The following is a 72,089-nucleotide window of genomic DNA, read 5'->3' on the forward strand; positions in this document are numbered from 1 at the left end:
AATATGGAAAGAAATTATTTGTGAGGAGCCTCAGATGGTGAATTTGGGAAAATGGACTCCATAGAGGTAAAGCCTGGAAAGTATGGGTATTGGTATCAGTAATAGTGGACATATTTTCAGGCTGAGCGGAGGCATGTAATAATTCCTTTATTTGGCTTACCTTAGATGTGGGGTCCAAAGATGGCCCTGCATTCATGGTGAAAATTCTCAATTATTAACTAACGCCCTAGGAATAAATTGGAAGTTACAATCCATTTATAGACCTCAGAGTTCAAGGCACTAGAAAGAATGAATATGACCTTAAAGGAAACTTTAACTAAATTAAATACAGTGATTGGCCATGGCTAGGTGAGCCTCCTTGACTTTGTTTTTCTTCGAGCAAGATGTAGCCCTTATGTTGTAGGATTTAATCCCTTTGAAAGACTTTAGGGTAGACCACCCACTTTGGTTCCTAGACTTGGGAAGACTATATTAACAGAAATATATAACTACAATCTGCAGGGCTTTACAACATATTCTTTTATGTACCTATCCTTTGGTAACCAAGGCCCATCGGCCACCTAAGAAAAACTCTACCTGAGAGGGAGGGGCCAAGATGGCTATGGAACAGCAGGGAAACCTCACAGATCTCTCCAACCAAATACAGAGCTTGGAATTCAATGCTGTTTCTCCAAGTGACCCACAAAAAAGAGGCAATTACTTAGAGAGATACAGGAAGTGAAAAAAGAAAAGGGAAAAACCTACACATAGAGTAAAGTGGGAAGACCATTCCCCTACCCCTTTTTGTTGATGAGGCTCCTCACTTAGCAGCTTAAGTGGTGGGGCTTCATGTCAGGCTGCTTAAGTGGCCTGGCTCTGGACCCTATGAGGACCACACACCCTCAAGTATCCCAAGGCTCCCATTAGACTCCCAAGATCCGGTGCCAACCCAGAGAATACAAACAGAAATCTCAGAAGGCAGAGCTGGCATGAAAACTCCCCTCACCCTTCCTGGCACGGCACCTCTGCCTGGCTTGTGCAAGCAGCCCAACCCAGTCAGGAGCAGCAGCAGCTGTCAGAAGTGGCAAATGACCCTAGACTCACAGCGTGGCACACCTGTCCTGCTGGTGTAAACAGCCTAGCCTGACCTGGAGCAGGAGCAGCAGCTGACAGTGGTGGCAAACCACCCAGACTCCAGGAAAAATGCCTCTTGGCACTAGCTCACAGGAACACGCCCATTAACTTTTTCTAAAATAGATCATTTCTTAGTTCATACAAGGAATTTAAGTAAATACGAGAGGATCAACATAATTCCCTACATTCTATCTGACCAAAGTGGAATCAAACTTGTTCTCAATAACAAGGCATAAAGTAGAAAAAACTTAAACACGTGGAAATTAAACAGCACTCTGTTAAACAAGACATGGGTCACAGATGAAATTAAAGAAGAAATTAAAAAGTTCCTACAATTCAATGAAAATGAAGATACATCACAAAGAAACCTATGGGACCCAGCAAAAGCAGTCTTGAGGGGCAAATTTATTGCTCTCAGTGCACACATCAATAAAACATAGACCAGGTAAACAATGTTATGATGCAACTAAAACTGCTAGAGAAAAAAGAAAAAATTGAACCTAAAGCTGCTAGATAGAGATAACCAAAATAAGAGTTGAAATTAATGAGATAGAGACTAAGAAAATTATAAATAAAATTAATAAAACAAAAAGCTGTTTTTTAAAGGCAATATACCTGATGGACTGCTAGCAAGAGTACTATCAAAATAAGAGAAGAGACCCAAAACAATAACAGAGATGCGACAGGAAAAATTACAAGAAACATTCAAGACATCCAAATAATCATAAAGAAATAATTCCAGACTCTATTCACAAAGAAAGGAAAACCTAGCAGAGATGGATGAATTTCTACGGAAATGCACATTGCTATCCCCCCTTTCCTTTTCAGCCAAGCTTCACCATGTGTGGTGGGGGCAGCACTTCAGTAAATAAACTTCTTTTCCTGCCTGGATAGCCTGTGTTGTTCTCTTCAATGGCTATCTAATGAAACCTACCTATTTAAAATACCTTACATATGGTGCAGGGAATCGGATGAGGTTTTTGAGTTGGAAATGTTAGAATTTCCTAACCACCCCTTTTCTGCATACCAAACTGCGTTGAGACACCACATGAGACTTTTCACCAAAACTATTGCTAACCTTCACATCCACATCCACACCACTTCTCTACTCTGGTGAGTAACACTTCTCTCTATGGCTCTGGGTGGCTCAATCTCTGTCCAGATATGGCATCATGCCAGAGAGCTCGCAAGTCTTTTATCCAAAAGGCTGGTCACCTCCAAAGCCAAGGATGCTTGGTTTGGGGGGCTTGGCCATTTCTCTCTAGAGGGCTCTGGAGGAAGTCGTAACGCTGCTTCTGCCTGGTCAGCTCTCCTTCACTCACCAGATTGACTCTCCTACACATTTGATCTGGGGCTGCGTGTCATGTCCGAGCTGTGAAACCCCTCTGAAATTCTTCCTGCGCTGCCTGGATAGCCAGATCACCTAATATTTTTATGCCGTTCTCAGATTTAGACAATTTTTGCCTCTTCTCACCCTTACTTTTCTAAAACTTTTTGGATTGTGCCCTGAATAGTGTGACATGGGCTGGGTCCCGGGGACCCCCTCTAGGTTCCCTCTCAAAGGCTGGCCAAACTAGGTTTGATCATTTTGTTCAGGCTTTCTTTGCATTTTTTCAGAAATTCGCCATCTTGAGTTCGCCATCTTGGCCACATGGTGGGTTAATTGTTTGGCCCCATCCAACCCTTACCCTTCCACCAAGCTTGCTACTATTCCACCCCTCTAAATCATTAGATGTGAACTTAGTGTGGTTTGTGATGTGTTTCTGAAAGAATGATAATACTGATGAAAGCACCCTAATTCTAATGACAGTGTGTGGGATACAGCTATGTGATGAGTCCTTCAGGAGGTGTTGTGTGATGAGTCCTTCATGGGGTACATTCTTTCATCTGGTCCTTGTAAGAGCTCCACAAGTCAGATGATTGTTCAGATGAGAAACTTGAGGCTTAGATATGTCCCATGTCAGGGCCAAAATTATGTATGTACCTAACTCTAGTGAGTTGTCTCCTGCAGACAATTGTTTTGGTTTATATTTCTCAGTCGTGAGCCTTGAACTCAGGGCCTAGCCACTGACCCTTCCTTGTTGGGCTCATGGCTAGCGCCCTACCACGTGGAGCCAAGGACTCCTTTGCAACAGAGTGCTACAGTCTAGGTATCTGTAGCTGAGGACTGTGATCCTGCCTACTCAGGAAGCTGAGATATGAGGATCTAGACTCAAAACTGTCCCAGACACAATGGGTCCTATGAGACTATTATCTCCTATTAACCACTTAGAAACTTAAAGTGGAATCTGGGTGCCAGCAATTCCTGCCTGCCATCCTAGCTATTCAGGAGGCTGAGAGCTGAGGATCACAGTCCAAAGCCAGGCTGGGCAGGAAATTCCTTGAGAGGCTTCTATCCAGTGAACTGCCAAAAACCCTCAGGGGTAGTTAGCTCAAGTGGTACAGAGATTTGCTTTAGCTGAATAGCTCAAAGACAGCACTCAGGCCTATACTTCAATTCCTCCAACTTCCAAGAAAAATAAAGAAAGAAACCTGAAGTGGAGTGCTGGGAAAGTGTCTTAGGGGTGGAGTGTTTTGCATGTATGAATCCCTGGGTTTGATTCCTTAGTATCACATCACTAGAAAAAAGCCTGAAGTGGTTGTGTGGTTCAAGTGGTAAAGTGCTATCCTTGTACAGGAAATACTCAGGTATAGTGCTCAGGTCCTGAGTTCAAGCTCCAGGACAAGTGTATGCACACACATACATGTACACACAGACACAGACACAGACACACACAGACACACACACACACATACACACACACACAGAGACCAGAAGTGAAGCTGTGACACCAAATGGTAAAGCACTGAGCTTCTGTTCTGAGCTCATGGTCAGCACCCAGACCCTGTGTTCAACCCCAAAACCTAGCCACCCAGGGCCCAACTAGGAGAGCTCAAAGGTTTCAAAACCTGATGAGCTTCACCAGCCCTAAATGACAGGAAGCTATGTGATATTACACATGTGCTTAAATTTAGCAAGCTTCCAGAAACCTAGGAAGGCACCATTGCCAATAATTAATCATTTAATTAAGTTCAGCTCTCTTGTTGTCTGCCAGAAGTACCCTTGAATTAATTGTATCAGGTTATTTCAACACTGGAACATAGTCTAACAAAGACAGGATAAGTACAGGGAACTTGGCCTGCCAAGGCAAGTGGCACAAATGAAGGCTTCCTGTCAAAACAGCACTGGGGAGAGAGACAGCTTGAGGTACAAAGAGGCCTTTTTCTCCTGATCTTTGGAGCCCAGCCATACTCCTTCTCATTAATTGTCCTGGATGGGGTTTTTTGTTACACAGCTGTACAGGAGTGAGTCCTTTCATCTGCCTGTTCCAAAAATGAGGCAGACTTCCTCCAACAGCCTGGGGTGCAGAGAAAACCTCAGGCTACACTGGGAATATTGAGGGGAGCCCTGGAACATGCACTGTCTGGAAAGCACTCTCTGTGCTATGAAATCATTCTATTCAAAGCACATTTCCTAGCTGGGTGCCTTTCATCATAGGGACTCTGGACCTTCACCAATAGAAATGTATGCAAACATACATGGGGAGACATGGAGTTACTTGTTTTTTTTGGTTTTTGATTTTGTTTTTGTTTTTGGCAGGTCCAGGGGTTGTATTATGAACTTAAGCACTGTCCATGATCTCCTTTTGCTCAAGGGTAGCACTCTGCCCTTGAGCCACAGCCTGACTCATGGTGATATTTTATTCCTGTGATCCCTCAGAAATAAGAGTGCTGTGGACTTTCCTGTCCTGGCTGAATTCAAACAGGCATTCTCTATCTCTCAGCCTCCTGAAAAGCTAGGATTATAGGCAGGAGCCTCTGACACCTGGCTTTCTTTTCTTCTTGTTGTTCTTTTTTTTATTGTGACAAACTGAAATCTTCACAGTGTCATTCTAATGGTTTGCATTTCGAAGTAAACTACCCAGGCCTGGAGTTCAAATGCCAGGACTGCCATGTACAAATGGAAGGACATCTTGAGATAATTTCTCCTATTCTTGTGAATGCTTAATGGAATGTTATAAAAGTATCAATTAAATTTACAGTTGGTTCATGATTCTGTTATAGAATGCCACACAAAAAGTAGTGGATTATGTCTTCCATTCTAGCACCATGGTATGATTCTCTCAATTAAAGAACACAGACTACTTTTACATTAATGCTTTAATAAGTATTCAACCATGATACTCCATTAAATGGAGGAATAATTTGATAATAATTCATAATATATATAATTTCATATCCTCACATTGTCTCTTTCATATATATTGCAAACAACACATCTAGCTGTCTATCGATCGATTGATCGATCGGTTGATCTACCTATATCTATATCTATACTTATTAGCCACTACTATGGCATGTTCCCAGGTTCTCAGAACTGGCTGGCATCTCAGTTTGCCAAGGGCTTTTATTCTACGACTGTCTCTTTCAGGAATTGGGCATTGTGGGCTGTGAGTTCAAGACCCAGAATGTCCAAAATTTTATATGTGTAATCAGAAGCCAATTTTGACACACATTTTTTTCCTTCTCTGTGAAAGTCCTGAGTCTCAGTATGATGTATAATCCATATGCAAATATATCCATGTGATAAGATGTAATAAATGAAATAAATGTCATATATGTAATAATACTAAATAAAATAAAAAAGTAAGGGTAATAAATGTATTTAAATAGATCTCATATACGAATATTATTTTTTTCAGTGCTGGGGCTTGAATTTGGACCCTGTTAACTGGGCTGAAATTCTTGTCTTCAATGACGGTGAGCTTGCTCTATCACACTTCCTCTGCCACTGTGTTACCCAGATCCTGAGTTCAAATCCCAAGCCTGCCAGAAAAATGGTGCAAATTCAGAGCCAGGGCCTTAATTTTTTGGCCAGGCATGGTTCTTAAACTCAGCTCGTGGCAACTCTGCCTCAGCTTCGATAATCCTAGGCTGGGGTGCAGCCTCTGGACCCACAGCCCATCCTGAGATCCTAGGACCTGAGTTTAAATCTTGGGACTGGCAAAAAAAAAAAAAAAAGGATACGTGCGTGGAAGTTGGCTCAGTAATAGAGTGCTTGCTTTGGATGCATAAGTCCCTAGGATCCATTCTTCAGCACCACATGAGCAGAAAAAAGCCGGAAGCAGTGCTAAGGCTCAAGTGGTAGAGTGATAGCCTTGAGCTGAAGAGTTGAGGGACAGCACCCAGACTCAGAGTTCTGGCCCCAAAACCAAAAAAAGAAAAAAGAAAAAAGGAGGGGGGGAAAAAGGAGAAGAATAAAACTGGGAAGTTTCAGAAGGCAGTTATACGTTGTTTTTTCCTTTGCATTGCAACCATTCTGGGTCTAAATGACAGGGCCTGGAAAGTGTACAGGACTTGAACTGTTGAAGTTTGGTGACCTATCAGGGAAGCCATAGTCAAAACTAGTAACCTAGGCCCAGGGTTCAAATCCCAGGACTGTCACCTATGAATGGTGGAAGATCCTAAGAAACGCATTCCGATATACATCCATACGAATGGAATGTTGTAAAGTAACAATTACATTAGTAGCTAGTGTATGATTATATTATAAAATTATACATAATAATCTTAGTACATTGACTGTTTCAATTAATACTTTGTTATTTATTCAACCATAATACATAAATAAAGGAAGGAATAATTTTTCGATAATTGGTAGTAATATAGTATATATAATTAAATAATATACAGACATCTCTGTCTTGTTTTATACATATATACATACATACATAAATTATATATATATATATTAATATACACATAGGTAACAATCTTCATATCTATTTCTACACTTGTCATTCCCGAGGCTCAGTGGTAGAGTGATCGCCTAGTATGTATGAAGCCCTGGGTTCAATTTCACACTATCACATGCACAGAAAAAGCCGGAAATAGTGTTGTCACTCAAGCAGTCGAGCACTGGCTTTGAGCATGAAAGCTTAGGGACTGTGTATAGGCCCTTACTTAAGCCACAGGACTGGAACCAAAAACAAGTTACAAGTATAGAAGGCCAGGATTTCAAATACCTCATCACAGAGCAAGCTGGGAGTCTGAAGCTGACGGCTGCCATCTAACCGACTTAGCCAGAGGTCAACAGCTGCAACCCAGCACTATGGAACCAGACACTGCTGGCTCATCTCTAGCTGCTCAGGGGATGAGATCAGACACTAGTGAGTTGAAAACTCAGCCCTGGGAGGAAGTCTGAGAGACTCTGAGTTGTGCCTCAGTGTGGTAGAGCTTTAGCCTTGAGGAAAAGATCTTAGAACGGTATCTCGAACCTATGAGAGCAATCCCCAAGGCTGATGACCCTCCCTACAAAAAAACACCCCTCTAAACCATTAGATATGAATTTGTGCTGTGTGTGACATGTATCTGAATGAATGGTGACAGTTTGTGGGATCCAGTTATGTGATGAGTCCTTCCTGTGGTGCTGGGTGTTGAGTCTTTCATGGGGTGCTGGGTCATTCATGGGGTATTGTGTGCTGAGTCCTTCACAGGGTGCTGTGTGCTGAGTACTTCATGAGTTGTATTCTTTCATCTGGCTCTAATAAGAGCTACACAGGTAAGATGATTGTGCAGGTGAGAAAGTTGAGGCTCAGATATGTCCCCAAGTCAGGGCCAAATTTCTGTATATACTGAGCTCTAGTAACTTGTCTTCTGCAGACAATTGTTTTGGTTTAGTTTTCTCCATCATGAACCTTAAACTCAGACCCTAGGTGCAGACTTTCTTCTTGGGCTCATGGCTAACGTTCTACCATGTGGAGGCAAGGACCTCCTTGCAGCAAAGTGTCACGGTTTAGGTGGCTTTAGCTGAAGTCTATCATCCTGCCTGTTCAGGAAGCTGAGGTTCTCAGTTCTAAACTATCCCAGATCATGGTCCAAAACCAGCCTGGGCAGGAAATCCCTTAGATGGTTATCTCCAATAAGCCATCTGAAAGCATGATGGGGTGCTGTAGTTCAAGTGGTAGAGCACTAGACTTGAGCTGAAGAGCTCAGAGACAGCATCCAGGCCCAGACTTGAACTCCTCCAACTTACAAGAAAAGAAAGAAAAAACCTGGAACGCTGGAAATATTTCTTAGGGGTAGACTGCTTTGCATGTGTGAAACCCTGGGTTTGAATCCTCAGTACCACATCTCTAGAAAAGTACCACATCCCTGAAGTGGCTCTGTGGCTCAAGTGGTAGAATGCTGTCCTTGTACAGGAGAAACTCAGGTACAGTGGTTAGGTCCTGAGTTCAAGCACCAGGACTGGTGTATACACACATACACACAGACACAGATACAGACACAGACACAGACACAGACACACACACACACACACACACACACACACACACACACACACACACTCACGGAAGCACCATTGCCAATAATGAATTATTTCATTAGGTTCAGCTCCTTAATTGTCTGCCAGAAGGACTCTTGAATTAATGGTAGCAGTTTGTTTCAACACTGAAACATAGCCATACAAAAACAGAATGAGTGCAGGGAACTTGGCCTGCCACATTTGGTGGCAAAAATGAAGGTTTCCTGTCAAAACAGAGCACTGGGGAGAGAGATAGCTTGGGATACAAAGAGGCCTTTTTCTCCTGACCTTCAGAGCCTGCTCACATTCATCCTCACTAATTGGCCTACATGAATTTTTTGTTACACAGCTGTACAGGAGTGAGGCCTTTTTTCTGCCGGTTCTAACAATGAGGCAGAGTTCCTCCAGCAGCCTGGGGTATGGAGAACCCTTCAGGCTACACTGGAAACAGCAAGGGAGCCCCGGAACATGAACTGTCTTGAAAACACTCTCTGTGCTATGATATCATTCTATTCAAAGCAAATTTCCTAGCTGGGTGTCTTTCTTCATAGAGACTATGAATATTCACCAACACAAATACATGTATACTACACATACACATGGAGTTATTAGCTCTTTTTGTGGCAGGTCCTGAGGCTTGAACTGTGAGCCTAGACATTTTCCCTGAGCTCTTTTTGCTCAAGTAAACATTTTATTGTGTCTTAAACCACGATTAACCTTGGCTGGGGTTCAGCTTTTACACCCACAGATGATCAAGGGATCCTAGGACCCGAGTTCAACTCTCAGCACTGGCAAAAATACATCAAACCAACAAAAATGGAGGAGGAAAAAAAACGATAAGTTTTACACAACAGTTTTACCTTGGTTTCCTTAGCACTGTGACCCTCCTGTGTCTCAATGATTCAGCTTGAAAATTTTACGTGTCCTTGCATGGTCAAAAGCTGGTGGGCTGTCAGTGAAGCCTAAGCCCAAACCAGACACCTAGGTCCTGAGTTCTATCCTGGGACTGCCACCTACACATGGCTGAAGATCCTAGGAAACTCATTCCTATCTATAGGAACACTAATAAAATGTTTAAAATGTACTAATTAGCTAGTCATTCCAGTATAAGATTGTATGCAATAAATAAGTCATTGATGAATACTTTATTAAGTCTTCTACAGTTACTAATTAATGGAGGCATAATTTTATACCAAATAATTGGTAGTAATAGACTATATAAAATAAGATATAGACATCACTTTTTATATAGGGTTATACACTAGAATCTACATAAATGTCTATCTGTCTCTCTCTGTATACATTTATAGATGTATATACATATGTAAATTCATACACATGCACACACACACGCTGCAATCTAAACATCTATCTATTTATATAGTGGCCGTTCCTAGGGCTTGATCTCAGGTCCTCAAATATGCCCACCAACTTCACTTGCATCAGACTGGTGTGCTAACATTTACCCATTCATGAAGTGGGCCTGCCAGGCCCTGAGTTCAGTCTTGGGACTCAAGAATGATATAGTATACATAGGCAAATCTATGTCTTATGTATTAGGATGCAAAAATGTTATATGTGTAATTATGCTCACTAAAATACATAAGAAATAAATAAAACACAAAATAAAATGAACACACTAACCACAATATGCAGTAAACATGTATATGTAAATATAAATCATGTATTTAAAAAGTATACGATTATTATTTTTTCCAGTGCTAGGACTTGAATTCAGTCCTTAGGAACAGGCCTGATTTTCTTGTCTTCTAGCACGGTGATCTTCTCCATCACCCACAGTGCTGCAGATTTACCCAGATCCTGGGTTCAAATCCTCGGCCTGGCAGAAAAAAAGGGCATGAATTCCAAGGCAAGGAGCCTCATAATATTTTAAATATTTTTAATGTATGTATGTATGTATGTATGTATGTATGTATTTTTATTTTGTCCAGCACAGGGCTGGAACTCAGGTCATGGCAATTCTGCCTCAGCTTTGATCACTCTAGGCTAGAGTGCAAAAACTGAACCCACAGCCAAACCTGGGTGCCTAGGCCCCAAAGGCTTAAAGGAAAAAAAAAATTAATGCGACACAGAAAAAAAAAAAAAAAAAAACCTAGGAACTTGCAGATGGCTGTCGGTTTTACATTTGTTTTCTTTGCAAGGTGATCAGGGGTCTGAATGACATGGTTGAAAAATGTTGGTAACTTGGCATTGCTAAAGGCTGCGGGCTACCAGGGAAGCCATAGACCAACATGGCAACATAGGCCCTGTGTTTGAAGCCCAGTCCTGACCCCTACCAATGGAGGGAGATCCTAAGAGTCTCGTTCCTATTCATAAGAATACTGATGGAAGAATATGAATGGCAAAGTTGAATTAGTTGTTTTGTATACTACTATATAATTAGACAAAGTGATTTTCAGAGACCAGCGGATTTTAATGAATATTTTTGACACATAGAATCAATAGAATACTATTGATTACATGGACACAATAGTTTTGGGACAGGGGTTGATTTAATTGATAATTCATTAAGGTTGTAAACAATAATATTAATTACATGGAGGCATAATAAATACCCAAGAATTGATAGGAATGTAGCCTATATAACTGAATAATGTATAGACATTTCTGGCACTCTATAAAGATCTATATTTATTTGTGTACTACCATCTGCATGTCAATCTGTTATTTTGTCAACCCCTGGGGCTTGATCTCAGGTGCTAGAAATGCTTGTCAGCTCACTATGCCCCAGGCTGGGGTGCTGACACTCACCCATTCATGAATTGGGCCTTGTAGGCTGTGAGTTCAGATGCCAGCACACACAAAAATTGAATCATGGAGTAAGAAGCCCATGGTGACACATGTTTTCCTTTTCTGTGAAAGTACTGGTTGTCAGGTGTGAAGTTTCATGCATAGACAAATCTATATCCTATGTAATAAATGTAATAAATATTTCATGTGTAATAACAGTCAATAAAATAAATGGTAAATAAATGAATGAAATAAAAAATAAAATGAATAACTACACTAAGCAGAATATGGGGTCAACATACGGGGCTCGATGTCAGGGCCTAGGAACTACCTGGCAGCTGAATTAGCTAGAGGCTGCTGGGCTGACAGTCACCCATTCATGAATTGAGCCTTCTAGGCCCTGAGTTTAGATCCCAGTACTGCCAAAAATGTAATCGAGGAGTGAGAAGCAGAGCATGACACATGTTTTCTTTTTCTTTGAAAGTGCTTGGTGACAGGTAGGATGTATAATTCAGATGCAAATCTATATGCTATGTAATAGGATGTCATAAATGTAAAGAATGTCATAGGTGGAAGAATTGTCACTACAATAAATAAAAAACAGATTGAATTAGTAGTGAATCATTCTAGGATAAAATTAGACACAATAATGATAGGGTGTGGATTAAGTTTATTATTTTATTAAGCATTAACAGAATAAAAATTGCATGGAAACATAAATACCTAATAATTGGTAGTAACACATCAGGCATAATTTAATAATACCTAGACATCTGTCTCATTCTATAAAATATGTAATTATATGTATGGATGTAGGTATATATGTGATAAACAATAATAGATTATTGAGTAATTTTAATTAATGCTTTATTAATTGTTAACAGGGCACATCATTTAATGGAGACATAATTTAATATCTAATAATTGGTAGTAATATTATCTATAAATTAATAATATACATACATCTATTTGTGTATATAATACTTATATACAGCAATCTCTATACCTCGTTCACTCCTGGGGCTCGGTGGTTGGGTGCTCCCCTAGTAAACACAAAGCCCTGGATGCGATTCCTGAGTGCCACATAAACAGAAAACCTCGAAGTTCTGCTATCTTTCAATCAATTAAGTGCTAGACTTGCACACATACCCTTAGGGACAGTGTCAAAGCCCTTACTCAAGCCCCAGGACTGCCGACAAAAGAAGGTAGAATGTTCTGCAACTATAGAACGACAGGACTTCAAAACCTCATCACAAAGGAAACTAGGAGTCTGGTGCTGACAGCTGTAACCAACCTGACTTAACCAGATGGAAACTGCTGCAACCCACATCCATGGGTTACCCCCATCATCCTGGCTTCCTCTGGCTTCCCCCCAACATCCTGGCTGCTCTGGAGCTTTAAAACCTGGCAGGAAGTCTGCTAGACTCTTTGAAATAAGGCTCAAAGTGTAGAGCTCTGGCTTTGAGCAAATGTTATTAGAACAGTATCCTCATGGTTTCAGTTCAAGATCCATGGCTAACCCTCCCCTCCCCCCTAAAAACATCCACTAAACCATTAGATGTGAACATGTGAAATGATCCTCAAAGAATGGTGATACTGATGAAAGAACCCTAATTCTAATGACAACTTGTGGAATAGAGCTATGTGCTGAGTCCTTCATAGGCTGCTCTGCGCTGAGTCCTGCACATGGTGCTATGTGCTGATCCCTTCACAGGGTGCAGTGTTCTGAGTTCTGCATTGGGTGCGGGGTGCTGTGTCTTTCACGGGATGCTTTGTGCTGAGTCACGCAAAAAGTGCCATGTTCTGTGTCCTTCACAGAGTGCATTCTTTCATCTGTTCCATGAAAGAGCTCCACAACTGAGATGATTATGCGGAGAATATTGAGGCACAGATATGTCCCCATGGTAGGGACAAAATTATGTATTACTGAAGACTAGTGAGTTGTCTCCTGCAGACAAATGTTTGGTTTTGTTTTTTTCTCAGTCATGAACCTTCAACTAGTGGCCTAGGTGCTGTACCTTACCTCTTGGGCTCATGGCTAACACTCCACCGGATGGAATCAAGGACCCCCTTGCAGCAGAGGCCACAGCCTAAGGGTTTATAGCTGAGGTCTGTCATCCTGCCTTCTCAGGAAGCTGAGATCTGAGGATATGGTTTCCATACTATCCCAGACACAAAATATACCATGAGACTATCATCTCCAATTCACCACTAAGGAACATGAAGTGGAAGCTGGGTGCTTGTTGCTGATGCCTGTCATCCTTGCTACTCAGGAGGATGAGATCTAAGGATCATGGTTCAAAGCTAGCCTGGGCAGGAAAGTCCTTGAGACACTTAGCTCCTATTGATCACAAGAAAAGCTGAAGTGACGCATTGGCTCAAGTGATAGAGCACAAGACTTGAGCTGAAGAGCTCAAGGACAGAACCCAGGACCAGACTTCAAGTCCTACAACAATAAAAAAAGACAGAAACAAACTAACAAACCTGAAGTAGAGGGCTGGGAATGTGCCTTAGAGGTAGAGTGCTTTGCATGTATGAAATACTGGATTTAATTTTTCAGGATCACATCAATAAAAAAAAAAGTCTGAAGTGGCTCTGTGGCTCAAGTGGGAGAGGTTTATCCTTGTACAAGAGAAACTAGGTACAGTGCTCAGGTCCTGAGTTCCACCTCAAGGAATGGTGTATGTGCCCATGCACACGTGCGATGGTGTACAAACACACACACACACACACACACACACACACACACACACAGACTAGAAATGATGTTTTTGCACAATATGTTAAAGCTCCGGGCTTCTGCACTGAGCTCATGGTCAGCACCCAGGCCCTGTGTTCAACCCCAAAATCTAGCCACCCAGGACCCAACTAGGAGAGGTCAAAGGTTTCAAAAGCTGATGAGCTTCACCAGCCATAGATGACAGGAAGCTTTGTGATATCCGACATATGCTTGGATTTTCCAAGCTTCCGGAAACCTAGGAGAGGCATCATAGGCCCATCAATGCCCTCAATGAAACATTTCATAAGGTTCAGTGCCTTAGTTTTCTACCAGAAGGACTCCTGAATTATATTGAGCACTGTATCTGAACACCAGAATAAAATCTCACAAAGGCAAGATAAGTGCACAGGACTTGGCCTGCCACCGAAGGTGACACAAATGAAGGCTTCCTGTCAAACCAGAGTACTGGGGAGAGAGATAGGTTGGGGTACAAGGAGACCTTTTTCTCCTGACCTTCAGAGCCTGCCAACACTCATCCTCACTATCTGACCCAGATCGAGTTTTTTATTAAACAGGTGTACAAGACTGAAACCTTTTGTCTGTCTATCCAGACAATGCAGGAGACTTCTTCCAGCAGGCCTGGAATGCAGAGAAACCCTCAGGCTACATTGGGAACAGTGAGGAGAGCCCTGGAACATGCACTTTCATCAAAGCAGTCTATGTTATGAAATCATTTTATTGAATACAAATTTCCTGGCTTGGTGCCATTCATCATAGCTTCTCTGGAGTTTCACCTATAGGAATATATCCATACGTACACAAAGATATGGATGTACAGTCTCTATTTTTCTAACTACAAAATGTGAATATTTTAGTTTATTTCCCCAATGACACTCAAACTACATTCAATAACATTATAATTGAAATGATTATAAAACAGTATATTGTATTACAAACAATAATAAAAATATTAAGAAGACAGAAAATCAAAGAATTTGGAATTCTGAATACATCCATTTTTTAAGTACAACAAAAAAATTAAGATTAACAGCACAACATGTTTTATTATTTTAGTGCTATAACAACAATTTCAATACAAATAAGAATATACTCCAATCATCATCTAAATAGATATAGTTAGAATTGTTTTTGAAGCCTAAGAGAAATAAGTATACAATTATAGAAAGAAATAAAGGAGAAACGATATTGAAATTGACAGAAAATGTTTGCATAGACTTTAGTTTACATGAGAAAGCAAAGTTGATTTTTCACAGAATATAATACCAGCCAGATTCAAAAGTACTGACAAAAAAATATTTAAAAGTCTATACTTTTTGAGGAGGCAATTCCTAGGGATGAACTATGAGTCTAGGCATTGTCCCTGAGTTCCTTTTGCTCAAGGGTAGAACATTAACCTTGAATCACAGACCCACTTCTGGGTTTTCCTGTGATCTCTTAGAAATAACAGTGTCATGGACTTTCCTAAGCTGCTTGGATTCAAACTCAGATTCTCTACATCTCAGCCTCCTGACGAGCTGGGATTACAGAGAGAAGCCTCTGGCACCTTCTTTCTTTTCTTCTTCATTTTTTAATCTGGACAATCTGATGCCTTAATAGGGTCATTTCAATGGTTTGAATCTATAAGTTAACTACCCAAAGTTCTTTATAGCTGCTTTATCTGAGAAGGATTTTCTCTCCTTATCTTCCCATCTGGTCACAGGTCTGAAGACAAAAGTGAGAAATGAGTGTCACCGGATTTGGGAGCAAATGTCCACAGGACATGCCAGCTCCATCACTTAGAATTGAGCTGCAGTGAATTTACTGAGGATGAGAGGACCAAAAGCTGGAGTGATCCTCATACTGTCTGCATTGCTCCTGTTGCCTATAAAATAATATAATTATGAGTGTTGTGTGTCTCCAACCTTAAGTGTCTAGAACACACTAGAAGCATCTTCATGTATCTCTTTTTCTCTAGTGCCGCTTTAGATTTAGACTAAAGGTTTCTGTGGGGGATCTCCTAGCTGAATCCCTGAGGAATGCCGCTTGAAGCCTCTTTGGGAAATCGCAGTTCAAAGTCAGCCTGAGCAGGAAAGTCTGTGAGACTCTTATCTCCAATAAACCACTAGAAAACCAGAAGTGGAACAGTGCCCAGAGGGTAGAGCTCCAGCTTTGAGAGAGAAAGCTGAGCAGGAGACAGAGCCTAGACCAGGCAGGAAAGCTGGTAAGCGCTTATGTCCAATTAACAACCAAATGGCCCGAAGTGGAGCTGTAGTGGTGGTGAAGCCTCAGCCTTAGGAAAAAGCTGAGGAATGCATCGAGCCCTGAGTTTAAGCCCTGGGATGGCCACAAAAAAAAATTCAAAAAGAGAAGGCCATGTTTATGTATCAGTGCCCTACCTACTTATATGAATTTTACTTTCCTGAGTGCAAACAGACCGTATGCATTGCTTCTGCTTTTATTTACTAGTTTATTTTTCAGATATGCTCCTTGAGCATATAGAATCATTCTCTTCATTTCAGGCCCATGGCTTTTCTCTTGCAGGGTTCCAGGCCGGTGTCCTTATATGAGACACAGTGAAGCTTTCAGCAGCCATTATTTACATTTCATTATGAGGCCAATGCAGGAATAGTCACAAATCAGGCAGGAGAAGATAAGATCAGGTTTCGTAGATGTAACCAGTATCCAGAAAATTAAACATGGGGATGTAAAATGATAGCATACACATGTTAAAACTACCATTAAGGAAAAGGTGAGGGGGCTGGGAATGTGGATTACTGAGAGAGTGCTTGCCTAGCATTCAAGAAGCCCTAGGTATCATTCCTCGGAAGCACATACACTGAAAAAAGCCAGAATAGTTGCTGTGGCTCAAGTATTAGATTTCTATAGACAGTGCCCAGGCCTTGAGTTCAACCCAAGCACTGGCAAACAGATACGAAGGTAGGTAGGTAGGTAGCTAGGTAGGTAGTTAGAAAAATTAGATAGATAGATAGATAGATAGATAGATAGATAGATAGATAGATAGATAGATAGATAGATAGATAGATAGATAGATAGATAGATAGATAGATAGATAGATAGATAGATAGATAGATAGATAGATAGATAGGTAGGTAGGTAGGTAGACAGACAGATAGATAGATAGACAGACAGATAGATAGATAGACAGACAGACAGGAAGGCAAACAGACAGATAGACAGACAGACAGAAAGAAAGAAAGATAGATAGACAGAGAGAGAGAGAGCGAGAGAGAGAGAGATAAGAAAGAAAGATGATTGATGAACCTGGTCTTGGATGTCAGAAGGAAAGATGGGAACAATTCCCAGTCATGAGACCTTCTGGAATGTGTTAGGCCACCAGCATCACCTTCACACAACCACAGAGCAGGAATACTGTCTCTTTTCCACTTCTCAGGTAGCCAATGGCCCCAGAGACAAGAGAGCAGCGCTAGATTCCATCTCAGGTGCTTGGAGAGAGAAGAGAAACAGCCCTGCCTCTAGTTGGTCTGAGGATTTGCAATAATTATGTGGAGAATGTAGGAAGGAGAATGGACTGGCAGAGGTAAAAGAAGGGCCTTTAAATCTGATAGATGAGTCAAAAACCCACTTCCTAAGACCAGAGAGCAGAATTTTTCTACTCTATTCTTCCCCCCTACCCCACATAACTGGCTCTCTATTGGCAAGGTAAAGATAGACTGAGGCTCCCTTCACCTGAGGAAGGAAGGATAATTAGTCATTGTTTGAAGAGGCTGAGAAAAACCTGACACTGGTGTAACTCTAACAAATGTTTCAGGTTTCCCCACATTGCTTCCTGTGCCTGGAATGAATGAACTGGTTTTGCAGCTCACTTCCCTGTTGAGTGTGTATATTCTGCTCCTAATCCTACAGGCCTGGTCTCTGTACCTAGCCTGGCTTTTGCAACTGTTTTCTGTCCTTCAAATACAGTGTTACACTGGAGTTCTTTCTGCTAACAGGGCTAGGGCTTGGATCCTGAGAATTTCATTTGAACTCAGGATGGGTCAATAGTGTTTCTTTCCTGCTTCTCTAGCTCAAGAACTCTAAGAACATTTAGAGTGGAAGTACTTCTCATCACCAAGGGAAACACAGGAAGCTGTTGAATAACTGACTTTTCAGAAGTGGAAATCAGAGTGTCATAGACTTTCCTGCCATGGCTGGCTTCACCCTGTGATCCTGAGACCTCAGCCTCTTGAGCTAGTGGGATGGGCCTGAGCTACTGGTTCTCTGCTAGATTTAGAACTGTAATGACATTGACAATACAAGTCAACTTCTTATCACAAAAGGCTTGGGGAGCATATTAAGCTTTTCAACATTGGACCTTTCCGAACCCTGTGGACACAAGGTTACAATGCTAGAGTCTGAGAGGCTGGGCATATGGAAGTGCTACATAATTAACAAATAGGAAAGTACTTTGATTAACTCTCACTTTTTTTCCAATTGTGTCTCAAACTCAAGCTTGGGCACTGTCCTTGAGCCCTTCAGCTCAAGGCAAATATTCTACCACTTGAGCCACAGCACCACATGGGGGCTTTTGGTGGATCACTGAAAATAAGAGTCTAACAGGCTTTCCTTGCCTAGGCTATCTTTGAACTGTGTTCTTCAGCTTTCAGCCTCCTGAGATGCTAGGGTTCCAGGTGTGAGCCACAGGCATCTGGCCTATTGTTTTTGACAGTCTTGGGGCTTGATCTTAGGGCCTGGGTACTCTCTCTGACCTTCTTTTTCTAAAGGTTAGTGCTCTACCACTTGAGCCACTCCACAGCTTCTGGCTTTTTCTGAGTATGTGGCACTGAGGATTCAAAATCTGACATTCACGCATGCTGAGCAAACTTTTTTCCACTAAGCAACATTTCCAGCCCCACCCTGACAATTTTATCCTCACTTGCTTATCCTCAAGAAAAGGCTTCTGACTATAAACCATCTAAAGAAATCCCAATAGAAAGATTTCCAAAGATAACATAAAGCTCATATTTGGGAGAAATTCTAAACATGTGAGGACTGCAACAAATGCTCCATTTAATTATATATTATGTTTCAACACTTAATAAAATACTAATGAATAATGAGTCAATGTCCTAATTTATTGTGTATAATTTTATAATAGAAGTGCAAAATGTAATAAATATTATGTATAATAATTAATACAGTAATAAATTGATGAATCAAAGTAAAATAAAATACCAAATCAGTAATAAAAATCATAATATGAAATTAACATATGTATATAAGTATATATCATATGTCCTACATGTATAGAAATATTTTTTCCTTTACAGGGCCTTCATTCAGGCCCTGGGAACTTTAGCCTGAATTTCTTTTCCTCATGGACAGTGAGTTTCACCTTCACCCATGGTGCAAAAGGGTGACCTGGACGGTGAGCTCAAATCCTAGCAATGGCAGAAATACTAGCCCCAGTTCCAAGACAGTGACTTATTTTTTTAAAATGGAAGCAGTTTTGTTTATTCAGTTCCATACTGAACGTTTAAAATAAAGCAGTGTAGAATTTTGTAGAGCTATTCAGACATCCTTCCCTTACTTCCAAAATGCTTCTCTGAGAACTACATTCTTTTCATGTAGGTTTTTTATTGTAAAAATATTGTACAGAGTGGTTACAGTTACAGGAGCAAGGTAATGAATACATTTCCTATTGAGCATTTTTGACTTCTCCTTTGTTTACCCCCTACCATCCCTTCCCTCCCATCTCCACAACTACCTCCCCCTACCGATGTCAGTGACTTAGTATTTCATTTTTGGTTGGCACGGGGTTTGAACTCAAGTAGTGGTAACACTTCCCTCACATTTCTACAGATTTACCAAGACCCTGAGTTCAAATCCCAGGCGGCTAAATAAAACTGGCAGTAATTGGAAACCTGGGGGCTTTATTTTTTTTAATTTAGTTAAATATTTATTTATTTATTTAGGTCAACCATGGGGCTTGAACTCAGGTTGTGGAAACTGTCTCAGCTTGGATCTCCCTAGGCTGGGGTCCAGTCTCTGGACCCATAGCCGATCCTGAGATCCTAGGCTCAGAGGGTTTTCAGTAAGAAAAAAAAAGCTGCAAATCACAAAATGTGGAGAGCTTCAGAGGGCTGGGTTTTTACAATTTTTTTCTTTGCACGATGACCCTCCTGGGTCTGAATGATACGGCTGCAAAGTGGACCTGACCTGCCATTGCTGATGGCTGGTGGGCTATCAGTGCAGCCATAGGCCAACTTGCCAACATAAGCCCTGCGTTCAAATCCCAGGCCTGACACCAATGGCAAGAGATCACAAGAGACTCATTCTTATGCATAGGAATACCAATTGAAAGAGTAGTTCATGCATCAGTCTAGTCTAAAATTGGATGCAATAATCCTAGAATGCTGATTGATCTTAAGTAATAGTTTATTAAGCATGAAAAGAATAATATTCCTTCAATGGCGGTATAATAAATACCTAAAAGTTGGTAGAAACATAGTAGGTGTCATTTAATCATAGAGAGACGGTTCTAGCACTCTTTACCTATATATATTTACTTGCATGCCACCATCTGCCTATTCAAGTATCACTGTTTTGGCCAAACCTGGGGGTCGATCTGAGTGTCTGTGGACCACCTGACAGCTTCATTGGCTAGAGGCTGCCATGCTCAAACTCACCCATTCATGAATTGGGCTTGCTATGCCCTGAGTTCAGATCCTAGCACTGCCAAAATTTAATCATAAAGTAAGAAGCAGAGTGTGACACATGTTTTCTTTTTCTGAGAGAGTCTTGAGTGTCAGGCATGATGGAGAACATATCTACAAATCTAGATGCTATGTGATAGGATGTAAACAATGTAATAAATGGTAGAGGTGTCATCAGAGTCAATAAAATAAATGATAAATAAATGACTAAAACAAGAAATAAAATGAATAACCACACCAAACACAATATGGACTGAACATCTGTACCAAAGTATAAATCTTATCTTTTTTTGCGGGGGGGGTTGTCTGGTCGTGGGGCCTGAACTCTGGGCCTGGGCACTGTCCCTCAGCTCTTCAGCTCAAGGCTAGTGTTCTACCACTTGAGCCACAGTGCCACTTCCAACTTTTTTTCTTTTTGCTTATGTGGTGCTGAGGAATCGAACCCAGGGCCTAAAGCATGCAAGGCAAGCACTCTACCACTGAGCCACCTTCCCAGCCCCTATGAATCCTATCATTAAAATGTATATAAGAACTATCTTTTCCAGGCCTGAGGCTTGAGTTCAGCCCCTCTACAAGGAGGGAATGGCTGGAGACCCTGAGATACTCGTTTCTGGAGCTAGGAAGAGTCATGGAATTCGATCGATCTCATCCTTGATTGAGTCATTCGTGCATGATGCAAGTAGGAAATGATAGGCAAGACTCATGGAGTATCGATTATTTCCAAAGAAGAGTTGATGAAGCACGACAATCATCAGCATCTTGAAATGGAGGCATCAGGAAAGATCCAAGAATCAGTATTCACACAGATTGGATTCCATCACAGGCCACCATCTCTACAAATATGTACTTATATGCATACTAGCTTCAGCTTATGAATAGATGAATATTATGCTCCTCACTTTCCCCTCGGGGGGGCTCAATCTCAGGTCCTGGGAACACCCTAGCTCCTTCATGGCACCCAGGCTGGTGTGCTCATGTGGACCCATTCACCAATTGGGTTTGCTAGACCCTGAGTTCAGATCCCAGCCCTGCCAAAAGATTCATCTTCATGTCAGAAGCCAATTGTTGCACCTGTTTTCCTAGCACCTGTGAAAGTCCTGAGTCTCAGCTATGATGGAGAATGTATAGACAACTCTATACTCATGGGAATAGGTTGTTGTCATCCAGTTCACCAGCGTTATTTCTGTCATCCTATACTCAAGAAAATACACAATACATCAATGAATAAGACACAAAATAAAAGAGAATGACTACACTGAATGCAAGATGCTGCCCACCCATGTTTGGAAATATAGATCCTCTGTTTATTTATGAATTCATGACTATATTGGCCCCCACCAGGGCTCGATCTCAGGTCCCGGGAATGGACTAGCTGCTTAGTGGCTCACAGAGTCGTGTGCTCACCATGACCCATTCACCAATTGGGCCTGCTAGGCCTTGAGTTCAAATTCCAGCACTGCCAAAGGATTCATTCTGATGTGAGAAGCCTATGGTTGCACGTGTTTTCCTATCCTGTGAACGTCCTGGGTCTCATCGAGGATGGAGAATTCTATATAGGCAACTCCATAGGCATGGAAATAGGTTATCATCCATGTTAGCACAGTTATATCTGTCTCCATATGCAATAAAAAACAAAATACATCCCTGACGATGACACAAAATAAAAAGAATAACTATACTGAACACAAGATGCATACCACACCTGTAGGCAAAGAGAGATCCTATGTTTAAGAAAGGTGGGCTTGCTATTTTGTCCAGTGCTGGGGCTTCAAATCATGCCCTGGATCAGGCCTGACATTCTAGTCTTCAAGGATTGTGAGCTTCCCCTTCCCCTGATACCTGAGTTCAAATCCTAGCACTGACAAAAGATTCATCCTGATGTCAGATGCCAGTTGTTGCACACGTTTTCCTCTCCTGTGAAAGTCCTGGGTCTCAACTAGGATGAAGAATGCATAGGCCACCCTATAACCATGGGAAAAGATTGTCATCCATGTCAGCACAGTTATACTTGTTACCATGCTTAGTAAAACACACAATACCTCCATGAATAAGAGACAAAATAAGGAGAAGTGCACCGAACACAAGATCCTGTCCACACATGTATGTCAATATAGATCCTACATTTAAATTATGAATTTATGACTATAGCCTACCTGGGGATCAATGTCAGATCCAAGGAATGGCCTAGCTTCTTAGTTGGTCACAAGTAGGTGTGTTCACCTTGGCTTATGTTCAGATCCCAGTACTACCAACAAGTGGATTGTGGACTAAGAAGCCGAATGTGAAACTTGTTTTCTTTTTCTCTGAGAATCCTTGGTGTCAGGCATGATGGAGAACATTTCTACAAATCTAGATGCTCTGTGATAGGATGTCATCAATGTAATAAACAGAATATGTTTCATCATAGTAAAATCAATGGTAAATAAATAAATAAAATAAACAATATAAGGAACAATCACACCATACATGTATGGACTGAACATCTATAGGTAAGTATAAATCCTATCTTTACAATGTATATAAATAGTACGTTTGCCAGGGCTGGGCTTGAATTCATGACTAGTGAACAGACCTGACTTTCTTATCTTCAAGTACGGTGACCTTCCCTTTCATCCACATTGCTGCAGATTTACCCACACCCTGAGTTCAAATACAAAACCTAGAAGAATAAACAGTATGAATTGCAGCCAAAAACTTCTCCCAGCAGCACAGGTGAGTGGCTGCCCCAACACCACTCCAGCCTGTGTCAGACACCCCTCTGGGGACACTATGATCCCCTGCTTGTTTCCCCTCCCTGGCACTGAAAAGCCACCTTTCTGTCTTGGGCATTTCTGAGATAGAGACTCTATGCTCAGGCTGGGTTGGATCGTGGTCCTCCTATCTGTGACAGGTATGCTTCACCAGGCTTGGTCCTCTGTAGTTGTGATGGTAGATATGTAACGCCATGCAATGTCATCATTTGTTTCAAAGTTCCATTCTTTGGCTACATAATGTCATTCAGTGCACACAAATGCAAATATGAGCCGGGTGCTGTTGGCTCACACCTGTAATCCTAGCTACTCAGGAGGTTGAGGCCAGAGGATTGTGGTTCAAAGCCAGCCTGGCCAGGAAAGTCCATGAGACTCTTATTTTCAATTAACCATCAGAAACCCAGAAGTGGTGCTATAGCTAAAGTGGTAGAGTGCTCAACTTGAGCTGAAGAGCTGAGGGACAGTGCCCAGGATCAAAGTTCAAGCCTCATGACCAAGTGCAAATATGACTTTAAGTTTCCCCGAAAGGAACAACAAGATCAACAATCTTCCCAAACAGAAAAAAAATAATTCCAAAATGATTCAGTACACCTACTTTTGCTGAGTTATTTAAGTTACAGCTTCTTTTCTGGACTTAGTCTCTTCTTGCAAAAATTGTCAAATATTAGATTTACAGTCAACTTCATCTACTATTTATTGTATCAAAAGACAAGACTATATAGTTGATGTCACTTAGCTTTCTTACAATTTTAGCTCAAAAGCAACCCAGGCAGGAGAGCCTGTCAAACTCTTATCTCTAATTAAACACCAAAAAACCAGAAGTGGACTTTTGGCTCAAGCTGTAGAGTACTAGCTTTGAGGGCAGGTGGGCAGGAAAGTCAACTGTTCAGTGACAGGGTCTAGCCTTGGGATCAAGCCCCAGAACCAGCACAAACTAAACAAACAATCAAACAAAAAATCCCAAATATTTCTTTGGGACCCTCCTTAAAAGGAGTACTAGTCTGAGAAGAGCCTTCTTTTGCTGATCATGCTCATCCTGCTTTTTTGGAATCCTTATTGCTCTGGAGAACACAGAACCAGACTAAAGGAATTGATAACTGTCTCCTGCAACAAGAGAACATCTCCAGGGTGAAATATCCATCCATAAGACACTTTAAAACCTTCATGTCTTTGTTTCTTTACTGTAGAACACTTTTAAAACAACATTACTTTTTGTGTTCTGTGCTGGCCTTCAAATGGCACATTATTTCTTTATGTAATACTTTCAACTAGAAATTTACACAAAAGTTTTATATGAGCATAGAACACACTTGAGAAAGTCAGGAACAGAATTTCTTTCAAGCCTTGGATTCTTTTCTTATACAGTAAAAAGGAAAGCACAAGTTAACTTGGACTTTGTCATTCCGCTATATTCAATTCCTCTCCTGGGATCAGTTTCCACATCCAGTAACAGTTACTCCCAGTAACAATCGATGGTGTTGCCTGAGGTATAATGAATGTTTTCTGGTGTTGCCTGAGGTATAATGAATGTTTTCTGGGTTGACTGAAATAACACAAGAACACCTTTGTACCAGAGGTAACACGTGTTTCAGAGAAAACTTAGTAAAGGGAACATATGAAATTTATATTGCTTATAAATACATTATCCATGAGTACATTGAGTTCAAACTTTGTACGTTCTCTGTAAATTAAGGTGTTTTTTAAATGGCAAGAAGATTCTCAGATCATTTTTTTGTGAGGTTATGTGTTGCGCATTATTTCCCAAGTGTACATGAATTAACAGTAAGGGAAACAATAGCAATTATAGGAGAAAAAGAAGTTCTGTGTTTAAGTATAAGGGTTCAATACACTATAGAATGCCAGAGCCTGCCAGCAACAAAAGGGAATACTGATTTATGGGGCAAGGATGAGAAAAAAAAAAGACAAGACAAATGTTACGGTCCAGAGGTCTGCAGCTCAATACTGCAGCACCATTTATTTTTAATTTTCCCTAATATATACTGTTAGAAGTAAAGAAGTAGCATATGGTTACTATAATCCAGAAAAACAAGGAAAATTTCAGTAAAAACAGAGTGCAGTAAAAACAAGACAAAGTCAACTGGTTAAAAGTAAAACAAACTCTACAGACATAGCAAAGCAATCCCAGGCACCTGGTGTCTTTCAAGTAAGCCAGTTCCTTGTACGTGCCTTCAAGCGAGCACAAGGGTCAAGATGACCTTTGAGCTTTACTGTTGGCTCCCAACAATAGAAGACTCTACAAATAAGACAACATTGAAACAATAAAGCCAAGTCCAGTATGTAGATTTATGAGAGTAATATAGAGAAACCATTACTCCTGCATGGAACACGAAGTATGAGGCCACTCCGTTTCTAAATCATGCTTGCTAACCAAGCAACTTTATAGATAGTAGAATGGAAGAAAAATTCTGGTTCCAATGCAAGTCAGATATAAGAGCATGGACTTAACAGGAAAAAAAGTCCATCTTGAGAGTGCAGGGATTATACTAGCAATGAACTGGTGGCTAAAATGACATTTTTTTTCTTTCCTTTACATATATATATATATATATATATATATATATATATATATATATTGGTGGTGGTAGTGGTCTTGGCACTTGAACTCTGGGCCTGGGCACTGTCCCTCTGCTATTCAGTGCAAGGCTAATGCTTTACCACTTGAGCCACAGTACCACTTCCAGTTTTCTTTTTTTTTCTTTTATTCTTTATTGTGAAAATACTGTAAAAAGGGTTACAATTAAGAGTCTTTGGGATTTTCCTACCCAGGCTGGCTTTGAACCCCAATCCTGAAATCTCACCGGCACCCAGCTTAAGATCACATTTCTAACATTGTACACTCAGCATATGTAATATGTATGTTCATCTATCTTTATATGAATTCTTGTGTTAAAAACTGGGCTATAGCTTAAACTTTACACTCACAAAAATGTTTGTAGTTTAAAAGTTTATACTACTGGAGAAATTAAACCTAAGAATGTAAAAGAGTCTGGGAAGTTCAGCTTGCATCCAGCCTGGACAGAACAGTCTTTGAGACACTATGTATAATTAACCAGCCAAAAGCTGGATTGGAAGAATGCCTCAGGTGATGAAATACCAGTCATGAGCAAGATTGATGAATGAGACCTGAGTCTTTTCCATACGTACATACAAACATACACATACACACAGAGGCACATTTATGTGCACACACAAATACATAGATGAAACAACTCTCAGAATATGTGGAAAAGTTAAAAACAATAAAAAATATGTCCTGAGTAAGACTAGAATTAAGGGCTATGTTTTAATATTAGAAAGTCTTCAAGTAAACTTTCTTCAAAAAATTTGAGATTATTTGCATAGGTTGGGATCAGAGATAGTAAGAGAGTCATATAATCAATGTTACAATGATTGGATCCATGGAGGAATAAATCAGAGACCGCTGCATGTGCATCTGAAAATGTTCATATCCTGTGTCAAATGTTAGAACATCTTTGAAAATAGTCCATGAATAGTCTCAGCAGTCTAGTGGATAATATCACTGGGGAAGTTCAGAATTGCTAGTCTGTATCAAGATTAAATAAACCAAGAAACTATGGCTGGGCAATATAATACAAGCCTAGAATTCTAGCACTCAGACTAAGACAGGAGATTAGAGAGTGTAATTACATAGTGATACCTAACCTGGACCAGGTAGTATAATTCAGTCTTAATAAAACAATCAAACAAGAAAGTAATACACAGTCGGAAGTCTGGGCTAATTTTGACACTATGTTTTGAGAAGTCACCTTTCTTATTGAAATGCAACTCATATATAATCCTCAGTTGTGTTTTAAATGCTCTCTTCATTACAGAACATTCCTACATGCAAAATGGCTCATGATTCCAATCCAAAATTTGAAAAGTAAGTAATCATCATTCTGTTGATTCCAAAGAAATGATGAAGGATTACAAAAGCTTAAGCCTGGAGAAATAGCAAAGTTTGACTAATGTAGGACTGTAGATCTTGCCAAATTAGAATTTAGATTTAAAATATTTTGGTTTTGTATGTAATTTTATATTCTATAGGATACTACAAAATTCTTTTTAAGTAGAGGTTTAATTGACAAATTCAAAAATGATTCTTGCACTCTATTTGCTTAAGATATTCTTTCAAGTGAGTTATAATTAGAACTTAGTTAATAGATAACACCAACAGTTCATGTATAAAATGATAATGTGAATAATGTAGACAGAGTTGCCAATAAATATATAATATTAATTTATAAATTTAGAAAAAGAGCAAATTTTTGGACCTGGCCCTATGGCTCAATTGGTAGAGCACTCGATTTGAGCTGAAGAGTGCAGGGAACGCGCCCAAACCCAGAGTTCAAGCCCCATACCGACAAAGATAAAAGAAAAAAAAAGAGAATTTTTTTTATTTTTGTTGGTCGTGGGGCTTGAACTCTGGGCCTGGGCACTGTCCCTCAGCTCTTCAGCTCAAGGCGAGCACTCTACCACTTGAGCTACAGCACCATTTTTGGTTTTCTGGTGGTTTATTGGAGATAAGAGTCTCATGGTCTCTCCTGCCTGGGCTGGCTTTGAACCGCGATCCTCAGATCTCAGCCTCCTGAGTAGCTAGGATTACAGGCATGAGCCACCAGCGCCCGGCTAAAAAGAGCAATTTTTTGAGGCTTTGGTATAACATGGTATGAACAGGATAATTGTGTGACATCTTCTTTCTTCTACTTGTATGTAACACAGGAATCAGTTTCCTTAATTATGTACCTCCGTATACAATGAGAAAAAAGCTAGGTTTTGGGCTTGAACTCTGGGCCTGGACACTGTCTCTAAGCCTGTTTATGCTCAAGGCTTGTGCCCTAAAACTTCAACCTCAGTGCAACTTTTGTCTGGTTTTTGCTGAGAAGTTTATTGGAGATAAGAATTTGGGGAACCTTCCTGCCTGGGTAGGCTTTGTATTGTAATCTTCCGATCTTAACATCCTGAATATCTATGATAGTTAAAAAAGTATAAATATAAATAATATTTCCAAGTGTTGTGATCTCAGAAATACCAGTGGGGGAAAAATGATGCAACCCAGTTTATTGTTGTGTTCTTTCCAGAACACAGAGGGCATCACATTAGCAGAGGTGTAGTATATTTTTTCACAATAGAGATAAGCAATTCGTGATGTGAATTAAGGGAATTTTAAGGTGCACAATATAAGTTGAAAACTGTTGGACTATGATGACTTTATGGCATAAATCTTGATTGATGGTCTTAGAAATAATAGCTTACTCTGATAAACAATTGCTTACTCTTGAAGAATTAATTATTACCGATGCTTCATAGTTTTATTCTCTACCAGAATGTGGCTATTATTCTGTTGACTACTCAATCTGTAACACCCCTTTGGAAACTGCATCTATAACATGCAAACAGGTACTGTTTTGAATCTCTCAGGTATGGAATGATCAGAATTTGAAAATGAATAGTTAACAGCCATAGGAATTTTGAAGAACAAATACATATATTGTCCTCTTAACAACTTATTTACTTTTAAAAGTTGTGGGTTTCCATAGAATTAAAACTGTTTTCAGTTTTAATATGAGAAAGTACTAAATTTATTCTTTTTTCAAATTATTGGCAAGTATAATGTGAAAATATTGTCTAGTTAGATAGCATTCAAGTTGATTGTCCTCTATTAAAAATGGGTAATTAATTCAAATTAGATGTCAAATAGAATTTATTTTTTAAAAGTTACTACATAAAGAATAATATTTATTATACCAATACAGTGAAATTTTATTTCATGCAGCTTATTTTTTAATTTAATTTTATTTTCAATGTGATGTACAGTGGGGGTACAGTAATTGTAAGGTAGTGAATACATAACTTTTCAAACTTGTTACTCCCACTCTCATTTTTCTGTTTTCCTTCACCCCTTACTTGTGACAAGTTTTGATGTACATTTCCAGCATATTTTCTTATGAGTATTGCTATTACATTGGTTATCCTTGGTCGTTTGTCTTGCCATTTTGTTGTTCCTCTTCTCTTCCCGAATTAAGGTAAATATATACACAATACACAGGGTACCCAAATCAAATGCAGCAGGGGATAAACCATAAGGAAAAACACACAGAAAATAGAAATCACATAGTACATTAAAAACAACAACCGCAAATAAAAACCTGTTTCCATATCTTGAAGTTCATTTTGCTCAGCATCACCATAGATGGTCATATATATGCATAACAAAGCAACTGGAAAATAGTAGTTTCATGGACACTATATCATGAAAAAAACATGTGAACTGTTTTTGATGATAAAGGTAGAATTAGGATTGGTGAATTCGCAATTCTGATAAGGGAATTTTAAAAAGTTTTAAAATTATGACAGGTAAATTTTAATTGTACAAACTTTTTTTAACAACTTAGCCTATTAAGAAAATTTAAAATTGCCTGGGAAAATAGGCTTTCATGCAAACAAATACATGGAGACTTAGTTGATAGAGAGCAATGTGGGTGAAGGTGCCTCATTTTCATACTAAACAAACAAATCTCAGAAACCTTGCTATAAATCATGTAGGGTCCCTTGAGAATTGTCCTTACCCAGGAAATATACTCTCACTGTGTTAAACAAGGTTGTAGTGGAAGTTAAATTCCAAATTCTTAAAAAAAGATATCAAAATTTTTGAATTGACCTTTAATTACCAAACAGTAATTTCCTGAAAAAGATAATTTGATAAAAATATTTAGGGAGAAAGCGCCCTCCACAATGAAAGAAGGTATTGGGTTTACACTTTTCTGATTGTAATATTTTCCACAATATTTTTGCACGTGAAGCACTGAAACACAGAAAAAAATCTGATTGGATAATTCAAACCAATGATTTCACATTTCTAAGTAGCTCACAAAATATAATAACCTTTTTAACATGAGATAGTGAAGACTTCTCTTATTACATAAGCCAAAAAGTTTGTGGATCAGAAAAAAATTGAGCAAATTGAAAAGGTAAGAAAATGCGTTCTTTGAAGCCCTAGCTAAGCATATTGGCTTGAGCAGTGGAGGGAGGCCAAAACATTTTTATATACATGTGTTAATATTTTTGCTACCTAAAGTGATTTTTCAGAGCCTATTTGGCTCACTACAATGCAGGACAGATTGAATGAAGACATGAAAATAAATTCCACATCCAAATAAAAGAGAAACCATGAAGATAGAGCAGTGGGGGAGGCCTTATAGTCCGTCAGCTTCATTAGACTTGAAGCCAAAAAGATGTGATTAATTGAAAATCAGGCAAGAGCTAAGAGGAGGACATAGAAGTTGGACATAGAAGTATTATCCATTTTAACAGACACTGTCATCCAAGGTATGGGTGATTTAACACTATTCTTCTCCATACATATTGTTGAGCAAATGCAAGACCAAGAGAAAAATAATCTATTGAAATAATTTTGTAAATAACAACTTCACTGTTCGAGATTTGGTATCTAAGGAGAGTCTTAAGAGAAGATAAAAGTGGAGTATTTTCAGTTTCCTCTAAGCATCTTGTTAGCAAATTATAACTTTGAGTTTAGAAGTGATTGAACCAAAAATTTGAGGAGTACTTATTTTTGTGGGCATTTTAGACATAAGAAGACTTTCAAGGTAAAAGAAAAAAGTATAGCTAAATATTTGTGATCACAGCTTCTTGGACTGGTTTTTGGAGACAAAGTTTTACATTATACTTTGTCCTCATTAACATAGATGTTGGGATTTTGTGGCAACCAAATGCAAGGAGGAAGTTTAATGGACTCACTTGGACAAGTAAACAGCATGATAGACATAAAATGGCCAATAATATTTAGAGAATTAGTTTGACCAATTACTTTGCCAGAACAAAGAAGGAAAGATACAGTTCAAAATCACTTGACTTAAAAGTATGAAAAAAGAGTAGTGAAGAGAGATGAGAGAAAACCTAGAGGACTCTTTTCTCTCCAGTGTAGTAATGGGTTCTTGATCTTGTTTCTTCCATTCTATTCTCACAAGCTATAAACTGTGTCTCAGGACTGGAGTATCCAGTTCAGACAAATAAAACTCGCAGAAGAAAATATTTGCATTAGATGTAGGTGATTTATAACCTTAGGCAATGTATTTAAATTTGTTCAAAATTCTCCCCTAACCCAAACTGCCCAATTTGAACACCTTTGGTTGCTTTTCCAAAAGACTGCCCTTCACCAACTATTTAAAATTTTGAGAGGTCATATACATACTCTCTAGAGATTTCCTTTTCGTTGTGATTTTTGTGTTTTTGTTGTGTCTTTTTCACTGAATTTCAAAAGGTCATGCAAGTGTGTTACAATTAAATATGTCCATATAATTGTCCAATGCTCCTGAATCAGATTCACTTCTATCATTCTCAACCAATCCCTTCTCCACGATTTATTTGATTTACCACTTACTTTATCATATGTGTACATTGAGTATTCTAGCTGTACTTGCCCCTTGTTTCATTTTTCATTACTTCTGTATCTTTTCTATTATTCATTTCTTGTTTCAGTTTCCTGATAATCATTCTGTTAAACTATCTGGTAATAGTTTGAAAGGTTTATATACATACCATTGAGTTTCAATTCTGCATATACTTTAATAGATGTCAGCTTATATTTCCATAAATTATTCATCTGCCATAACAATTTGCAAGACTGGAGATGTGAAGCACCTAGACATGATTTTATTCTCATCCATTTGGAAGATTCATCTTAGTCAACAAGAAAGTTTAAAAATGTCTTAGAATGTATTCCTAACTACCAGTTTTTATAAATGGCTTTGTACAATGGTTTGTGATTATTTTATTTTACATGGGATAATATTTTCTACTACCTATAAGTTTGGGAAAAAGAAGAAAATTAAAATTTACTACTATATAGGAACATGATAGAAATAGATGACAGATTTCATGTTTGTCACATCTCTGATGAGTACCCATATTCAAGACTTAAAGACATATTTCTTACTATGCTAGGCAGGTTGAGAAAACATAAAACAACATATGATAAGGCAACTATTCGTGAGTTTTTAAAATATATCTTATTATGTGATGAAATATTTTAGTTATTGTTTAGGTTTGACATTTGGGGGGCTGATCTACTTAACACATTTCTGGAAGCCACCTACTGAACAACACAAATGGTGAGTGGTATTATTTCTACACTTTTGTGAGTGGTTGAACCGGTTTGCCATTAGTGCTGGGTAAATAAATCAGCTCTATTGTAACTTGCAGCCTAGACTTGAAAAAGTTGCAATGTCACTAAGCATCATTTACTAGTCAAATGTTATTTTGGCGAATGTGATTTTTAAAAGTTTATTTGAAAAGAAATATATTTTCATGAGATTAAATGTAGGTTATCATTGGTTTGAGAATGACAACATTTTGATACAACAGAACCAAGTTTACTGAAGTACCAGTATTTTGAAGAACTAAGGATCGTCTCAATTAATGTTTTTCTGAATTATATTTGACCTCTAAGTCAAGTTTTTCTAGCCTTGGTAGACTGATTATGGATCTATCGTTCCAGCAACTATTTTTTGGCCTACTTATGCTAGACTGAAATCTTTCATTAATCATTAGTAGAGGGGCATTAAAAATAATTTTGTGACATTTGTGAACTTTTTCACTCATATGGGCTGGTCATCTGTAAATTGAAAGTTTGAATTACTGTACTTTCTCTCAGATTTTGTGATCTCATTTTTCATTTTAAGTTGCCTTGCAGTTCACAATTGCTTACTGCTAATTCATTTGTCATAAAGAAGTGGAGCCCTTAAATATTATAGGAAATGAGAAATTGAGATGGGTCTTCAATTACTTTCTGTTGGCATGTTGCATGGGCTTAGGTGAGAAGTCTTGCCCTCGTTATCTGATAATGTAGATAACTGGGACCTGGGATCCTAGGACCCGTGTGTCTTGCAGAAGAATAATACCTATTAGATGTTATATCAGCAAAATTTGGGTATGATCAGTAGGAATGCTTCAGAAATATGGAGAAAAACATTTTGGGACCAACGAGTTAAAACAATAAACAGAGCAACAGAGTAAAATCCCTTATAGATTAGAGGAAAACAACATTTTCTTTTACTAGGGGAATTCAGAAGACCAAGTACACTTAGAAGGTATCACAAGTTTATACCAAAGACATTGCACTGATAATTTTTGTGTTCTAATATATATTCTAAGCCTAACTATTTATATTCCAATTTATTTATTGGAATAAATATCCATTTATTTGTCAAATTATCAAATAATTCTGGTAAGATTCACTGTGTGAAATATAAAATCAGCACATATAAATATAAAATATATAACTATATTTAATATAAGAAAATGTTTTGCATTGTTCTGTTGTGGTTACGGTATCAAAGGCTACTCTGTTTTAAAATAGTACTCCATTATCTCTATCTCAGTGTTTGGTAGAGTTAGACCTAAAGCTTTACCATTTGTAGATTTACAGCCTAGAGGCAAATGGAAGCATTGTGATTAAAACGTTACCAATTTATGACCTAATGTACAGAAGAAACAAATAGACATCTCCTGGAGATATGGAAATATTTGGTGATAGAAAGGCAATAGTGTAAGTTCCTGCTTGGTTGGAAGGTCGACAGGCCAGCACATTAGCTAATCATGCATATGAACAATTTTTGCACCTTCTTGGCTTTAGCTACTTTTGAAATGTTAGGTATAATAAGCAATTATATTTTGATAAAATACCTTCTAGCCTGAACTGTTCTGTTTGAACTGTTCATGTCTCTATGATCCCTTGTAACTAAGATTAGTTTTGTTCCAGTAAGATAATCTATGCTGTCAAGGTAATATATCCTGGTTGGTCTGTTCCTACAAGGAAGAAGGGTAAAGGGTCAGAGAGACATATGTGCCAGTAAGACCTCATTTGGGAAATTTTAAGCTGCAGAAATTTAGAAGTAGCTCTTAAGCAAGGCTTACTTTGAATCCATTAGCTCCACAAAGCTAACTCAGTTGATAAAGCCATCACCTGTGGACCTAGCTATAAATGCTTCAAAGTATGATCAAAACTAAAATGAAAAACACTTAAAATAGTCATTGACAAAAAAAATTACAAATGTGAGCAATCAACCAAGCAATATAAGTTTTTTCCAATATACTCAGAATTTTAGAGAAATATGATCAATAGCATTTTTTGGAACAATATGGTATTCTTGTTGGAAATAGGCAAACAGGGATATATGCCTGTATAAAGATTGCATCGTTAATTACTTAAATTTACAGGATACTATATTCTTCAGCAGTACGTCTACACATATTACAACAATAAAGAGATTAAGATGGCACTTGCAAAAAGATGTTATGAAAATTTGTGAAGTATTCCATATTTTTTATTCTTCAGATGTAAGAAATGAAAAACTGGAGCTGGGAAGTTGGGTCAGTTGTAGAGCACTTGGCTTGCTTGCCTGAGGCCCTGGGTTCAATTCCTCAGCATCACATAAGAAAAAAGCCGGAAGTGACGCTGTGGCTCAAGTGGTAGAGCACTAGCATTGAGCTTTAGAGCTGAGGGACAGCGCCCAAGCACAGAGTTCAGGCCCCACGAGCGGACCCCCCCCCCAAAAAGAAAAAGAATTGAAAAACTGTTATTAAAAAATTGATGACAAAAATACAAGTCTAACAATGCATGTAATTAATTGAATTAAAAGTTAGTTTGACATCAGTGTGTTAAATCTACACCTTAGAAAGGCCTTTACATTGCATAACTTTTACAAAACTTTTGAAATTAGATAACATTGTCATTTTATCCCAGAGAAATAAAATAGTATAAGGACCTAGGGAAAAAGGAATCTTAAACTGTTTCTATATGGAATGCAATCTGAAAGGAAACATTTATTAATGAACCTATGTATTATAAAACAATGTAGAATTCAAAGTATTATATTGAGGTGAGAATGAAATAGATTATGGACATTATACAAACAGAATACAGAATATTTTAAAATATATTTTTTCATACCAGCACCAGAAATATCTTTAATTTCTGTATTACTCATTTCAACAGATAAGTTTAAATTATCTCTGATTAGAAAGTCACAAACTCTGCAGAAATCATTATAGAGATATACAAACAACTCTTGAATACATTCTGACATCAAAGTCAAGCAATTCACTTGGAAGAATACCATGGAATTCATGAATTTTTAAAGTAAGATATTGTTGTTGGTTTGTATTGTGAAAATATTTTGTATGAACACAAAGATGGACTGACATTTTTGAAATTTAAGAAACATAACCAAACCATTTTTGACTTAGAAGAACAATTTGTACAGCCTTCCACAACTTCAAAGAGGTAGTGATACATAATTATCCTTTTGTCAATATCAAATGCAGTTTCTTCCAAATTTTTCTTCAGACCTGGGTTGATATAATGGATCAACAGAAGGAGATCCAGCGTATCTTTGGTATTTCTATTCCCAGCAGCAAGATGCAAGGGGGTCAAGAGAACTTTAGTTTCGGCATTGGTATCTGCATCATGATGAAGTAAAAAAGAAGCCACTCTGGTATTATTCCACATATAAGTACTATGCAGGGGTGTCCTGCCATTCACAGTTATTGCATGAATATCTGCCTTGAGACACCTACTCATGGACAATGTCTACATGTCCACTGTAGGCTTCCCGATAAAGAGGGGTATACTCATCGTCATCCTTCGTATTCACATGAGTGGCCTTTTTGGAAAGTAATCTCCACACTGTAGTAAGCCGATTATTTTCGGCAGCCCAAAGAAGAAATTTGCTTGGATACTTCTCCATTTTTTCTTGCAAATGATAAAGTTCCTCACTTTTTCATCTTGTTCCTTGTCTTCATCAGAATTGCCTAATCAGAGACTTTGAGTACCAGTGGGAATGAGGTGTCCATGTATTTCCCCAATAGTTCACGTTGGTTGAACTGGTCAGAAAAATCCAGAGAATTTTCTGCATCTGTTTTTTTCACCATGATTTATTTTCTCTGTTTCCATTTTTACTATTCTAAATTATTCTAGCTGGAGAGTAGGGAATTGATGGAGAGCAGAGGAAAGATTTTCCTCAGTATTCAAAGGTACAGACTCAAAATGAGGGCCAGTGGTGTCTTCATGTGCAGGTTATTCTAGGAATGAGAAAATAGGAAATAATGCCTTCTATGTAAATGATTTGGGAAATGGCAGAGCAGAAATTGAAATGATGCAACCAAAAATATAAAAGCAAAATAAATTAGGATAATTATGGAACAGTCATATTATCTATGAGAAGCATGAAGGGGAGAGAGGAAGAGAAAGACAGATGTGCAATGACCTACCTGGCCACAAAATCCATCCCTCTTATCAATTTATAAAGCAAATAATTTTATTTTTAAAAAAAGATGGAAATGGAATTTATGTATTTACTTGAAAATAGTAAATATATTTTTAGTAGCCTACATGAAGAGGCATAGCTTTGACCAAATTACAGACAAAAATCCAAATCCTTGATAATTCTAGTAACAGATCTGACTGAAATCATTTGAATTACACTTTTCCTATACAATGAAGGAATAGGTCCAGGTTAGGAAAACAACTAGAGAAGGCAGGCCAATTGTATCTGTGACAAAACTTTGTGGAAAATGGTATTGAACATTACTTACTGGTGATCCATTTACGCTGGAAGTGTGATTCTGAACTATTATTGTTGTTGATTCTGAACTATTGCTTTAATCATTATATTCTCCAAGAAGAAAAGGTGAGATTTAATTGATAGCAAATACTACTAATGCACTTTGACTTCTCATTAAGCACCTTCAATCATCAAAATCACCCGAAGACAGTAGACAGGCCTATTTTTTTAGATGAAAACAAGTGTCTTTTAAAAAAAAAAAGAAGAAATTTAAGTATTCCTACAAAGGACTCCTATTTTACTACAGCATTATACATTTTTTCTAATGATGAATAACGATAAATAATGGATTGAGTAGAAAGCACTTAAAGCTCATATGTTCAATAGTGAGTTCTCATATTATATCATGATATTTTTTGTTTATGGTCTTAAGAAGAAATTTCCTAGCTTAAATTTCTGACAGGACAATGTCATCACTGTACATCTTGCTTCTATATTCTCAGTTTTAAATTACTATCTAAGTATGTGCATTAGATAATTATAGAGGAAAATGTAGAAACCACACTGGTGGCTCATGTCTTTAATCCTAGCTAATCAGAAAGATGAAATCTGAGGATTGTGGTTTAAAACCAAACCAAGCAAAGAAAAAGTCCTTAGATTCTGATTTGAAAGCAACCAGCAAAAGCTAGAAATGGAGCTGTGGTACAAGCAGTAAAATGCTAGCCTTGAAGAAACTAAAACAAAAAAACCAACAAATTGTGGGACAGAGCCAGGCCCTGAGTTCAAGCCTTAGTATTAGCACCAAACAAATGAATTAATGAATTAATTAAAATAAATTAAGTGGTCACATGTGGCGAGGCAAGTAAAATGTAACACCCGTGGTGACGGGATTGTGTACTATTTTGTATTGAGGTAAATTATCATTGGTCCTAATCACTAATATTTAAGTTGAACCTTTTTTTACTAAACCCTGAATTTAGCATGCATGTATATGTGTGTGTACATGTGCCCACATGTGTGTATGTGTATATGTGTGCGTTTGCTATTGCAATATTGCTTGCCAATGTGGACAGGATGAGGCTGTGGAGGGTGTTGGATGCAGAAGATAGACCCCCCATGCTGTGTGAGCCTTCGTCTTCTGTGCTGGGTCACCCTTTCACTTGAAGAGGGTCCCAGAAAAGCCCAGTAGGGAGGTGAGGGTGCTGGTGGTCAGAATTCATGGTGAATATCTGGGAGGAACACTCCCCCCACACACGCACATATACCCGGCCTGTCCCGCCCTCCTCAACTGTCAACAGTTCTCATAGGGTGATCATATTTCCCAGCTCTGCCAGCTCTGGCTGATGCTCCCTGTCCATCTGGTCTCCAACAAACTCCGGAGAGACACTGCTCTGAGTCTGTGTGTGTGTGTGTGTGTGTGTGTGTGCGTGTGAGAGAGAGAGAGAGAGAGAGAGAGAGAGAGAGAGAGAGAGAGAGGAGAGGGAGAGGGAGACAGAGAGAGGCAGAACGAGACAGAGAGAGACACAGAGAGAGAGACACAGAGAGACAGAGAGACAGAGACAGAGAGAAAGACAGAGAGATCACCTTTCTCCTTGTACAGCCTGACTGTGATCAGGTGAGTGATCAGTTAGCAAATTGCAGGTGCTGCATGGAACTCGGGCTGGCTATGAGCCATGATCCTCATGCCTCAGCTTCCTGTGTAGTTAGGAGTATAGGCCTGAGCCACTGGCACCTGCTTAAGTTTAATTCTGACCTTCTTTCTTTCTCTCTCTCTCTCTCTCTCTCTCACAGGAACTGATTTGAATGGGTGCTGGAGGAGGTGGCCCAGAGTCCTCATGTGGCTAGAACCAAGGTGGCCCTCTCATTCTAGATGTGGGCTGAGGGTCAGGTGCTGTTTCACTTAGTCTGTTGTACCAGCTCCATGAGGTAAGCCCCTCTGTGCCTTGGCTAGACTGTGACAGTTATTCATTGTCCATCTAGCCTTACTGGACTTAGTATTGCATTACATGTACTTTTCTAGCAAAATTTTCTGGCCAAAGTTATGATACATAGTTACCGAATGAAAATGTAATGCCATCTTAAGAAAGTCCTTTAGGGCTCTGGGAAAGTGGCTTCATGATACGGTGATTGCCTAGCATGCATGAAACCCTGAGATCAATGCCTCAGTACCACATAAACAGAAAAAGAAACCATGAAAATGGTGCTGTGCCTCAAGTGGTACAGTGTTAGCCTTGAGAAAAAAAAAAAAAGCTGAGGAATTATTCTCTAGCCCTGAGTTTAAGCCCCAGGACTGGCAAAACAACAACAACAACAATAACAACATCAACAGCAACAACAAACATTTAGTTTGTAAATGCAAAATAAAGAACCCATACTTGGAATATATAATTGCTCCTTCCATAATAATACCTAACAATAATCCTTAATTCATGTACTTTACCTACATTAGGATAGTGTGTTGAAAAAAATGCTTTGTTCATTAGGTCATGGTAATTAATGCCAAGAATGTGCTTAGATGTCAGATGAAGATTAATTCTGGAAATTCAAAGATTCCAGGCTTTTGAGTGGTCACTGCTAATCACAATGAGAAGGGTAGTCTAAGTGAGATTTGGAAACCTTTTTGGCCAGTCTTGGCACCAAAAGGCAGAGGCTAGTTAACGGTTGTGACAGAACGGAAGGAATAACTACAGAAGAAAAGTATAAGTGATAGTATCTAAGATATAGCAGAAAGCGTTCTAGAGAGCCATTTTTGGTTATTGAAGAACTAGTTATCAACTAGTCTTATTCCTCATTGCCTTTAGCATTCTAAATCTCTTAAGCTAGTTCTTAACCTTTGTTTGATAAATGTATCTCTTTCTATGCTGTTCTTTCATACCTGATCTCCTTTGCTTTCTAATAATCTGTCTTTCTTTCCCTATGAACATTTCCTGATACTAAATACTCCTACACAGATGGAAGAGGATGCTAATGCAAGGGTCCCATAGCTCATAAGTCATTAATATAACAAAATGGAAAAAGAATATATTTATTGCTACCTCAATTATTCTGAAAAGTTGCAATGCCATATAATTTGAGTCCGATTTCCATTCTTTGTCTAGGTAGTGTCATTAAGTGAACATAAATGCAAATATGAGCTGGGTGTTGGTGGCTCATGCCTGTAATTCTAGCTACTCAGCAGGTTGAGACCAGAGGATTTTGGTTCAAATCCAGTCTGTTCAGGAAAGTCCATGAGACACTGATATTCAATTAACCACCAGAAACCAGGAAATAGTGCTGTAGCTAAAGTGGCAGAGTTCTCAATTTGACCTGAAGAGCTGAGGGACAGCACCCAGGGTCAGAGTTCAAGGCCCACAACCAACAAAAAAGTGCAAATATGACTGTAAGTTTCCCCAAAAGTAATGATGGCATCAATACTAATCTTCCCAAGCAGAGAAAAAATTCCAAAATGATTCAGTGCACCTATTTTTGCTGAGTTTTTTAATTTATAGATTCTTTGTTGGACATATTCTCTTCTTTAAAAATTGACAAATATTAGCTTTATAATAAATTTCATCTTTTATTTCTTGGTTCAAGAGAGAAGTCCATACAGTTGAGGTCACTTGGATATCTTGCTATCTTAGTTCAAAGCCAACCCAGACAGAAGAGTCTTTCAAACTCTTATCTATAATGAAACACCAAAAAAATCCAGAAGTGAAGTTTTGGTTCAAACAGTAGAGTACTAACCTTGGAAGCAGGTGGGCAGGAAAGACAACTAATCAGCGACAGGGTCCAGCCTCTGAGTTCAAGCCCCAGAACCAGCACAAACTAAACAAACAAGCAAATAAAACAAACCCCAGGTATTTCTTTGGGACCCTACTTAAAGTTGTACTGGTCTAAGAAGAGTCTGTTTTTGCTGATGATACTCACTGGATCCTGCTTTTTTGGAATCCTTTTTGCTCCAGGGAACTCAGGACCAGACTAAAGGAATAGATAACTGAATCCTACAACAAGAGAATCAGCTCAGGAGTGAAACATCTGTCCATAAGACACTTTAAAACCTCCATATCTTTGTTTCTTTGCAGTAGAACACTATTAAAACAACGTTATTTCCATTTTTTCTATGCTGGCCTTCAAATGGCACATTGTTTCCTTTTGTAATACTCTCAAATAGATGTTTGCACACAAGTTTTATATGAGTAAAGAACACACTCAAAACAGTCAATATCCTTCAAGCCTTGTATTCTTTTCTTGTGCAGTAAAAAGGAAAGGAAAAGTTAAATTGAACTTTGACATTCCTTTATGTTCAATTCCTCTCCTAGGATCAGTTTCCACATCCATTAACAATTACTTTCACTTACTTCCAGTTACAATCTATGGTAATGGGTTCTTGATCATGTTTCTTCCATACTATCTTCATAAACTGTCAAGTGTGGCTCAGGACTGGAGTATCCAGTTCAGACAAATACAACTTGAAGAAAAAAGATAATGTTTTCAGCAGATGTAGGTGATTTATAATATTAGACAATCTACTTAAATCTGTTGAAAATTCTCCAAACTGCCCTCTTTTAAAAGCTTTGTTTGCTTTTCCCAGGGCTGCCCTTCATTAACTGTTTTAAATTTTGAAGGGTCATATTCATACTCTCTAGAGATTGATGTTTGGTTTTGATTTTCGTGTGTTTCTGTTTTGTGCTTTTTTTGTTTTTTTCACTGTATTTCAAAAGGTTGTGCAAGTGTGTTACAATTAAATATATCCATCTAATTGTCCAATGTTCCTGGATGAGAGTCACTCCTTCTATCATTCTCAACCAACCCCTTCTCCAAGATTTAGTTGATTTAACACTTCCTTTATCACATGTGTACATTGAGTATTCTAGCTGTATTTGCCCCTTGTACCATTTTTCTTTTTTTATTGTGAAAATACTGTACAGAAGGGTTACAATTAGATGGGCAAGATAATGAGTACATTCCTTATCAAGCATTGTAGCCTCCTCCTTTGTTTCCCCTTCCTATCCCTTCCTATCCTCCCGCCACCCCCCCCCCCCAGTCTTCCTCTGCGCCTCACCAAAGCTGCAATGTTTGTTTTTAACATAAGCACTTGTACATCTCCCTTGTTCCATTTTTCATTAATTCTATGTCTTTACTGTTATTCCTCTCTGGTTTCAAATTTCTGATAGTCATTCTGTTAAACTGTCTGTTGATACTTTAAAAGGTTTATATACATTCCGTGGTATTTCAATGCTACATGTACATGAACTGATGTCAGTTTTTATTTCCACAATTCATTCATCTGCAATAACAATTTGCAAGACTGGAGACATGAAACACCTAGATATGATTTTATTCTCATCCATTTAGAAGATTCACCTTTAGTCAACAAGAAAGTTTAAAAATGGCTTAGAATGTATTCCTAACTACAAATTTTTATAAATGGCTTTGTACTATAGTGTGTGATTATTTAACTTTACATTGGATAATACTTTATTCTACCTATGAGTTTTGGAAAAAGAAAAAGAAAACTAAAATTTACTACTATAGAGAAATGTGATAGAAATAGAAAACAGATTTTGTTTGTCACATCTCTGAAGAGTACCCATATTCAAGACTTAAAGTCATATTTCTTACTATGTTAGGCAGATAGGGAAAACATAAAACAAAATATGATAAGGCAATTATTTGTGACTTTTTAAAATGTACCTTACTAAGTAATGAAATTTACTTTATTAGTTAACGTTTGGGTTTGAAATATGGGAGGATGATCTATTTAACACAATTCTGGAAGGCACATACTGAACAACACAAATGCTGTGTGGTACTATTTCTACACTTTAATGAATGGTTGAACCTGTTTGACATTAGTGCTGTGTAAATAAATCAATTCTATTTAACTTGCTCTCTACACTTGAAAAATTTGTAATGTCACTAATTATCATCTGCTTGTAAAATGTTATTTTGGCGAATGTGATTTTTAAAAGTTTATTTGAAAAGAAATACATTTTCAAATTAAATGTAGGTTAACATTGGTTTGAGAGTGACATTTTTATACCATAGAACCAAGTTGTACTGAAGTGCCAGTGTTTTGAAGCACTAAGGAGCTTTTCAATTAATGTTTTTCTGAAATACATTTGACCTCTAATCAAGCTTTCTGAAACTTGGTAGAACAATTATAGATCTACCCTTCCAGAAACTATTTTTTAACCAATTTATGCTGGACTGAAATCTTTCATTAATCATTAGAGGAGAGGTATTAAAAATAATCTTATAACACTTTATGATCTTGTTCACTCATATGGGCTGGTCATATGTAAATTGAAAGTTTGAATTACAGTACATTCTTTCAGATTTGTATCTCATCCTTCATTTTAAGTTGCCTTGCATTTCACAATTGCTTACTGCTAATTCCTGCATATCAAGAAATTGGGGCCCTGAAAAAAAAGAAATGAGAAATTGAGATGGGTCTTCAATTACTTTCTGTTGGCATGTTGCATGAGCAGCAGAGTAAAATCCCTTATAGATTAGAGGAAACATTGTTTTATACCATGTGAATTCAGAAGACCAAGAATACTTAGAAAGTATCACAAGTTTATACTGAAGACATTACATTGATAATTTTTATATTCTAATATATTTTCTAAACCTAATTATTCATATTCCAATTCTATTTATTGGAATAAATAAATATCAATTTATTTGTCAAATTATCAACAAACGCTAATAAGTTTCACTGTGTGAAGTATAAAATCAGCACATATAAATATAAAATAGATAACTAGGTATAATATAATAAAAAAGGAACATGTTTTGCATTGTTCTGTTGTGGTTAAGGTATCAAAGGCAACTATGTTTTAAAGTAGAATTCTATTATCTCTAACTCAGTGTTTGTTACAGTTAGACCTAACGCTTTACCATTTGTAAATTTAAAGCCTGTAAGCAACAGGAAACATGGTGATTAAAACATTACCAATTTGAGGCCTAATAAGGAGGAGAAACATAGGGACTTGTCCTGCAACTCTGAAAATATTTGATGATAGAAAGGCAGTAGTGAAAGTTCCTGCTTGGTTGGAAGGTAGACAGACCATGACATTAGGTAATCATGCATATGAACAATTTATTCTCTTCCTTGACTTTAGCTACTTTTGAAATGGTAGGTATAATAAACAATTATATTTTGGTAAAATACCTTCTAGTCTGAACAGTTCTGTCTGAAATGTTCATGTCTCTATGATCCCTTGCAATTAAGACTTGTTTTATTCAAGTAAGACAGTCTATGCTGTCAGGGTGAGATATTCTGTTTGGTCTGTTCCTACATGGAAAAAGGGTAAAGGGTCAGATAGACATTTGTGCTGTAAGACCTCATTTGGGAAAATTTCAGCTGCAGAAGTTTAGAAGTAGCTCTTAAGCAAGGCTTACTTGGAATCCATTAGCTCCACAAAGCTAACTCAGTTGGATAAATAAGTACTTGAAACAGCCATCACCTTTAGACCTACCTATAAATTCTTGAAAGTACAATCAAATCCCAAATTAAAAAGACTTAAAATAATGATTGACAAAAATATTGCAAGTGTGAGCAATTGACTGAACAATATAATTTTTTCCAGTATTCACAGAATTATAGGGAAATAAGATCAATAGCATTGTTAGGAACAATAAGGTTTCTTTGTTACCAATAGGTACCCGATAATATAAGCCTGTATAAAGATTGCATAATTAACTACTTAAATTTAAAGGATATTACATGCTGTAGCAACACGTATACCCAAATTACAATACAGAGATTAACATGGCTCTTGCTCAAGAATGATATGAAAATTTGCGAAGTATTCCATATTTTTCATTCTTCAGATGCAAGAAATGAAAAACAGTTATTAAAAAGTTGATTACAAAATTACAAATGTAACAATAAATGTAATTAGTATAATTAAATGTTAGTTTGACATCAATGTTTAAAATCTTCACCTTAGAAAGGCCTTTACATAGCATAATCTTTACAAATCTTTTGAAATTAGACAACTTTGTCATTTTCTCCCAAAGAAATAAAATAGTATAAGGACGTATATATAAGTATAAGGAAAAAAAGGAATCTTAAACTGTTTCTATCTGGAATGCAATCTGAAAGGACACACTGAAGAACCTATATATTATAAAACAATATAGAATTCAGAGTATATCTAGGAAGAATAAAATAGATTATGGACGTTATACAAACATAGAATATAGAATATTTTATACTATACTATTTTCAGACAATGACCAGACATACTTTAGTTTCTGTACTACTCATTTCAACATATAAGTTAAATTATTTCTGATTAAAAAATCACCAACTCTGCAGAAATCATTATAGATGTATATAAAACTCTTGAATACATTTTGACATCAAAGGTAGGAAATTCACTTGGACGAATTCCACAGAATCCATGAATTTTTACAGTAAGATATTGCTGTTGCTGGGCGCCAGTGGCTCACTCCTATAATTCTAGTTACTCAGAAGGCTGAGATCTGAGGATCTCGGTTCAAAGCCAGCCCAAGCAGGAAAGTCCGTGAGACTCTTATCTCCATTAAACCACTAGGAAGCTGGAAGTGGAGCTGTGGTTCAAGTGGTAGAGCACTCTCCTTCAGCTGAAGATTGCAGGGATAGCACCCAGGCCTAGTGTTCAAGCCCCAGAACCAACCAAAAAAAGATTTATTTTATTTAGATTGTGAAAATATTTTGTGTGGACACAAAGGATGGTCTGGCAATTTTGAAATTTAAGAAACTTAACCAAACCATTAGGACTGAGGAGAACAATTTGTACAGCCTTCCACAACTTAAAAGAGGTAGTGATACATACTTATCCTTTGGCAACATCAAATGCAGTTTCTTCCAAGTTGTTCGTCAGGCCTGGATTGACATAAGGGTTCAACAAAAGGAGATCCAGATTATGCAAGTGGATCAAGAGGCCTTTAGTTTTGGCATTGGTAGCTACATCATGATGAAGTAAAAAAGAAGCTACTCTAGTATTATTCCAGATATATGCACTGTGCAGGGGTGTCCAGCCATCTACAGTTACTGCATGTTCCACTTGAGCAATCAACTCATGGACCATGTCTAACTGTCCACTGTAGGCTTCCCGATGAAGTGGGGTATATTCATCATCATTCCTAGTATTCACATGAGTGGCCATTTAGGAAAATAGTCTCACACTGTAGTAAGCCGATTATTTTCAGCAGTCCAAAGAAGAAATTTGCTTGGACCCTTCTCCATTTTTTCTTCCAATTGATACCATTCCTCACTTTTTCATATTGTTCCTCATCTTCATTAGAATTGCTGAACCAGAGACTTTGAGTGCCAGTGTGAATGAGGTGTCAATGTATTTCCCTAATAGTTCACGTAGGTTGAACTGTTCAGAAATATCCAGTGAATTTTCTGTAACTTTTTTTTCACCATGATTTATTTTCTCTTTTTCCATTTTTATTACTCAAAATTATTCTAACAGGAGAGTAAGGAATTTAGGGAAAGCAGAGGAAAGATTCAAATGTACAGACTCAAAATGAGGACCATTGGTATCTTCATGTGCCGCTTATTCAAGGAATTAGAAAATATGAAATAATGCCTCCTATATAAAAGGCAAATGACAGAGCAGGAAGTGAAATGAGGAAACCAAAAATATAAAAGCAAAATAAATTAGGATAATTATGTAGCAATCATATTATCTATGAGAACCATGAAAGAGAGAGAGGAAGAGAGAGAAAGATGTGCAATGACATAGCTACCCCAAAATCCATGCCTCTGATCAATTAATTGAGCAAACAAAATTTTATTTTTTTAAATAGATGGGAATAGAATTTATGTATTTACTTGAAATTAGTAAATACATTTTTAGTATCCTACATAAAGAGACACAGCTTTGACCAAATTACAGATAAGAATCTAAATCCTTGATAATTCTAGTAATAGGTCTGACTGAAATCAATTGAATCGCACTTTTTCTGTGCAGTGAAGGAATAGGTCCAGGCTAGGAAAGCAGCTAGAAAAGGCAGGCCGATTGTATCTGTGACAAAACTTTGTGGAAAATGGCATTGAGGATTAACTGCTTGCACTGGAAGCATGATTCTGAACTATTGCTTGCTGATTCTGAACTATTGTTTTGATCATCATATTCTCTAAAAAGAAAAAGTGACACTAAATAGCAAAGGACTACTAATACATTTTGATTCTAATTAAGCACCTTCAATCATCAAAATCACATGAAGACAATAGACAGGCCTACTTTTTTAGATGAAAACAAGTGTCTAAAAAAAAGCAAGGAACTTAAGTAGTCATGCAAAGGACTTCGATTTTACTACTGCGTTATACATGTTTTCTAATGTTGGGTAACAATAAATAATGGCTCTAATAAAAAGCTCTTAAAGCTCATACGTTCAATAGTGTGTTCTTTTACTCTATATCATGGTATTTTTTGTGTATGGCCTTAAGAAGAAATATACATTACTAACTTGAATTTCTGACAGGACAATATCATCACTGTACATCTTGCTTTTATAATCTAAGTTTTAAATTATTGTCTGAATATGTTCATTAGATAAACATAAAAGAAAAAATAGAAGCCAAACTAAAGGCTCATGGCTTTCATCCTAGATAATCACAAAGATAAAATCTGAGGATTGAGGTTTGAAACCAGACCAAGAAAAAAAAAGTCCAGGGGCTGCGAAGGTGGCTCAGTGGTAGAGCTGTTGCCGTGCATGCATGAGGCCCTGGGTTAGATTCCCTGGCATCACATAAGAAAAAAGAAAAAAAAAAAGCCGGAAGTGGCGCTGTGGCTCAAGTTTTAGAGCACTAGCCTTGAGCTGAAGAGCTGAGGGACAGCACAATCCTGAGTTCAGTTCTCACGACCAGACCCCCCCCAAACAAAAGAAAGAAAAGGAAAGTCCAGTAGATTCTGATTTGAAAGTAACTAGCAAAAGCTAGAAATGGAGTTGTGGTACAAGCAGTAAAATGTTGTCCTTGAGAAACTAAAACAAAAAAATAACAAATTCTGGGAGCCAGGCACTGAGTTCAAGCCCTAGTATTAGCATCAAAAATGCATTAATTAATTAGTTAATTAATTAAATATAAATAAATTATTTGGTCACATGTGGAGAGGCAGGTAAAATGTAACACCCGTGGTGACTGGATTATGTATTATTTTGTAATAAGGCAAGTTATCATGTGTCCTAATCACTAATATTTTTTTGAACTTTTTTTGTACAATAAACCCTGAATTTAGCATTCATGTAATTGTGTGTGTACATGAGCGCACATGTGTGTATGTGTATATGTATGCGTGTGCTGTTGCAATGTTGCTTGCCAATGTGGACAGTTTGAGGCTGAAAAGAGCTAACTGCGTTGCAATGTTTTCTTTATCAGCGTTCTGTCATTTCATTTCAGTGGTACCATCCTTCTGTACCTTTTATTTGTCAAATAATATCATCATAATCAAACCATTTACAACATTAAATTAGATAAAAGAGACTGCTTTCAACTCTTATTACATGTTAGGTGAGAAGATACAGACATAATTAGTAGTAAGTTATTTCTGTAAGATGATTGTCAGTACAAAATATGAATTTGACCTCTTAAATTGTTTATATATTTAAGATACACTCATGAAGTGAGTTTGACTGACTTGACCAAAAAGTATTACTCTCTGGTTATTCCTGTGAAACACAAGGTGGATAAACTGTTTCCGGATTTCTGTTGAAAATAAGTTACTTAGTAAGATCATACCTATTCTCACTAAGAGATAATCAACCCCATATTACATTTGAATATCCCATCTTATTGACTGAAAATAAGTATTATGGGTATGCTTGTTAGATATTTCTTTCAAAAACAAACAAGCAAAAATCATGTGTCATCTCCAGATTGTGGATGTATTTGAAGTTGATTTGTATATGCAATGGGATCTTCACAAATGGCTCTTTTGTGGGATTAACTATTGCAACCTTAACTAATAAGGCTTTTAAATATCTTTTCCAATATAAATAACATCCCAGAGAGAGTCTTGCAATTTCTGAAAAGCCTTTTAATGTTTCTGTATTATTTCAGTTCATTGACTGTAGAGCTAAAGACATTTCTAAAATAAATATTGTTAAGATCTGAAAATGGAAGTATATAGGCTTTTTATGCATCATTTTATGAAAACCCAATTTTTATGAATGTAAATGAAATAGAATAAAAGAATGTAAGTGAATTTGGTAAGCTAATTGTTAGTATAACTTTGTTTTCTATTAACACAGTTCTTTGAATGTTGATGATGCAGTTAAATTATTTCCTTTGTGTCTCTGTACTTTAGTTGGTTTTAGAATCTTTATACTTATAAGAGTGAATTGTAGTATAAATAAAGTTCTTTAAAATGATTAGGATTAATCTTGTGTTTTGTGTCCTACTCCCAAGAAAATAAGTAATTTTCAAGTGTTAATAGTTTATCATCATCATTATCATTATCATAAGACATTTTGAAAAAATGCAGTAGTATTGATGTCTTTTTAAACCAATTGTATTCACAAGTTAGCCTTTAATTCATACGTAAGTCTTGGTGTCTATGAGTTTTAACCTCTCATTCCTAACATTAATGATACGTCAGACTGCATTCTGGGGTATATGAAAAGTAAAATATTTATCTGGGTTCAAATGTGATTTTCATATCAGTCTTGCTTTAAGAACATTTTAAAGTAATATATTTCCCTCAAAATGTTGGGTATAAAAAGCAATCAAAATGCTTCTAATGGTAACCAACTTAGGTGAGCTACAATGTGGAAATGATTGGTCCATAAGATCTGCAGTCTATTTCCATCAGGAATTGGACAGGTCATTCTTTTAGTATTACTGTGTTAAACAGAGATGTGGTACAGTGCAGAGTTGAGTCATGGGATAGAATATGATTTCTACTATTTTGAGCGAGAAATCAAGAATGTTATGGTTTAGCAGTTCCTTTCAGCAGGGAGGTATAAATTGATTATGATCATGGAGTTTTCATATTACAGTTACTTATTTTCTTTTCTTTTTTTTTTCTTTTTTTGGTCAGTCGTGGGTCTTGAACTCTGGGCTTGGGCACTGTTCCTGTGCTCTTCCACTCAAGGTGAGTGCTCTACCTCTTGAGCCACAATCCCACTTCCGGCTTACTAGTGGTTTATTAGAGGTAAGAGTCCAAAGGAGGAGGCTACAATGCTTGATAAGAAATGTACTCACTATCTTGCCCATGTAATTATAACACCTCTTTACAGTATTTTCACAATAAAAAAAAAAGAAAAAGAAAAAAAAAAGGAGTCTCATGTTCATTTCTGGGTGTGCTGGATTTGAACCATGATCCTCAGATCTCAGCCTCTTGAGTAGGTAGGATTTCAGACGTGAGCCACCATCACCCACCTTAGTTACCTATTTCCTAACAAAGTTAAAGTGAAATATTATTAGAGTGTGCACAACAATTTTGGGAAATTTTCTTAGAATTAGTAGTCTGAGTGCTGATATTTTAGTCATAAAATAGAATGAGGTTATTTGATATGGTGGGAATGGGCCTCAAGCTAACACTTACCATGTGTGCAATCTTGTACTAGTAATTCCAACTCAGAAGTCTTCAATATCATCATCTTAGAATTAAAAATAGAAGTAGTTCCACTTTATGGGATTATTGTGAGGACTAAATTAGATACCATAGGTAAAGTGCTTGGAAAAAGAAGCAGTATTTAATACTTTCTACCTGTTATTTTATCATGTGATGAATTCTAATATTTTTACTATGATTTTTATATTGTGTCTATTTAGGATATGCAATGTGCTGTATTAATATTCATTGCGTTGTTCACTTTTCTGTCATTATGAGAAAAACACCTGCAAAGAAAATGTCTGAGGAGGAAATTATTATATTGATTCATGGTTTAAGAGCACAAAGTTTAAGAGCAGATATCCCCATTGTTTTTAATTATATTTTATTAAATAGTTGTACGAAGGAATTTCCATTCAGCAAATCAGTTTGTAAGTACAATGGATCTTTAGATAACTTTCCCACACCCTTCCAAACCTCACCCCACTTTTTTTTTTTAGTTTCCTGCTATCTGTATTGAATATTATGCCTTAACTCTCTTCCTCCATAGCTCTCTTCATTCCTTCCCTTTGACTTCCCCTCACATCTTCCAAGTGATAGTTTTCTGGTATTCATTTTATAGGATTAAAAGTTCAATTTTATAAGAAATTACACCTTTTAACTTCTCTGCAAATAGCATGGTTTGGATAATACTGTTGTGTAAACTTGCATAAAGTTCTAGCTTCCAAATACACAAAAGAAGTGGGTCCTTTGTGTGTCTGGCTCTGACGTAGTTTACTTAACATATTTTTAGATCTATCCATTTCTTCGCAAATGATGTAACAGTCTTCATAATGGATGGGTGCAATCCAATTGTGTATATGTGCCAAACATTCTCCAACCATTCCTCCCCAAAGGACATCTGGGTTGTTTCCATAACTTGGCTATGGTGAATAGTGCAACAGTGAACATATTTGTGAAAGTGATTTTACTGTAACCTTTTGGAAAAATTCATCACTATCTTTCTGGGAGCAATCGTCTAGCCAAGTTTACAGAATAAGCACATCACTCCCTTCATCTCTATCACAAAGTTTTGCAAGTCCTCAAAAACAAATTAACTCCTCCTAATGATCTCAATAAGGTAAAACCACACGGTGCCCATATTTTTCAAAACATTTTTTCATAATTATTTAGTGAGAACCTGCTATGTACTTTACTAATGTGGGAATGAGGGAAATGACAATAAAGTAAGAAATATGTAATTTAATTACCTATTATCATATTTAAAATCTTTTTCAGCTTTAACTCATAGCCTCACTTACTATTATTTTAATCTTTATTTGATTGCTTCATCTCTCCCCTAAATTATAACAGGTGATATAAATATAAAGGCAAAAAGTGTGGTTTGATTTTGACACTCATGTGTGAGGATGCACAATACGAGCAAATAAATGGATTGGAATTAATAATTATTATCCATTTTGTTAAAGTAAAGGTGGTTTCTCCAAACTGATTCTCGGAATACATATTCCATTCAATAAGAAACGTGACAATTCCCTTTTTTTTGCTCCTCATTAACTTTTGTTTCCATTTTATTTTATATCGAAGGATGATTTCATATATCTACTATAGATGCAATAGTAGATGTTAAAATATTTCTATCTGTATGCATTGATATATACATACACACATATACAGGACATAATGATAATTTATAACTTCTTAACTGTACAATTTACTAAATTATTAAAAACATAGATGACTTATGCCTGGAATCCTGGTTACTTGGGAAGCTGAGATCTGGTGATCATAGTTTGAAGCCATCCTGGGAAAGAGCCTCTTTTCTCCAAACAACCAACAGAAAATCAGAATTGGAACTGTGGCTCAAAGTAGTAGAGTGGTAGCCTTGAGAGAAAAAATTCAGGGACATTACCCAGGCTCTTAGTCCAAGAACTACAATCTACCTAAAAAAGTCTATTTAATTTATCCCTGGGTAATCGAGTATTTCCATCACCCAAATGTAGATCCATGCTCATTTACAAGGTAACACTGTTATGTCTGGAGTACCACATAACATTATCACTTAAGTAGAAAACATTGCAACATGGGTTCATTCTATCTCTCTCATGGATTTTTCTCCACTCAAATACTCAAATGTTACAATTATTCCAATTATTTAAAGCCATAGCTTTTTTCTTTAATACCCATAATATTAGAGTTTGAATTGAGTGTCTTGTTTCTCCTAAATGGGTGTTCGTATCATTTTGTCATGCTCCCAGACAAAAATTATCCTGATTAATTTTCAGATAGAATCTGGATTCTTACTTGTGTATGATCCTGGGCTCAGTCCACTTGGTGTTATTTTTCCTGGAATTTAGAATAACAGTTGCCTGGAATTGTGTACAGATTGTTCTGCCAGTCTGGACTTTAACCACTATCCTCACAACAGTACACTCCCATATAGTCAGGATTTTCATAAGCTTATCATAGCTGATTTTTAAAATATCTGTGCATTTCCTGCAGGTTCTTGAATACTGAATTAATTTGTGTTTTTTTTGTTGTTGTTTTCTTTCATTTGAAAGTATGTGTTGAGTTGCTCCTCTCTTTTTTTTTTTGTTTCTTCCACTCATGTTCTTACCTAAAGTGCTGAGAAACCAATTGTGCTTTCTCAAGATAGTGAAGGTGAACATTACTTAGTCCAAAGCAATTTCAGTAATATTTAAACACCTTCATATCTATGAATGGTGTACATATGCTAAGTGCTGAGAAGAGTCTTTTTATTTTCACAGTTGTCTTTGGCATACACAGACAGATCATGAATTATATGAAGATAATAAAACTACAGATGTTTGCCTGGAGGAGAAAAACCTATTATTAATTGTTTGACAGTGGATTCTTTCTCGTGAAAGAAATATGCTGCTTTATGCAAGATTTCACAAAATCATATTGATAGGAAGAACCTAAACAATCATCTAACACTACAGAGTTGAGGGAGATGAATTGACCTCCTGAATAATTTACTTTTGGGTCAAATAAAAGCATAATGAGTTGTAGTAAATAGGTGCTTAGCTGAATTTGTCAGTTTGTGAACTAGTACAGGTAAATAAAGTACAGCAAGGTAAGAAATAAAGAACTCTGTATTGAAATACATATTTGTGTGTATGTGTGTGTATGCACACTTGTCATGTACACACACGCACATGTGCATGTGCTCATGCATGCATTCATCATTCCTGTGGCTGATAGTGCCTGAGCACTATCCCTAGGATTCTGTGACCAAGGATAGTGCTCTACCACTTGAGCCACTGCTGCACTTCTGGTTTTTTGGAGATAATTGCATGTATTTTCATGATTGGAAAGGCTTTGAACAGTGGTCTTCAGATCTCACCCTCTCAAGTAGCTAGCTAAGCTGATTCAGCCTCTTAGTAGCTAGTTAAAATTCTGCCTGTCCTGTATGCTTCACTGCTCTTCTATTCTTTTCCTGCGATAATCACAAGCCTAAGTCATATATGTGTCTAATTTCTTTAAAAATACTGTTACTGCTCTGCACCAGAAGTTCCCATCTGTACTCTTAACTACTGAGGAGGCTTGAGAACAGAACCCAGGCCAAATTTTAGTGGCCTTCCTTCTCAATCTATAACTGGGTGCATTGGATCATTTCCACCATCCTGTACTATCCTAGAGACTAAGATTAAAGGACTGCAGGATCCAGGCCAGCCAAGGTAGGAAGCTAGACAAGATGATGTGCAATTCTGATGCTATTGATGATGAGAAGGCTCAAAGAACAGATAAGGTGCATGTTCTTGTGGAAAGGAAACCCCTATATTAAAATTAACCACTGATATGGTGCCATCCTAGCAAGAACAATATTCCAAGTGGAAATCCCCACAATTTATCACAATCAAAATAAGCATATACATTTACATCCAAAAACTTAGTACAATCTGTTCTTTGCTCTAATATCATCTTTATCTCATTATCATATAATGTGACAGAATAGTTTCTTCATTAAGCTTATGATATATTTAAAAGACCTAGAAAATTCTTTTTCACTAATTAAGTGCAAACGAATGGTATATTGCCTCATTTCTTAAATATTTGACTACCACTGAAAATTCATATAATGTTTATTATAGTAATATATTCTGATTTATTACTTTTCTTTGTAAAAGTTTTTAAATTTTTTCTTCTCTGATGAAATTTAAGTATTTAAATATTATCATCGAAGTATATTCTTTGAATACTTGGGGCAGTTTCCTACAACGTTTTTAACCAATATCTTCTAAGAATTTTTAATAGGTGTATTATTTGGTTTATTTTTAATTTCTATTTAATTTTATTGTAAAGGTAATGTACAGAGGGCTTACAGTTACTTAAGTAAGGTAATGAGTACAATTCTTATGGAAGGAACATTGATACCCCCTCATCGATTTTTGTTGTACACTCAAACAACTTCTGATGCTGTTGCTGTTGCTATTGATCAATGGGTACTTTTGCTTCTTTGTTCATGCGGTTTTTATTATAAAAATTTATATACAGAGGGTTTACTTTTACTTAAGTCAACTAAGTGTGCACTTCATTTCATTTTCTAAATGTCAAATTTTGAAAATAATTACTTATTTTCTTTTGTTTCTTTAATGTAATTTTTTAAGAGTTGTAGGATTAGTTGATTTACTTTTGCGTGATTTTTACACATGTAAATTATTCAGACACATATATTTTGCTTTTAAAATATTTAATATGTGAATATTTAAAATTGTTTTCCTAATTTTATATGGTTGTTGAATTTAAATAAATCTATGTTCTTATAGTTATAAACACATTGTTCCAGGTAACAAATAGTTACTGTATTTTCAAGAAGCACATACTTTATTAAGAAAGGCTTCATTATCTGGTCACTCTTTTGTAAATATTTGTACTTGAATTAAAAATGTTTGAACTGGGCATGGTGATTTGTGGCTTCCATTTTCTAGCTATGGTAGGAACTGCAAAAAGGGTTTGTAATTCGGGAAAGCCTGAGAAACTAAGAGACCTTTTTATAAAAATATCCAGAGTAAAAGGATTAGCGATATATCCATCCATAGCGGGATATAGAGTGCCTGGATATAATATTCTAAATCTTGAGTTAAAACACCAGTAACATCAATCTTTTGTCAAAAGGATATATGTTTCACAATGTTTATTATTTAAAACTTGTTTGCAAAATTCTCATGTCTTCTATTTCTTAATTTTCAATTTACTTAATCCATCTGAATCCAAGTATATTGTGATTATTTTATTTCTACTGAACTTTTAAATAGTATAAGCAATATTATGATTTCATATATTAACCTACTTTTACTATTTGTGATAATTTCTTCTATTTAATATGATAATATCAATATTCCAAATGTGTGTATGTAGTGTGTATGTGTGTGTGTTTATGTGGTATTTTTGTGTATGTGCTTTCTGTGTACTTTGTAATGCTTGGGAGATCATACCATTGTTTCACATATGCTAGGCCAATGTTTTACCACTGAACTATATCGTATAGTTATAATGCACAAAGTTTTTTAATTATGACTTTTAAATTTTCATTGCTAGTATGTTTTTTCAAAATTATGTATAATAAAATGTGTACTATATTATATTCACGTTAGCAATTTTTAATGTTACTTTATTGTTATTTAGAATATTTCCACTGCCTTTCCTTTTTGATACTCTTGTGTTTGTTATTGATAAAGGTTTTACTTTGCTTATTTTCTCTCTTCATTGTATTTGCCTTCAGAGTTTACCTATTCTTTCTCTTATTTATTAGGAAATTAATTATCATATTCCTATTACAATTTCATTACATTATAAGCGGTCTAAAAATGTTTTACTTTCTATTTTATTTTTCCCACCTTCTCTGATTCTCAGTACACACTATTATGTGTATTCAAAAGAACCTTGATTTAGGTCACTTTGAATATTTTCCTCCTTCTTTTCTCTGAAGTCTTTTTGATTTTTGAAACACAATACCAATGACATACAGCTCCTATGTGGCCCATCATTCTTTCCCCTCTCACTCCCCAATGTCTTACAGCTCAAGTCTTTATCATACAGATTTTTTAGGCTATAGTCTTATCTAAATCTGAATTCATTCCTAAATTAGTTTTAGTTGCTTGAAGCATTGCCTAAAGACATTTTTCTGTATATAATATCTGGGATCTTGTGTTTCACAAGCTACACAATATGAGTGACTATCAAACATCTAGATATCTCTGTAGAATATTGGTCCACCTGCTCAATAAACTCATATGTAAATTCAAAGAATACAGGTCAGTCAGAACAATCTTGTAAAATGGTGTAGCTTGAGCCCTCATATAAGATTTGAATCTTATTACCATGTTCAGTAGTGAAGACAACATATCTCTACTATAAGAACAGACACATAGAAAAGTGTAACAGATTTATTAGAAATAAATTCTTAGTTTTATGGTCAATAGATTTTGAAAAGGATGCCATGACTTTATGAAATAAAAATAGAATCTTAAATAGGTTTATTGGCACTATTGCCTCCATAGATTTAAAGAATGATTTTAGACTACTACATCAAACCTTATACAAAAATTTAAAATAAAAAGTGATTATCAAACTAAATGTGAGATATAAAAACCTATAAACATTCATGACATTAAATCAGTAAAGGTTTCTAAAAATTTGACATGGAAAGTATTAGTTGCTAAAGAAAAGCAATAATAAACTGGTTAATATCAACTGATAACCTTTCATAATTCTATGAAATAAGTGAAAACATATCCAACAGATAGAGGACACGTATTTTTCAATGCTACAATGTTAATACTACAATGGTCCTGAGTCTTAAGTACTTTTACACCTTCTAACACTATATAAGTTTTTCCCTGCAGGATAGCTTTTAAAAAACATATGTAAGTTAATAGTAAATAGGAGGAGCATATGAATTAAGCTCCTCATTAGGATCTAAGAACAAATATAAAAAACTCACTAGTATGATCATCATATAAAAAATGACAAAAATATAGTAATGCATTTGTGGAGAAATTGATATACTCCACATATCAGAATGATTTGTATAATACTGCAATCATTTTAAGCAGCAAATTTTCGAGTCTTCAAAAGGTGAAAGAGAATTGGATGATCCAGCCATCACACTTCTATATATGTATTAAAGAGAAGTAAAATCACTTGTTTGGACTGGGAATGTAGTTCATTGACAGTGCACTTGAATAGTATGTGTGAGACCCTGGAAATAATCCCCCAAAACAAACTTTCAAAAGACACACTATAGAGGATGTACTCTGCAAAAGTTCCTGTAACTGAATTTTATATCTATTTTAATGTCTGTTCTAAAATTTACAACATTTCTATTTGAAGAAATGCAAGTTTGTGAAAATTAGGCTTGGAAAACCTGTGATTGTACAATTCACTTCCAAAGCACTAAAATGTATACAGTAAAAGGAGATAATACATTGCATATAAATTATATGAGAGCAAAAATAAAAACTATTGTTAAAAATACTTTACACAAATTGCAGAATATCTGAAAAGATATTTTTGGAGTTGGCTAAAAAAAACTACAGCTTTTAAAAAAAGATGATATTTCTGTTTATTTTTTGGTCTATCGTTTTGAGTTTATGCAGAGATAACTCAATCAAAAAGTGTATGTGATAAATGGAATATCTAGGAATTATGCATCACTTATGAGTAATTGATAACCTTTTCTGGAAGAAACTTTTAGCAAATGACAGAAGACCCAAATCTATGCATCTGCATTTTATGAAAGCCATATGTTACTTGTTCAATCCAATTGCTTTTCTCTACTTTGCTAGGAAGAAAAAGTATTCTCAGGTTAAGAGGCAATAGCAGTGAAAAGAAACAAAATAGACAATCATCTTGATTTATTTGTGAAAATATTAAATAAAACAATTCCACTCAATCGACTCCAAATTTGGTATCTATGAAGATGTTCCTGATTGCCAACATCCATTGAATTTTTGGAATTTTAATTTCTACCAACATATGAAAACTAGAACAAGAAAAAAATTACAGTCTTAGAGCAAACCAGCCTTGGAATAATTTTCTTAATTGTTGTGAAATTACAGAAGAATTGATACTGTTAAGAATATGATCCTTTCCTATGGAAATCAGTTAAAAATGGTTATCACTTATTATAATTCCAATACCAAACAAGAGTAATTTTATATAATCATTAAAATATCATTTCTTACTATTGTAAAATAGAATAAAAGACCAGTCTCAATATATTATCATTATTCTTAATTTCTAATCATTATCTAAATATCTTAAACAATCTAAATATTCATGTCTTTAACATAGTCGTAAATATTCTATACTTTCTTTTTTTGGGGGGGGGTGGGTCCGGTCGTCGGGCCTGAACTCTGGGCCTGGGCGCTGTTCCTCAGCTCTTAAGCTCAAGACTAGTGCTCTACAACTTGAGCCACAGCACCAATTTGGGCTTTTTTCTTTTTGCTAATGTGGTGCTGAGGAATCAAACCCAGGGCCTCATGCATGCAAGGCAAGCTCTCTAGCACTGAGCCACTTTCCCAGCACCAAATATTCTATAATTTTTACTTAACATTTTCCAGGTGCATGTATTCATGTATCTAAGAAATGTTCATAGCAGTTAAAAGATGTTTTGTGAAATTAATGTGCTATATTTTGTTGTTTTTGTTGTTAGTGTTTGTAATTGTTGGCATTGTCCCTAAGCCTTTTAGTGCTCAAAGCCAGCACTCTACAACTTGAAGCACAGAGCTAATTCCTGTTTTTAGTGGTTAATTGGAGAAAGAATCTAACAAGTACTTTTCTGTCTAGGCTAGTTTCAACAAAATTCTAAGATCTCATTACCCAGAATAGCTTGAATTATAGGCGTGAGTCACTGGCACTTGTTTTATGTGTTTTTAAATTTTTAATTATGCTTTATGATATTTGTTTCACTATATTGTATACTGTTCTACACATAAATTTAGATATATGTATATATTTCTGATGACAATGATCTCTAAAAATGTATGGTTTTCTTTTTTTCCTTTGATTGGAGCTTTAAAAAAAAAATTGGTAGAATACCGTACAGAGGAGTTACAATTACATGGGCAATATAACGAGTACATTTCTAATCAAGTATTGTTGCCTCCTCTTTGTTTCAACTTCTCATCCCTTCCCATACTCCTTCCACCTCCTTCCACCCAATCCTCCCCCCCACCATAGTTGTAAAGTTTGTTTTTCGAAACAACGACTTGTACATCTCATTGTTGCAATGGGTCCACCTGTATCCCTATTTATAAGATTTGTTTTTGCCCTTTCCCTCCAGAAATTTTACAAACATCAAATACAGTGAAAGCAGGGGGGAGGGACATTCAAATGAACAAAAAATCATCTTATGAATATGTTCTAAGCAATCTCAAGAAAGAAGAAAACATTTGAAGTCGAATCTTATCTCTTAAAACCTACCAGTTTTAAGAGATAAGACGAAGGACAAAATTTCTCTTAGAGACCAATATATCTTCAACATATTTGGTTCTAAGCATTCCGTCTAAGGCAAATTCAACAACTAGTGAAACTTGTGTTGGCTGTAACTATGTGTCTTTCTCCATGTGTTCATGTACACATGGGTATAAGTATGTGTGCATTTGTGTGTATAGTAACATACATGTGTACACATATAAGGGCTTATACACATATATGTATATATAAATAACTATACATTTAAAATATATGTGCACACACTAATATATATATATATATATATATATATATATGCACACACACACATATATCAGGTGTTCAGTGATTTAACCTACAGTTCCCAGCACATTGTCATTCTCACAAAGTGTACATGATAAAATGCTCTGAGGTTCTGTGGTATATAATGTGTATCACTTTGTACTCATTTCCCCCATTACCTTGTTTCTCATCCCTGTGAACAACTTCAGTCTATTTTCCATAGGACAGCTTTGTTTTCATTACATGTAGTTACTTACTGATAATAAAATAAAAAGGTTGTTTGTAAAAGAAAAAGAACTTTTAGGTCACAGGTTAAAAGTATCATATTCATCCCAATGTTTCCTATGAGATAAAATTTATAATTGTGGTAAAAGAGAAAAGGAATTCCTAGATCTGTTGTTTTGCCATTTAGAATGACAGAGAATAATATCACGTCACTGTTATAACTCTTAAAGAATGCAAGGGTAACTGATGGTCCCTATCATGTTCCTACAAAACCAGTGGAACCTGAAAGATAATAGTGGACTAGCAGAAATTCTAAGTAGCAGACATGCAACATGAAAGAGAAAGAGAGAAAATGAGAGTGAAAGAGAGAGAGAAATATCATAATACTGAAAGTGCATAACAGATAAACAAGAGCTGTATGAGAATACTCATACTGCTATCCTTAGATTCTACATGTACGTTTGAATGTATTTGATGTATGATAACCCATCAACATAAAATATAAAGTAATTTTGATAAAACATAAAAATGACTCAGAACAAATTATAAATGCTAAAACAATCTTCACAGAAGTAAACTCTCAGAGATATTTCATGACTTTGAAAAGAATAAAGTAGCTTTGGTTAATAAAAATTTAGAAATATGACAATTCACAAAAATATAAAATGATATTCATATATTTCATTATATAACCCAAAGTAGAAAACAAATGTTGTTTAGATGATTTTTTAAAACACAGTATCTCAGGTGCTGGGAAGGTGGCGTAGTGGTAGAGTGCTTGCTTTGAATGCATGAGGCCCTGGGTTTGATTACTCAGCACCACATAAGCAGAAAAAGATGGAAGTGATACTGTGCATCAAGTGGCATCGCTTGATAAAATTTTTAATCAATATTTTGTTTTAATTTTGTTCTTTGTAAATTCATGTGCACCTATAAAAAAATGCTGTGACAATCCCATTAACATCCTCAAAGTACCTCTTAATGATGACTTAAAACGTTGTATTATAGTACAAGAAAAAGAATGCTACAAATAAAGAAAACCAATAATTAAATATTAATGATTAATAAAGTAAAAAAAATTACCAGTGTTTCCAGGACTTGAAGTGTATTACATATTAGATTTTTACTATTTTCTCGTATTCCTGTACATTTAAAACTGGCTAAGTTTATGATGTTCAACAAGAGTTTTATAGGCGATGAGTAGGCGATGAGTAGTATATATGGCTCATTTTATCGTTTGTACATGGCTTATATCATCATTTGTTCTTCGCTAACATAAAAAGTATGGAAGCCCTACAGTTTTAACAGAAACTGTGTAATTAACAAAGTCTTAACTCTTCATTCTGCTTCTTTAGACAAAGACTTTGGAACTTCTCAGTAAAGTTTCTATAAACTCTGAAATGTATATATTTAGTAGTATATGTCTGCTAATATAAATCTTAAATAGTTTATGGAAAAGTATTTTCACCTGCCAGACTTCATTTTGGCATATATAAGCAAATTCTCAAAATTAAATGTTTAAACAGTAAAACTTTAACAAATCTTTACACTTGCTGCAGTGTTCATTATGGCAGGTGCCTTGTATACAATAATTGAATTCCTCCTCCTACAATTTCTTGAACAACAAATATCTGGAATTATTTTGTTGTGGACAGGTTAATCTTGGCTTTATTCTTAATTGTGTGCTTATGGAAGAAATACATGATTCTAAAATTTCACGACAATTCTTTTGAACTTACTTTTTCTTTAATTGTCTAGTTTAAGAAAATCAGTTGCACTTTAGAGATTAAAAAAAAAACTGTTCTGTGCTCAATTTGGCAGGACATACACTAAAATTGGAACAATATAGACAACATTAGCATGGCAGCAGTGCAAGGATTACAAATGCAAATTACTGAAGCATTCCATTTTTACAAAAACAGCTGGAGGCGATGTGGCCAGAAGGGAACCCTACTGCATTATTTGTGGGACTGTAAACTTGTCCAACCACTTTGGAAATTAGTGTGGAGGTTCCTCAAAAGAGTCCATATAGAGCTCTCCTATAACCTAGCAATCCCACTTTTGTGCATTCACCCAAATCACCACACGCAAGACCATATTAAAACTACCAGCACAACTATGTTTATTGCAGCATCATTTAACATAGCTAAGATATGGAACCAAACTCGATTCCCCTCAGTAGATTAATGGATCCAGAAAATGTGTGTGTTTGTGTGTGTGTGTGTGTGTGTGTGTGTGTGTGCATGCGTGTGTGTACATGAATTGTATGCCTACATCAGAAAGAATGGCATCACCCAATTTGTTAGGAAATGGAAATACTTGGAAAAAATTATATTAAATGAAGTAAGCCAAGTCTCAAGGAACATATTTCCCATGGTATCCCTTATTTGCAATAATTAATATATGTCTGGGATAAGCAGAAAAGATCATAAGCTATGTGCATAGGACTAGATAAGATGATATTAAGATAAATGAACCCCAAGATAAGAACGTAAGTTGTTTTTTCTTCCTTGCTGTTGTTTCTAATGTATTTATAATGTACAATGTGATTTTTTTTCCTTTTTTTTATATAATCCTCCCTCATAGTATAACCCTTGTTTTCACTGTATTCAATGTTGGTGCTCCTGCATCTTGTATATCTACTTCGCTAATTTGGGGAGGGAAAGAGAAAAAACAAAATGCTTAGATAGAGATGCAGGTTGACCCATTGTAACAATGAGATGCACAAGACACTATGTTGAAAAACAAACTTCACAATTTAGGAGGGCAGGGGGTAGTGAGGGGTGGAGGGCTTGGGGAGTGTATTGTGGAGGTGTGAGGGAAGGGATGGTGGGAAAAACATTTAAATAAAAAAATAAAATACATGAGAGCAGTAACACAAGAGATGGGAGTGGGGGAAATACTGTACTATACAAAGAAGAGTAGAACAGCTGTGGAGAGCAGTAATTTTGCTTTAACATAGGAGGAATAAACTAGCATACAATTTTCAGCCTCATGTCAGTCACTAAGAAGAGCGGAAAAATGCACAATCAGTAAACCAATAGCGATAAAATAGAACACTAAATAATGAAGAGGAACAGATGACTTGGAACAAGAATAACAAATGACACAATTAGGAAACAAATAACAAGCTGGTAAGTTTAAAAAAATTAACCATACTTCTATCAAATCTTTTTTACCTCATAATTTGTTAGAACTATAACTTAAATCACAGATTAATAGCATATTATTTTAATAATAAGTTACTTATTATTGATTTCATAAGTTTAATGTTTAATATATAATTTAAATTTTAGTATCTATGGCAACGAAGAAAGTGAAACTAAGTTTAATAAGTTTAATAATATATTTCATGAATTGTAAAATTGAGAAACATTAGAATTTAAACAAATAATATATCATTATTGTTTCAATTCTGTGAATTATGTAATAATTATGTAATAATTCAAAGTGTATTCTTAATGTTAAATAATAAATTATTGCACATGACTCTTGGTATTAGGCAGAAGGGTTCAGCACCGTGGTAAAATTCACACAATACTGTACATGAGCATATGACTCCTCTCTAGCTTATATTGTGGAAATTTGATTTCTACATGCATGTTAAATTCCTGTCTAGGTGACAGCTATACAATTATATATGTGAGGAGTATTTCAGATGATACTTAAAAGTCATATTCATTAATTAAATTTTTATTATTTTATTCTAAATAAATATTTATTGACAGACTGAATTTCTGAGTAGATGATGGTGTATGTGTGCCAGATTACATGTATTGAGGATTATTTAATATTTCTGACATTGTTTCTACAGTTAGATTTAATTTTCCATAAGAGGTTAAGTGTATTACACTGGATATATGAAAGTAAACTGAATGTTTATTCCATTAATCCTTTGCCACTTGTCTAATCCCAATATAAATTATCCATGTGTTTGAAGTAATGAAAATAACAACAGATATAAGCAAGATAAATCAGTCATACTAGACAAGTATTTTCACCTTTATTTTGATAGTTGGTCCTCTTTTACACTACAGAATATTCTTGGGAAAATGTGCTCCAGGCTGACCACAACTGCAGAATATTTTGGTTTGATCTGTCATAAGAGTAGGAAAGAAGGTGAACCTTCCTTCCAAAAGTCAGCTCCCAAGGATGTGATCTGTTTTATGGTGGTGACTTGGAAATGAACATTTTTCACAGTTAATCTTGAAAAGCAATCTTGATAGACCATTTCTGTACATGGTTACAAGGATTATTCATGGCTTTTCAAGGATGCCAAATTGCCTCATTTTGAGACAATTAAAACAGGAATTTAGTTAGCTGTTCTTTGTATCTTTAGGAGAAAAAACCATTGACTCTAGGCCAGAGAAATCAATGAGGCCCAGAGAAGCTACTACCTTGAATAGTAATCCTAGACATCTAAAAACAAACAAACAAACAGTAAAACCTCCAGTAAGCACAGCCAGTCAGGGCTGCTATCACAGTCTACATGAAGTCAGTCAAAAAAAAAAAAAAAAAACCAGAAGCTAAGAATCAGTTAGCTGATAACTAATATATTTTTATGAGGGAGAATGAAATGAGATTCCAGAGAGAGGGTCAGAAAGACTGATCAGATAGACTAAAATTGGTCACACGAAGATTGGAAAATAGAATTCCTTGTAGAAGAAATAAATCATACAAAGCCTGTGCATGTAAGTACAAGACAGCAGACCAAATTTCAGAAACGCACAATTTCTTAGAGGTCAGCTTAATGAATTATCCAAGGAAATCTTTCAATTCTTAAAAATTTACCACATGTGGGAGAAGGCCAATTGCTGAAGAGAAAGAAAATGGCATCACTCTGATAGGAGGTCCAATATCACATTAGGAAGCAATCGAGCACAGATTTGTAATAAAAAGAGAAAAAACATTATTCCAAATGAGGGTTTCATTTCTTATGATGTAATAGTTCCTGATTTAGGTGCTAGAGATTACCGTACAATTGATCCAGTCTCACAGCTCAGTTAATATTGACTGCAATATTCCCACATGTAGGAAGGAGAAAATTTACAAATGTCTGATGACTGAGTTGAGGGAGAAGTGTTCTAATAGTGATATCTGAAGTTTAAACCCAATATAAGAGACGGATTTTCTTCTTTTATAAAAAAACAAAAAGAACCATTTTTAGCCTGGTGCCAGTGGCTCACAGCTGTAATCGTAGCTACTCAGGAAGCTGAGATCTGAGGACTTCTGTTCAAAGCCAGCCTGGGTAGTAAAGTCCCTGAAATTCTTATCTCCATTTAATCACCAGAAAACCAGAAGTGACACTGTCGCTCAAGATGAAGAGCACTTACCTTGAGTTGAAGAGCTCAAGGTCAGTGCCCAAGTCCACTCTTCAAGCCCCTTGACCAACAACAACAACAAAAATCTCCCTTTTCTTGGACTGCCTACATCTTTTCCTAATATTCAACAAAGAAGGCATTTTATCACCCAGTATATTTAAGTCCTATCTTGGCTACTGCAAATAGAATGATTTGGTATCTTATGTCAAGAGATTCGTATTTGCGGAAACAAATACCAGCAGTAGTAACTTTCTTTCCAGTCCTTGAACTCTGGGCCTGGGCTCTGAACATGATTATGCTAGCAGCTTTAACATGAGCTTGTTTGTTATTTATTGGATTACTGTCCATGAGGAGTATTACTGAGTCTAGGTTTAGTCTTTTGAGGAATCTCCATACTGCATTCCAGAGAGGTTGAAAAGTTTAATTTCCCACCAACAGTGTAATAGACTTCCCAATTTACTACATCCATGCCAGCATTTGCTATTGTTAGTTTTCTTGATAATGGCCATCCTAAATTAGACGAGGTAGAATTTGTCTTGTTTACTTGTAGATTTGTAGGCACTTTCTTGCTACCCTAAATGAATCAATGAAACCTATATTTCTCTGAGTCTGTATTCCTTTCTCTTAGTATAATTTCCCCAACCTTTCATTTTCCTTAAGACTGGTGAAAAGTCATCCTTTTTGATGAGTGAATAGAATTCCATTTTGTGTGTGTGTGTGTGTGTGTGTGTGTGTGTGTGTGTGTGTGTGTGTGTGTGTGTGTTCATGATGCCTATAGGCCCATGAGTTCATTTCTAAGCCTTCTGTTTCATCTGTCATTTTGTAATTCCATATTAAATTTGGATTGCTTTCAAGACTGCGTTGAAGAATATTATTGGGATTTTGATGGGTATTGCAATGTCAATTGTTTGGGGGCAGTATTTTTCCAATGCTCCTGTTTGGAAGAATTAACATCCTTAAAATTGCAATATTGAAAGACTTTCCATTTCCTTTAATCTCCTTCAATTTCCTTTTTTAGATTTTTAATGTTTTCACAGTAGAGTTCCTTCGCATATTTAGTTAAATTAATTAATTCCTAGTTGTATTGTTGTTTCTTTGTTTAGATTTGATTAGATTTTGAGGATAATAAATATGAGTTTGCTTTTTGGATTTCAGCCTCAACCTTCCCATTGTTGGTAACACAGAAAAACTACTGATTCTTGTGGGTTTTACACCCTGCTACATTGCTGAATGTTAGCATAACCTTTACTAATTTGAGGGAGGAACATATAGGTCCCTTTAAATATAGGATCATTTCATCTGCACAAAGGGTTAGATTTACTTCTTTCCTATTTGAATTCCCTTTATGTGTTTCTCTTGCCCTTACCTCTTGCAACATGAAATATATGTTACTACGTTAAAAGAAAGAGAGCAGACTTTTTAACCTATTTGCTACAAGAAAATTAATATTAAGCAGAGCTAATTGAAGTAATTACTTATTTTCTCTTCAGATGGTGAGTATAGTTCTCTTGGATATCTTGGAAGAAAACATTTACTGGCGCATTACATTGAAATAACTGGCTAAACTTTCTTCTTCAGAAAGGCAAAAGCACATTTCTTTCATATTAGTATTATAAAATCATAAATAGCTGCATGTTGAATTGTTTTCCTCTGTAATTTTGAATTCTATTCTTCATCCATTAGGTATGTAGAGCTTTGAATGACCAATTATTTAAATTCCTATATTGCTTATATTGTGATGTAAATCTTAGGAATATTAATATGGATTTATCTTTGAGTCTCATCGTGAGCTACATTCATATTAAACTTATGCAGTCTCAAGAAAGAAACCTGAGTATTTTACTCTTTTCTATGTTTTATTCAATAAATCTTTTCTTTTTAGAAATATGCTCTCATCTTTAATATTGTTCCAGTAAACATCATGTATTTCTAGTAGTTTTACTGAAATAAATATCAAGTTTGGAACAGAAAGACATACCCCACTCAGCGTTATCACTTTAAAGTAAATCCTTGGGGATTATTTTTATACATAAAAATATAAAAGTGCAGTGATCATGTTTATACACGAATAATATAATGGTTAAGTCAATTAGACACAAGAACTACCACATCAAATCTCAATTTACTTAAAGGCACCAAAATATTTGTGTTCATGAATTTTTAGAAAATGACTAGTCAAAACAAAGTTTATATAATATTTGAAATTTAAAAAATGAAAATTAGACCCAGATTTGCTGTCAATATCCTGATTCAAGGAATACATTTACTCAGCAAACCGAGAAACAAAAAATAAGGGATTGTCACATAGAATGAAAGATGTAGAAGCACACTGTCTTTCCTTAAGATGTTAAGTACATGCAAATAGTCTGATTTTTTTCAAAAATACTATAAAAATTCACAAGAGGATTTGAGATCAGAAGTGATACATAAGCAAAGTAACTGGAAAACTGTATATGTAAATTGGGCTTTCAATATAGGATGACAATTTTTCAATAAATGAGCCTATAGAAGATGATTTTGTATCTCCAACACACAGCCAGTATTCTACATTTCCCTACATACTCCCATTCTCTAACCTCAGTTTCTGATCAATATGCTTCTAATTTCATCATGTCAATTGCTACTAAAATAACAAGGTGGGTGTTTTTTTACGTTTCTAGATCCAATAAATTTTAGTATTTTGGAATAGTAATATAAAATCATGAAGTTTGACTTGAATAATAAATTTGGGGATATTGTATTCAGGATACTGTTAATTGGCCTGAAGCAGCCAGGGATCCTATTATGAATACACAGACATACAGTATACTAAGAACAAGGGACCTTTGATCTCAGGGAAAGATACAGGACCAGGCAAGATCCTAAAGCAAAGAAAAACCATAGGAGCAAACATCAAACCACTATCAATACAAAAGAATGAAACTGATCTCTGATGGGTCTGGGTGGTAGTTCTGTCTTTGTGTGGGAGAGAGAGAGAGAGGGAGGAAGAGAGAGAGAGAGAGAGAGAGAGAGAGAGAGAGAGAGAGAGGGAGAGAGAGAGAGAGAGAGAGAGAGAGAGAGAGAGAGAGAGTGTGTGTTTAGAGTGGCTTCCATATTTGCAGTGCATAGAGCATTACTTGTTAGGGAGAAGGTGCTCATATTAGAGCTCTGATACCACTGTCATCACTTTTTATTGTGAAAAACACTTGCTTAAACTCTAATTAAAAAAGGGAAAAGTAAACTAACATTTTACACGATTGTTTTCAGAATTAATTGGTATATTTAAGGCCAAAAGGAGAAACTGGAGATTAATATGATATATTTGTCCCTTCTGAATATTACACAACAATAGCTGTGATTTCAGGAGTCTCCAGCATTGTCCTCACAGCTGAATTACTAATATGCTTAAGAATATGAAACATATGATAGAGAAATAGATCAGCCAGCAAGCACAAAGAACTAGTGATAAAATCGAACTTTTAAGCAGGTTGCCACATCTTTTAGGAATGTAATTCCTTCGTACGAATTTTAAATTTTGTGGCTTCCCTCTGTGATTAAAAGGTAACAAAATACTATAGAAACAAGAATTCCTGTTCAGCCAAGTAGAAAGTGCTTGTGATCCCATCCTCACGTTGCAAATTTCCATTTCATAAAACTCTCTTTTAGAGTGCTTTCATTTAATACACTTCAGCACCTCATCCTTCCCTGTGGAAGACAGGAAAAAAGATAATTTTGTTTTAATATAATCTTACGTAAATTAGAGTGCACAGACATGATTTGTATAATTACAGAAGTTAGTAATAAATGTAAGTAGGGATCATGTCACAACGAAAAATATAATTAAATTCACATAACAAGTCTAGAAGTCACAGCATTTTGTGCATGAAAACATATATTAGATTAGTTGCAGAATTTCTATTCTGAGATTAACTTTATATTAAAGTATAATACACTTTGCCTAAGGATTGAAACATTTTATTGAAAATATATTTCTTAGAGATAGTATTTGCTGCATAATTTTAAGAAGAAAATAGTCCCAAAGTAATCATTTTTCTTATTATTTTACGGTTTCCATGTGATTAACTTCCAAATTAGAAATCCAGGTATGATTTAATTTAATATAAAAAAATATTATTAAGTATAAAGACCTTATACTCTCTACATTCTTCACACTAAGGTCATCAAATATGGTGAGTCTGAATAATTAGTCTCTGTGTGAACTATGTAAATATCACTTACAATGTGAGTGAAATGTTTAGAAAGTAGTATGTATTTTTGTTTAATTGCTCTGAAGAGAAAATAAATGTTATAATCAAAGGCTAAAATGGTTAGATTTAAAATTTAGAATTCAGGAAATGATTTTGACCACACTGGTTATTAGAGCCTTCACAAAAACCTCATGAGAAAATTCATATTGATGAAGCAAATATCCCAGAGGTTAGACATTTACGAATAGAAAAATCCTGTCATTCTGAATATGTAGAGCTACATATCAAACATAGAAAATTTAGCTTTTAAATACCTTAATATATTAATATATTTACTTGCAAGGTAAATACTTGTTCTGAAAGGAGAATTTGAAAAATAAACATAAGTATTCATTTGATAAAAGACAATGTTTAAATATCTCTCATTCAAGAAGCAAGATGTACAGTTTGTTCTTTTTCAAGCCAATTATGTTCTCTAGACTTACCACAAACAGTAGATTCGTAAACCTAAATCATTGCTTTGTAGGGAAATAGAAATTTATTGTCCTAAAAGTCATGACTATAACTTTTTTCTCAAACAATTACTAAGTAACTGTTTTATATTTTTATCATGGAATCATATTTGAGATATTTTTATTGATTAAGTTAACTAATTAATCAATAACAATATATAAGTTATGCATGAACAAAGTTTATCTAACACAAGTACTTTCTTCACAAGTCATATCATGGCTCTGCTGAAGAACACCAGAAAGAATGACATTGCCTCATTTGTTAGGAAATGGAAAGATTTGAAAAAAATTATATTAAGCCAATTAATCCAGGCCCAAAGAAATATATTTACCAAGGGTCCTCTTATTTACAATTACTAGTATAAGTCTGAGACAAGCAGAAATGGTCAGATAAGTTGATGTTAGGTGAAATGAACCCCAAGATAAGAATTCGAACGCTTTTTTTCTTTCTTGCTATTGTTTATAACATATTTATAAGATGATTTCTTTGTTGCTTTGTATGTCCCTCCCGCATGGTGTAACCCCTGCTTTCACTGTATTTGATGTTGGCATAATTAGTGGAGGGGAAAGGAAAAAACAAATTGTTTAAATAGGGATACAGGTTGAACCATTGCAACAATAAGATGTACAAGACGTTATGTGGAAAACCGAACTTTACAACTTTGGGGGAGGGGGAAGAAGAGAAGTGGGAGATTGGAAGGAATGGGAAGGGGAAATAAAGGAGGAGTCAATAATGCTTTATAAGACGTGTACTCATTACCTTGCCTATGTAATTGTAACCCCTCCGTATGGTATTTTCACTATAAAAAAAGAACCCTATTAGGTAGTGTTATTTATTTCTTAATTTTGAGTTATTTTGTTAATGGTTATTACTTCCCAGAATTGGCAGTTTCATTATGCTCTTTCCATAATATATTTAAAGCATTTGATTATACTTCCTCTATTTACTTTTTCGTACTCCTTTCTCCAAAGAACTTCTGTTTTTCACATAAAATTACATCTTTATATATGCACATATAATTTAATTTGGAAGATTTAAGGTGAAATGCTACTTAGTTCAAGATGTACAGTAGATTAACAGGATGAATAAAAACTTGAATATTTTTGTTAAATTCTGAATTGAGCTATCATTATAGTTATGGTTAGGGTTAGGATGCCAGACAGAATTAGAATGAGGTTAAGAGAAATAGAAAATTTAGGTTCAACACAGGATGACTCATTGCAACAATGATACTCACAAGACACTATGTTGAAAATCAACTTTACACCATGGGGAGGGAGGAGTGAGGGAGGTGGGAGAGGGAAGGGATAGTGGGACAACAACAAAGAAGAGGCTAACAATGCTCAGCAAGAAATATACTCATTACCTTATGCATATAACTGTAATCCCACTGTAAGTGTCTTTACAATAAAATAAAGTTTTAAAAATGAAAAAATAAAACCTGACATGAAATAGAAAAACACTTTAAAATTTTAGGTTCAAAATGTAAGTAAAATTTAGACCTACATGCCTAGCAAGAATTAGGATAATTTTGAAATAGAGCCTTGCTATTAATATTATGATTCAGTTATATATAGGTTTAGAATTAGGCAAGGTGTTCAAGTTAGAGCTGGGGCAAGGATGAGA

At 36.1% G+C, this 72,089-nt stretch overlaps 2 non-coding genes and 1 pseudogene across 2 annotated transcripts; all 3 read left to right on the forward strand.

Moving 5' to 3' along the window:
• The first annotated feature begins 34,617 nt into the window (after positions 1–34,617).
• LOC122099661 lies at positions 34,618–34,719 on the forward strand. Its single transcript, XR_006145979.1, has one exon. It is a non-coding gene; the product is annotated as a U6 spliceosomal RNA (small nuclear RNA).
• Positions 34,720–44,667: 9,948 nt separating this feature from the next.
• Positions 44,668–44,764, forward strand: LOC122099660 (annotated as a pseudogene).
• Positions 44,765–62,247: 17,483 nt separating this feature from the next.
• LOC122099658 lies at positions 62,248–62,354 on the forward strand. The gene has a single exon (XR_006145978.1). It is a non-coding gene; the product is annotated as a U6 spliceosomal RNA (small nuclear RNA).
• Positions 62,355–72,089: the final 9,735 nt, after the last annotated feature.

This window comes from Dipodomys spectabilis, unplaced genomic scaffold (assembly GCF_019054845.1).
Source record: "Dipodomys spectabilis isolate Male_0828 unplaced genomic scaffold, ASM1905484v1 ptg000527l, whole genome shotgun sequence".
Lineage (NCBI taxonomy): Eukaryota > Metazoa > Chordata > Mammalia > Rodentia > Heteromyidae > Dipodomys > Dipodomys spectabilis.